The following is a 72,089-nucleotide window of genomic DNA, read 5'->3' as shown; positions in this document are numbered from 1 at the left end:
TGAGAGAGCTTGAATTGGAGAAGAAGGAGCTTGAATTGATCAAAGTCTCGGGTTTTAAAGTTGTTCACCTCGTTCCTAGCTACGTTTTGGTTGTTGTGGTAAGTTCCAACTCCGAATTTCATTGTTTGATTTGATATTCAAAGTTAGGGTTTGAACTTAAATTGTTAAGAAACCCATTTAAACTCATGAAGTGAGTTTAGTGATGCTAGTAATCGGATTTATTGTTAGTGTTGGTGGATTTTGGATTGGTGAACAAATTGGTTATGTTTAGAACTTGAATTTGGGTTTAATCACTAGGTTTAGTGATTATGGAAGTATTGGAACCCATTTAGGGTTATTTGGTTGACTAATTTTGACTATGGGTCAAAATTAGGGTTTGGTGACGGTTATGACCCAATTGTTGATTTAGTAAGGTTTATAAACTTAAAATGGATTAAGTTGAAGTATAAAACCGGGTTAAATATGTTTTGGTGTCAAAACTTATAATTGGTGAGATTTTGACTTTATGGGTCAAAATTAGGGTTTATGGGCGATTTTGAGAACGATAGGTGTTTAACACTTGTGTTCGGGTTTAATTGGCATATTAGGACCATTCTCACTTGTGTTAGTGATAATTGGTTAGTTTGGGCACAGTTGTGCTTGGAAGTGCATTTGGGTCGAAATTGCACTAAGTGTTGTTTTGGGTTGGTTTGTAAATCCACTCTAAGTGTGTTAATGTATTTGTGAAAATGGAATAGGTACTTTCCATTGACGAGTTGCAGATTATTCGGTAGCATTATTCAAGGCGACAAGGTGAGTGTTAATATCCTATATGCATATGTATGTGTAGGATGGGTGCGGGTCAGGTGAAGTGGTTCTCGGTTATAGAGCTCACTTCACATATAGGTGGATTTGATGGACTTGTGTATAGGTCCAATTGGCACGGTTGTGCGTTTTGGTTGACCACTTTTGGCGAGGTGCACACTTTGTGTGTACGTTATCACATGGGCATGTGATGTGGATTATATAACCCCATTGGCGAAGGGTTAATATTGTGAGTGGAGTAATTATACATGTATGTATATGGTATATTTATTTGTAAGCTATGGTGTGACCCACGGAGCCGGGAATGCCATAGTGTGTGTGTGAATGTGTTATGATGTGAACCACGGTGCCGGTAGCATCATAGTGCATGTTTGAGATGTGAACCATGGAGCCGGTAGCATCGGAGTGTGAACCACGGAGCCGGTAGCACTATAAAATGAGGTGTGAACCACGGAGCCGGTAGCACCAAAGTGTGAACCACGGAGCCGGTAGCACTATAAAAGAGTATGACTCAAATGCGTAGTGACGTGAACCACGGAGCTGGTAGCGTCGTAGCATTGCGTATGGTGTGAAGCACGGAGCCGGTAACACCATGACGCGTTTATGGTTAACCATATAGTTGTTTATGTATATGTTGTGATGTATCGTATTATGTTGTTGGATATTGTTAGCATGTTAAATATTGAATACGTATAATGTTGTATTGTCGTGATGTAGCTAACCCTCCGGGTGTAGCTTATTGGCATAGTTCACATCGTTGCTGGTGAACTTATATTTTGTTGATATATCTTTAGCTCGTTGCTTAGTGATCTTACGGTATGCTTAGACTAGCTTGCCTTTATGCTTGGATGCTCCGGTATGCGGTATTTGGTTTTGTGTGGCGTGTCCATTTTATGCATATATATGTATGTAGTATATTCTCACTCACTAAGCGTTAGCTTACCCTCTCGTTGTTGACTTTTTTTATATAGATTGCATGGATGCGGAGGCTCGGGTAAGCGGGACTAGTGGACTTGCGTAGTTGCTTTAGAAGGCTTGCTTTTGGATTGATAAGAATTGGGTAGCGTATCCCCAATCGCCATGCTCGGCCTTTATTTTGTGTTACAAATCATGTGGTTGAAAACTTGTATTTTCGTACGAAAGTCGTAAAACGGCCGATGTGGGCCCGGTCTTCGTAAAACTAATTTTTTTAATGGAACGTGTTAGTTCTACATATATTAATGTATGGTTAAAAGCGTTTTGTCTAAATACGTCGGGAAGTGGTCAAACATTTTCGCATTTCATGACTTTTTGGACAGGCCACTTTGGCGCGCCGCGCGGCCATATGGAGCGCCGCGCCATATGCTGTTCCAGCAAAAAAAAAATTATCCGCGTTATTGGTTGGTTAACGGGTTGGGTTGTTACATTTTAAATTTAAACTACGCTTTACCCACTATACGTACATCATTATAACTCTTTGTACCATAAATATTTGGGTGTTACAGATTAGGACGGGTTATGAAAGTTGGTATCAGAGCGGTGGTCTTAGCGAACCAGATCTGCATTAGTGTGTCTAACTGATAAGTCGTTAGGATGCATTAGTGAGTCTGGACTTCGACCGTGTCTGCATGTGAAAAGTTTTGCTTATCATTAGTGTCGAAAATTATTTGCTTATCATCCTTAAAGTCTAGACACGTCTTACTGCCTCTATTGCATAGACAGTGTATAGATAAATTCATATCTTAGCGTATCTATTATTGTTACCTTTGCCTGACAGCTTCCGTAGATTCCTCCTTAACTTATGGGATTTTTGTATTATATACGCATATGTAAATTATGTATTGCAGGGTACTAATCTACATCATATTCTATTCCTTATAAAAATCCTTCATCTGATCGTACGAGATGAGTCCCTCAACCAGTTCGAGTCCCTCAGATTCCGATAGCTATTTCGATAGTTATTCCGACAGCTATTCCGATAAGGATTTTCACTCGAACTCCGAAAGCAGTATAACCAGAATGAATCAACCAATCATCTATCCCGAATTCATCTGATGGGTTCGTAGTCGACTTAATCAATGGAGACACGAAGAAGGCGATCCCTTCCATCAACCGAATTCACCTATTGGCGAAGAACCTGATGCACCTACCGGCGAACCAGTCCGAAACACCATTTTCACCATCATTTCCCGAATATCTCGCCATGATTATATAATATCTCAAAATTCGAAACCTTATTCATCCGCTCGATCTGACCGACAATCATCCCGGAGTAATACAAGAAGTCAACGAACTTCGCGCTCGAGTAATCAATTTGGAGAATATGGTGCAAAATTTACCAGCCTCAGCAACATCACCGACACCAACAGTACCATCAGTAACAGCACCAGTACCATCAACAATCCATGTCTCAACATCTCATTCTGTACCTCGAGTATAATCATCGTTCTACGTATCGTTCTACATCAATCATCTTCGTTCTTCATGGCAATTATGTAATCTCTAATATTTTAGAGATTATGTATTCTAGTTCTAACGGTAAATCAAATGAGATTAAAATTACATTAACTCATTAAATTCATGATTACATCTGAAGAGAATATATATGTAAGTATATTTTCATAAAGATTGTAATTAAAAATTCTTTTGTACAAACTGTTAATGGTGAAAATATTTTAACGGGTAGGTAATACCCGAGAAATATTTAGATTTCACATTAATAAGTTACACTGTACATTCTTCAAATCTGATTTAACATTCATTTACTATCCTATTTACATTCATCGATATACGAATTCGTTTACCACAGAATAACCATTTTTATTCAATTTCATATTTGGATTTTGACTTCTCAGAATCCAACAAGTGGCATAATGAAGAAAACATTGAACAAAATAAAATTTGTTAGAAACAAATGAATTAACTAATTGAAATATTGTTAAGAATCCACGCTAACTGTTCCTAGCTAACTGGTTACATTTTATTTACCGCAATTTAATTATCGCAATTTACATTCTCGCAATTTTATTTATCGTCATTTAATTTATTTTATTTACTTTACGCACTTTATTTATCATCATTTAATTTCTGTTATTTATTTTTACGCACTTTAAATATCGGGACACGTATACAAGGTTTTGACATATCATATCGACGCATCTATATATATTATTTGGAATAACCATAGACACTCTATATGCAGTAATAATTGAGTTCTCTATACATGGTTGAGGTTGATTCTATAATAATATATATAATTTGAGTTGTGATCGAGTCTGAGACATGTACACGGGTCACCATACGTATTAATTCAAATATTATATATATAATTATACATGAATTATTGAATTGCTAACTGTGGACTATCAACTGGGGACTATCAACATTGGATAATTAAAATGAATTAAAATATTGATTATAACATATGAAACTAAACAATTCTTCAAGTTTGCCACTTGATTTCATCTTAAACCTCATTGTATCTTGACGATTACAATCTGCGTTTAAACCTTTCATGATTCTTGAAAACACCTCAATCGAGAGGATGAACCAACCGCACTTCATCTACGGAAGGTAAGATTTATGTATATAGTATTGCACCTGAGAAACTCTCGGCAACTGAGTAAAAGTTTAACAAGTAGCCGCGTCAGATCCTTTGGCATTTATTAGCAAAAATAACTTTGCGATCCCTTTTCAAAGTAGTCAATTTTGTCACAGCTCTAGCAAGTCAACTTCGACTTTTCATTCGAAGTAGCCTTACTATAATCCTGATATATACGATTACCCTTTTGATACCGGAGAATTCTTTTATATTCCACTATATTACCAGCAGACGTACCAGCAACCTCGTTGCTCCTTGGCTCAAATCTCTACGACAAATCAATATATTTATCTATTGAAGTCTTATCATGAACTCATCAGTATCTTGTAACGATACTTACTATACCAAGTACTGGAAGGCATCAATCGATAATCTCGAAATTCTCTGCGATTCTACAACAACAATATATATATATATATATATATATATATATATATATATATATATATATATATATATATATATATATATATATATATATATATACATATATATACATATATATATATAACTTCTATCTTCTGAATTTACGAATTCCAATTCTGAAATTCTGAAAAGCACCCAGTCTGCAAATTAATGCTCTGACTTTTGAAAATGTTGAATGAAGCAACAAAAACTGTAAACGACCTCAACAGCCAAAAGTTGGTGATAAATAATTGTATGTTGGCAAAGCTCAGAAAAAGTTTGAAACTGAAAAACTGATTGAGCAAACTACGAAGGAGTCTCTGAATAAATCACAAGGACTAAACTTGTACATTAAAGAATCCTGATGATTATGTTTCTGATGAAATCTTTAGCGAAATACCTTGCTTCTGACTCCAAGCTCTTGAGGACAAATTTTCTTCACCATCCTCCGATATTAGAAATTCAAAGATATCATCGTATCTTTCATTATAAATATCCTCCATATTTCTGAAGATATTTTCATAACTATTCTTATCAGAAATCATTAAAAATCTTCGTGCTATCAGTGTTACATCATATAGAAACTGTTAGTTTCTATATTCTGTAAACTTTCGAGCTTAAAATATGAATGTTATTGAAGTAATGTTGGGAACTGATGCATGAGTAAGTATAATATAATGACACTTGATCAACGTAATTATATTACAGCAAGTCATGCTGAGTTTCTAAATGGAACATGATGATTCACAGATTATAACGTCATCATGTGTCATGTTACATAACTCTTTCATTCTGATTAACTTCTGAACATATCAAGAAAATATATTCTTGATAGTTCTATTCTCAGTGATTCTGGTAATTTGACAAATCAAATCGTGCCATTACGTTCCTTCTTGTTTAGAACATTAAGTTCATTTGAAACTCCATACTTACGATTTCTGGACTATTACTCGCTTTACTAGAGGTCGAGAGGAGAATAAAAAGGCAAAGAGCTCCAAAATATAAGAGAAAATATAAAGCCCAATAACAACACGGAGGTTACAAACCGTGGATATTAATACGAATAGCAATATAAAGGCACGGTAGAATTAAGAATAGTGTCACCCCAATGTAATAGTAGAAGTAAATAGATTCTTCTGGTGGAAGATTGAAAAGAAGGAGGACAGAAATGATAATTAGGAAAATATCAAGGATTAGAACTGGATTAAGCATTTTCACAATATTTTGGATGTATGAACTAAGGAAGAAAGTATAGGAATGGTGAGAATAAAGGAACGGAAGAGTTTAATTTATAATGGAAATATTAGACAGAGTAATCAAGGCAGATCACCGTATTTAATTATAGAGATCTTAATTTCCTTATTCGCCGAATAATCAAATCTTTTAGATTTAGAAGATTTTCTTTAAATCCCTTGAATTCCGGAATTCAAGCAAGACAACGTCAAAAGCTAAGACGCACCTTATTTTCTAAATTCAACCCTGACTGTCAAAAGTTAAGACGCACCTTATTCTCTAAATTCAACCGTGACTACGTCATTGGTTAAGACGAACTTGCATTTACTCATTTCACTCTTTTGTGATAACTTCACTCATACGCTTCGAATAATTGAATCATTTTATCTAAATTATTCAATGGTGATAAAACTCTATTTATCAACTCATATCCGTCACGAAAACATTTTTATTGTTAGCCATGACCACCTCACTCAAATTTCGGGACAAAATTTCTTTAACGGGTAGGTACTGTGATGACCCGGGAATTTCCGACTAAATTTAAACTTAATCTTTATATGATTTCGATACGATAAGCAAAGTTTGTATTGTTAAGTCTTAAAAATTTTGAACTGTTTTCATATATGCAATTTCCTTTGACTATTCCCGACGATTCACGAACAACCATTTGTAAATAAATATAAATATAGATATAAATATAAGTGTATATATAAAATATTGAATTAAGAAAGTACATTTAACCAATTTGAATTAAAATGTAAAATAATAATTAGAATAACTAAGTTACTATTAAAATAAATATATGTATAATATTATGATGACTATATATGATTCCTAATTTTTGTAATATATATATATATATAATTTATAAATAATAAAAATTTTATAAAAAGTTATTATTATGATTATTAAATATCCTTACTTTCATTATTATTAAAATAAATATCAATATTAATAACATTATGATACAAATATGAAAGTTGATATGTGCAAACTAGTATAGTATTATTATAAATATTATTATCATATTAATACTATTATAATTAGTATTATTATTAGTATTATGAACATTATTACTATTACCATTTTTATAGCTATTATTATTATAATTGTTATCTATTAGTATTATGATTAATCAGTGTTATTATTATCAATATTATTTTAGAAAATAATATATGTTATTATTATTAATATTAATAATCCAATTATCATCATTTTATTAGAATCATTATAATTTATTATTAATAATAATATAATTATTATTATTAATAATACATTTTTAACTATTAATTATTTATTTATTAAATAAGCTATAATATATCAAATAATCGTACCATCTTGTAGAAGTAACTATCAACTGTATACGAATTTGTTTCTAGCCTATAGCTTTATTATAGGAATCAAAATCCAACACAGATACAGCCTAATTCAGTTATCCATCTATATCTGTGTTAATTATTTTTATTCGTATTCTGTTTCTGATTGAGCTTCCTGTCGAGTCAAATAGGCTACAAAACAAATCACAGTTGAGCGAATTCAGTGGTAATATTATCACTCAACCTTTATGTAAAACTCTTCTTATACAATTAGAGATTAAAAACAGAAAAATCAAAGTTTTATTTAAAAAACGCAGCTTTTCTTCTCTGTTCTTGGTTCCATTTTCAAACAGTTCAAATTCGTTTTATTTAATCAATCATTCTGCAAAATTTCAGGTTCCATTTCATCGAATTGAATTCGAATTTAAGAGTCAAAGTTTTTAATTTTAAAAGTCAAAATAGTGTTTATCGACTAAATTAAAGTTATCTGTTGAATTTTAAGTCCAATTAATGATTTGGGAAGTTTATATGAATGATATAAAACTTATTTTGTGTTGAAAGTTTTACCCAAAACGTTCTTGTTTGAGAAATCAATTTTTTTTGCTGTACATCGTCGAACAACAGCAGGTCTTTTTTCTTATTTTTTTTTAAAAGAAGCTGTATTCATTAAAGACTGATTTTAATTCATTAGCCAGTTTTGAATCAAGATTAATTTTTATTGAATGGATTCGTTTCTTGGTCGTTTGGTCTGTGAGATTGAAGAAGATGATATAGAGAAATGATTAGATATGGGATATATAGTTTTAGGATTAATATAAATCAGAAAAACACAAGGCAGATGGATGGTTGGTTGTTTGATGGGTGATCGAGAGGTCTCGGGTTCGAGTCCCGGCAGGGGCGTACTCTTTTTAAGCATATCTTCAAAGGTTGTACCTATTATTATTATTATTATTATTATTATTATTATTATTATTATTATTATTATTATTATTATTATTATTATTATTATTATTATTATTATTATTAATGTTTTTATTATGATTATAATTATTATTGTTATAATTATCATTATTATTATTATTGTTATTGTTATTGTTATTGTTATTATTAGTAAGTATTATTATATATACTAAGACTAGTAATATAATTGATATTATCACTAATATTATTATCATTATCATTATTATCATTAGCAGTAAAATTATTAAAGTTATTATTGTTATCAGTATTAGTATTATTGTTATTATTATCATTAATATTAGCGTTATTATCACATGTATAATTATTATTGTCATTATTATCATTAAGTATCATTATCATAAATATTATTATTATAAGTACCATTTAACATTAATTTTAGTATTATTAATTATATGATCATTAAAATTTGTATTAAAATGATAATTATTATTAAACTTACCATTACAATTAATGTTGCTAAAAGTATTATTTTACTTTATCATTATTAGTTAAATTACCTTTTTTATTAAAATTACTACTATCAGTATTATTATTATCTTTAAACTAGTATTATTACAAGTAATAATTTATACAAAACAAAAGATATATATAAGTATAAATATAATTATTATATATAAAGTATACTAATACTACTTAAAATTTAGTTTTTAACTAATAACATTAATTAAAAATTAAATAAGGATCATAATGTAATATAAGTATTAATAAAATCATATATATATATATATATATATATATATATATATATATATATATATATATATATATATATATATATATATATATATATATAAGAATATTAATCTTAATACATAAAATAATACGTATACATTTGTTTAATTATGATTATTTATTTTAATATATATATGAATAATATAGGTTCTTGAATCTGAGGCTAACCCTACATTTGTTCAATGTCGTTATATGTATTTTTACTACAAAATACATTAGGTGAGTTTCATTTGCCTTTTTACCCTTTATATTTTTGGGCTGAGAAAACATGCGCAAATTTTATAAATGTTTAACAAAATAGACACAAGTAATTGAAACTACATTATATGGTTGAATGATCGAAGCCAAATATGCCCCTTTTTGCTTGGTAACCTAAGAATTAGTAAACCGATATACTAATTGACGTGAATCCTAAAGATAGATCTATGGGCCCGACGAACCCCATCCAAAGTACCGGATGCTTTAATACTTCGATGTTGTTTTATCATGTCCGAAGGATTTCCCGGAATTATAGGGGATATTCTTATATGCATCTTGTTAATGTCGGTTACCAGGTGTTCAATCCATATGAATGATTATTTTTGTCTCTATGCATGGGACGTATATTTATGAGAACTGGAAATGAAAATCTTGTGGTTTATTAAAATGATGGAAATGATTATTTATGTTAAACTAATGAACTCACCAACCTTTTGGTTGACACTTTAAAGCATGTTTATTCTCAGGTATGAAAGAAATCTTCCGCTGTGCATTGCTCATATTAGAGATATTACTTAGAGTCATTCATGACATATTTCAAAAGACGTTGCATTCGAGTCGTTGAGTTCATCAAGATTATTATTAAGTCAATTATAATTGGACATATTATGAAATGGTATGCATGTCGTCAACTTTCGATGTAATAAAAGATTATCTTTTCAAAAACGAATGCAATGTTTGTAAAATGTATCATATAGAGGTCAAGTACCTCGCAATGTAACCAAATGTAATGTATTCATCCAGATGGATTAGGACGGGTTATGAAAAGTTTGGTCCAATTTCCAACATTTGAATCACTTACAACCGATCATGGTTAAGGTTAAACATTAGAGAGATTAAATACGCACCTTGGACTATGTACAAGGGAAAACGGGATGTTACAAGTTAATTTTACCTTTTTGGGCAATGTTGCGTTGAGTTTACGCTTTTGAACACGCAAATCTTTTAAAAACTTGGCATATGCAGGAATTTGTTTGATTGCATCAATAAGTGGAATATTTATTTTTACTTGTTTAAATATTTCCCACATATCATCCGTTTTTGGTCCCTTCTTCGCATAAGGGAATTGATTCGGGGACTCTAAGGCCTTGGGAAATGGAACGGTTTTTTGCCCCGTTTCCATTTTCCCAATTTCATCAATGATTGGTTCTTTGGTTTCTTCCCCATTCCCATGGTCATCACTTTCCCTTACCTCATGTTCCTCATCAAGAATGATAGGAGACTTACCTAGTCACTTTAAGTTACCTCTTTCTCACCAACTTTGTTATCATACTTCTTTCCATTACGCAAAGTGCCTACCATGTTTACACTATGTCCTTTTTCAGGGTCCTTGTGATTCGGATTTAACACCGTATAACTTGGAATAGCACCCGGTTCCCGTGTTGCCTTACTCTTCGCTACATTACCAATTTCTTTAGCCAATGCACCAATAGACTTGTTTTGAACCTCCACAATTTTGCTCATCTCTGTAATAAATGCATCCATCTTTGCATCCGAGCTCGGTGGTTGATTTGGTGGAGCATTGCTTTGGTTTTGATCTTGGTTTTGGTAATGGTTTTGGTGTTGGTTTGTTGTATTCAATGTGTTGTTATTGTTCCAACTGAAGTTTGGATGATTCCTCTACCCTGGGTTGTAGGTGTTAGAATATAGATCATATTTCCGCCCTTGAACCTCGTTCACTTGCTCTTCCATTATTGGTGGGTTATATTGCTTACATCCATTTGCATAATGTGAAGCATCCCCACATATTGAACATACTTCCTGAACCTGCACATAATTAAAACTACCACCATGCTTCGAGTTGTTAAACATTGGAATTAACATCTTTATCTCATCTAATTCCTTTTCTAAATTTCTGAACGACCCTCCCAAACTGGACACTTGGTTAACTTGGAAAGAATTGTGAGTTTTCAGTTCAACCGAAGTTTGGGTTTTTAAACCCTTGTTCAATTGCTCGAAAAATGCCCACTCATTATAACACCCCAGTTTTTTTTTTTAAATACAGCGAAAGATCAATTTAACAAATACATAATCTAAAATGTATATATATACAATCCACTTAATGATAAACACGTTAATAAAAAAATGACCGGGTGTTATATTAAAACGTAAATACAACTTTAATAGAAAAGACGCGACATCAGAGTTCCGACTAGTCAAACATATCTCCCAACAATCCGTCTCCCTGGAATCTATCAAGTATGCAACAGTCTGTAGTGACCCGAACTTTTCCATGTTTATATATATATATTAAATGAAATTGTTATTTACATGATTAAGTATTTTTAACATGTTAAGCAATCAAACTTATTAAGACTTGATTAATTGAAATAGGTTTCATATAGACAATTGACCACCCAAGTTGACCGGTGATTCACGAACGTTAAAACTTGTAAAAACTATATGATGACATATATATGGATATATATATATATATATATATATATATATATATATATATATATATACATATATATATATATATATATATACATATATATATATATACATATATATATATATATATATACATATATATATATATATATATATATATATATATATATATATATATATATATATATATATATATATATATATATATATATATATAGTTAACATGATATTATGATAATTAAACATATCATTAAGTATATTAACAATGAACTACATATGTAAAAACAAGAATACTAACTTAATGATTTTGAAACGAGACATATATGTAACGATTATCGTTGTAACGACATTTAATGTATATATATCATATTAAGAGATATTTATACATCATAATATCATGATAATATAATAATTTAAAATCTCATTTGATATTATAAACATTGGGTTAACAACACTTAACAAGATCGTTAACCTAAAGGTTTCAAAACAACACTTACATGTAACGACTAACGATGACTTAACGACTCAGTTAAAATGTATATACATGTAGTGTTTTAATATGTATTCATACAATTTTGAAAGACTTCAAGACACTTATCAAAATACTTCTACTTAACAAAAATGCTTACAATTACATCCTCGTTCAGTTTCATCAACAATTCTACTCGTATGCACCCGTATTCGTACTCATACAATACACAGCTTTTAGATGTATGTACTATTGGTATATACACTCCAATGATCAGCTCTTAGCAGCCCATGTGAGTCACCTAACACATGTGGGAACCATCATTTGGCAACTAGCATGAAATATCTCATAAAATTACAAAAATATGAGTAATCATTCATGACTTATTTACATGAAAACAAAATTACATATCCTTTATATCTAATCCATACACCAACGACCAAAAACACCTACAAACACTTTAATTCTTCAATTTTCTTTATCTAATTGATCTCTCTCAAGTTCTATCTTCAAGTTCTAAGTGTTCTTCATAAATTCCAAAAGTTCTAGTTTCATAAAATCAAGAATACTTCCAAGATTGCAAGTTTTCTTCCAAGTTTTCTAAATCCATTCCAAGTAATCATCCAAGATCAAGAAACCTTTGTTACTTACAGTAGGTTATCTTTCTAATACAAGGTAATAATCATATTCAAACTTTAATTCAATTTCTATAACTATAACAATCTTATTTCGAGTGGAAATCTTACTTGAAATTGTTTTCGTGTCATGATTCTGCTTCAAGAACTTTCAAGTCATCCAAGGATCCTTTGAAGCTAGATCCATTTTTATAATTTCCAGTAGGTTTATCCAAGGAACTTGAGGTAGTAATTATGTTCATAACATCATTCGATTCATACATAAAAAGCTGTCTTATTCAACGTTATAAACTTGTAATCACTAGAGCATAGTTTAGTTAATTCTAAACTTGTTCGCAAATAAAGTTAATCCTTCTAAATAGACTTTTAAAATCAACTAAACACATGTTCTATATCTATATTATATGCTAACTTAATGATTTAAAAATCCGGAAACACGATAAACACCATAAAACTGGATATACGCCGTCGTAGTAAAACCGGGGGCTGTTTTGGTTGGGATAATTAAAAGCTAAGAAGAACTTTGATTTAAAATCTATACTTCTGGAAAAATGATTTTTCTTATGAACATGAAACTATATCCAAAAATCATGGTTAAACTCAAGGTGAAAGTATGTTTTTCAAAATGGTCATTAAGATGCCGTTCTTTCGACGAAAATGACTACCTCTTACAAAAACGACTTGTAACTTGTATTTCTGACTATAAACTTATACTTTTTCTATTTAGATTCATAAATTTAAGTTCAATACGAAACCATGGCCACTGGAATCACTCAAAACGGATTAGAAACGAAGAAATGGCGAGTAAAACAAGATTGATAAAAACTACTCATTTTACCTACGTGAAAGTTAGTAATAAATCTATTCCAACCATAACCTAATAAATTTCTCTCTTTCTCTTTTGAGGGAGCGGAGGTGAGAAGTGTTGGCTTATATTGTATATTATGTAATCTTGAGATACCATAGACACGTATACAATGTTTTGACCTATCATGTCGACACATCTATATATATATTGCGGAACAACCATAGACACTCTATATGTGAATGTTGGAGTTAGCTATACAGGGTTGAGGTTGATTCCAAAATATATATATAGTTTGAGTTGTGATCAATACTGAGATACGTATACACTGGGTTGTGGATTGATTCAAGATAATATATATCGATTTATTTCTGTACATCTAACTGTGGACAATTAGTTGTAGGTTACTAACGAGGATAGCTGACTTAATAAACTTAAAACATCAAAATGTATTAAAAGTATTGTAAATATATTTTGAACATACTTTGATATATATGTATATATTGTTATAGGTTCGTGAATCAACCAGTGGCCAAGTCTTACTTCCCGACGAAGTAAAAATCTGTGAAAGTGAGTTATAGTCCCACTTTTAAAATCTAATATTTTTGGGATGAGAATACATGCAGGTTTTATAAATGATTTACAAAATAGACACAAGTACGTGAAACTACATTCTATGGTTGAATTATCAAAATCGAATATGCCCCTTTTTTATTAAGTCTGGTAATCTAAGAATTAGGGAACATACACCAGAAGCTCCTCCACCACCGTGTTGTATATATATAATCCACATGCGACAGACGCATCATTCACACATATATACACCACGACTGTCTAGGCTACCACATGAGGAACCCAACCCACAGGTTGATCTAACCTACCGAGGCTACCATACAATAGGGACACATAGGGCTCCAACAGACAACCATCAACTAACATGCAGTCATCACAACATACTAACTAACCATAGTAGCAAGTATATCTAACAAACATGGCAATCATAATATAACATGCTACTCTATACTATATACTCCAGTTAGTTCCACTCACTGATACCGGCATCTGTATCTGTGACAACCCGGAAATTTCTGACCAAATTTAAACTTTATCTTTATATTATTCTGACACGATAAGCAAAGTTTGTTAAGTCGAATCTCAAGGATTTTAAACTGTTTTCATACATTCATTTAACCTCGACCAAAATTTGACGATTCATGAACCATTATATAAATGAATATGATTATATATGTATATATGTATATAATTATAACTTGAAAATATTAATAAAATATTAGGTATATTACTTTACATGAAAGTATTTGTTTCAGTATGTTTATCGATAGAATTAGAAGATAATATCAAATGATTGATTTATAAGATACTTTGTATGATTACGAGTCTCTATTGAGAAGTCCACTTTGATTTAGGGAACCTTTTCTTTTTAACGGTATTCGGAATAATTGGTAACTTAAATTACAAGTAAGAACAAAAGTGTCAATTAACGGGAACTAGATAAGAGTTAGTGGAGATTCCTATTTGATTTTTAATTCATACTTTACAACATTTTCCTCGTGATTTTTATAAGATAATTATTTTAACTTTCATCTTAAAGTTGGAACGTAGAATGTAAATAACTTAGAAGTTGGATATTGACATTTTACATTAAGATGATTTCATACGTTTATCTAACCTTTAGACTTTATATCACGTTTCACCAACAAACATTAATTTAAAAACTTGAAACCTATTACGTGTATATTTAATTTTACTTTTCTAAAATGTTTTACGATATAACAACTTCTACTATTATAACCTTTTATAAAAAATGATTCTTAACTACATTTAGTTTTGGAAAACAAAGTTTTCATATTTATTTAATATTGTTTCAAATGAACAAAGATATTTTTGCTTTAAAAAGAAATTTATTATTAAAACTTTTTATAAGATAATTTGTTCATAATTTTTAAAGAATTTAATTAAAGCTTTGTATTATAAATTACATATATATATATATATATATATATATATATATATATATATATATATATATATATATATTGTTTCAAAAACGTAAACGTGATTAAACGATTTTAAAATGAACTTTGAAATATATTTTCTTTTGAAAAACTAAACATTATTAAATAGGTATTTCAATTATATATATAAGATATACAAAATTATATTTTTAGAATATATATATGTATATATATTTAAAATGCGTTAATGTATAATTTAAATATAAAACGTTTCGATATTATTAAGCGTGTTTTAATAAGCAACGAGACATTGATTTATAGAAGCAAATGACCACAACACTCAAATAAAGAAATTATACTTTGGGTAATATAAATTACAGATGATTAAGTCTAATTATTGATAATAGGTACACGTCGCGTAACATAAAGAGCTAGTTTTCTAAGCGTACGAAAATGCGTTAGAGAAACCGAAACCGAGACATAAGTCAAGTGACAACGTACGAGTCATTGGAACTAAAATTACAATTTAACTATGTACGTAAATATAATATAATATATAATTAATTATATAAATTAAATATATTATATATTAAATATAATTAAAAATTCATCGATAGCCTCGAATCATTGAGCAACGATTTGGAAAAAGAGAGTGCCGCGATCGCGGTCCTTTTGTGCTTGGAACCCTCTGCAGTCACGGAGTAATGGGGTCCAGAAAGGGCTTATAAGTTCGATCAGTTTTGGTCTAATTGATTCATCAATCTATCCCTCAATCTCTCGTATCCTCTCTATACATATATATATAAATTATAAATATAATAATAATAATTATTATTATTATTATTAAGATTAATATTATTATTAATCGCATTATTATTGTTAGTAGTAATATTAGTAGTAATATTATACATAAAATACTACGACGAAGTCATGAGTGTATTATTTCAAAATAGTTTTTCGAGCAGGATATGGCTATGGAAATTATTGGTTATAGCTATGGAGGTGATGGGTAATGTTCGAGGGTATGTTCGTGAGGTCAAACTAGTGTTTATCATCTTCGTCGCGTCTACGTACTTTCCTGCAATATTGAATCTTAATATTGATACGTGAGCACTCATAACTTAACTTTTATATATTATTAGTGTATCCCTGACTAGTGCTCGAGTAGATATGATTATGCATGCATGTATGTTTAATTTAGTCGTTAGATAGTTTTGATGAATCATAAGTTAGATACATATGCTACTGAGATAAAGTATATGATATGCATGTCGTTGGAAAGCTGGCGAAAAATTAATAACTTTTCATTTAGATATTGAATGGTTTCGATGAATGGATTAAAAGTTATAGTCAATTGAATTATCTATAATTTTAATGTATTATTGTTAAAATGATTATCATTATCGTTATCGTTATCATTATCGTTATCATTATCGTTGTTATTATCGTTATTATTATTATCTAATAATCAATAATAATAATAATATTATTATTATTATTATTATTATTATTATTATTATTATTATTATTATTATTATTATTATTATTATTAATATTTTTAAAATAATTAATATTTTTATCAAAGCTATCATTTTATTATTTTTATCGTCATTATTATTATTAAAGGTATCATTAATATGAAAATCATCATTTTTATTAAAATTATCATTTCTAAATAGAAATATCACCGTTGTTATAAAATATAATAATCATTCTAGTATTATTATTATTAAAAATTATCATTTTGAATAGGATTATTATTTTTATAAAATATTATTATTATTACTGTTAATATTAAAAAGTGCCAATATTATTAAGATTATCATGATTAGAATTATCATTTTATCATAATTATTATCGTCATTAGTAAATATAAATATTGTTATTATTATTAGTAGAATAATAATAATTATTATTATTAATACAAAATAATACAACTTTTACTTGTTATTATTATTATCAATATTATTTTATCAAATGAATATATGATACAAAGATATTTTTACCACGTGTAATGTAATTACATTAATAATACCTATCACTAGTTTTACAATATTAATTGAATTTCATAAATTATATTACTTAAGATATACAAAAGTATATTTTTAGCATATAAATTTTAAAATAAATTTTTATTTATGAATGATTTGTATTATTTATACTATAATAAAATCCGATAAATGTATTTAAATATATAAAATGACTATTTAAGTTATAAACATGAATAATATTTTGTAAATCATCTTGGGTCAAATTGACTTTTGTTGACTTTTGCATATCAGTCTCGAGCATTAGGATTGTGATACACTATGACCTTACCTAAATTGTTAGTCATTTATTTGACCAATATATAAATATATACTTAATATAGGTTCATGAATCCAAGGCCAACCTTGCACTTGTTCAATGCCATCATATGCATAATTACTACGAAATACCGTTTTATGAGTTTCATTACTCCCTTTTTAAATGCTTTTGCAATATATATTTTTGGGACTGAGAATACATGCGCTTTTATAAATATTTGACGAAATAGACACAAGTAATTGAAACTACATTCTATGGTTGAATGATCGAAGCCGAATATGCCCCTTTTTGCTTGGTAACCTAAGAATTAGTAAACCAGTCTACTAATTGACGTGAATCCTAAAGATAGATCTATTGGGCCCAACAAACCCCATTCGTTGTAGCGGATGCTTTAGTACTTCGAGTTTTTATATCATGTCCGAAGGATGTCCCGGAATGATGGGGATATTCTTATATGCATCTTGTTAATGTCGGTTACCAGGTGTTCAATCCATATGAATGATTTTTGTCTCTATGTATGGGAAGTATATTTATGAGAAATGGAAATGAAAATCTTGTGGTCTATTAAAATGATGGAAATGATCGATTTTTGATAAACTAATGAACTCACCAACCTTTTGGTTGACACTTTAAAGCATGTTTATTCTCAGGTATGAAAGAAATCTTCCGCTGTGCATTTGCTCATTTTAGAGATATTATATGGAGTCATTCATGGCATATTTCAAAATACGTTGCATTCAAGTCATTGGGTTCATCAAGAATATTATTAAGTCATTTATAGTTGGATATATTATGAAATGGTATGCATGCCGTCAACTTTCGATGTAAATAAAGTGTGTCTTTTAAAAACGAATGCAATGTTTGTAAAATGTATCATATAGAGGTCAAATAAATCGCAATGTAATCATATGTTATTGTATTCATCCTTATGGATTAGGATGGGTCTCTACATGTAGTATCGGAGTGGTAGTCTTAGCGAACCAGGTCTGCATTAGTGTGTCTAACTGATAGTCGTTAGGATGCATTAGTGAGTCTGGACTTCGACCTTAGTTGCATGTCAAAAAGTTTTGCTTATCATATCTTATCGGAAACCATGCTTATCATCTTAAGTCTAAGCGCGTCTTACTACATTCATTGCATAGATAGTGTATAGACAAAATTCATATCTTAGTGTATCTGCTAATTCATATCTTAGCTTATCTGTTACTGTAAACTTTGTCTGACATATTTCGTAAATTCCTCTGTAATCTACGAAATCTTTTGTTCTATATATGGATATTCTATGTAATTAGAATACCACCCGATAGCCGGAACTCATTTCATATCAAAAAAAAAATTTATTCAATCGTACGAAATGGAACTTGTCACTAGTTCAAGTTCATTGGATTCCGATATGGAATTTCACTCAAGCTCCAAAAGCAGTGTGACCGGAATGCATCAACCAATCAGCCATCATCTATTCTGGATGAATTGGGGATGGGTTCGTAGTCTACTTAATCATTGGAGACAAGAAGAAGGCTATCCCTTCTATCCACCACATTGCCCTCTTGGCTAAGAACCTGAAGCATTAACCAGCGAACCTATCCGAGACACCATTTTCTCTCTCATTTCCAGGGTATCTCGTCACGATTATATACTATCCCATATTCTAGATCTTATTCATCCGCTCGTTCGAACCAACAATCAGCCTGGTGTAATAGAAGAAGTCAACGAGCTTCGCGCTCGAGTATTGTCTTTGGAGGATATGGTGCGAAGATTACAAGCACCATCAGCATCAACAGTACCACCATCATCAACACTAACAATACCATTATCACCACCAATAACAACATCCACATCCCACACCTCAACATCACAATCCGTACCTCGAACCTCAACGTCATACGCACCATAAACACCAAGGAGTACCAACAACAACAAACGATGAAGTATTGATTCATAACTTCATCAAGGAAATATTCTGCAGAGAATATGTAGTTTCTAAAAGTTTTAGAGATTATTTATTTTAGTTCTGATTGTAAATCAGATGAGTAAGCGAAATGATGAAATGAAACCCTGACCGGAATGGTGCACGATTTACAAGCTAGACTTGTTTTACCAACAGCATCAGCAGTACCGTCAGCATCACCAGCATTATCAGCACCCATAACATCACAAGCTCTGCCAGTTCAAGAATCACCATGGACATCATATGAAACAACAATGATTATATTGTATCAATGAGTTATAAAGTATTAACTCATTTCCATTGAAGGATTTATATGTATATTTTATATATATAAATTTCTAAAAATAAATCGTTCTGTACTAAGCTATTATGTGTGAATTTTAACTACTCGGTTAATTCATATTACTAATATGCTATGATGTACATCCTTCATCAGCAACTTAGCCATCGTTAACTACAATCTCTATTTTAATTCAATGAGTTCAATTTCATAATAAATCTAGTGTATTATTCAAATATATGTTTGATTTTAAACTTTTCAGACAAATCATTAGTACCTTGCAAAATTCACAAGAATTCCACGAACACCAACATCACGCAAAGTATTAATTCATAATTTCAATTATATTGAAGAAATACTTATGTAATTTCTAAAGTTTTAGGGATTACTCAATTCTAGTTTCAACGGTAATTTAAATGAGTTTAATTTAATATTAACTCATTAAATCTATGTTACATCTGAAGAAAATATACATATATATATTTTCATAAAGACTGTAATAAAAATTCTTTTGTACAAAATATTAATTGTGAATTTTTTTTTAATGGGTAGGTAATACCCGAGAGATATATAAATTCACAATTAATATGTTACATTCTACAAATCTGATTCAGCAAATCATACATTATACGCCCTACTTTCACAACAATATACATTCTTTTATAGAAATCAAAACAACCATACTCATTCAAATTCAATTACATATTCTGATTTTGAAATCGCAGAATTCAATTCAAGATATAACCAGTATCATCACTCTTAGATTCCTACATCTTTCAAAGCTATACTTTGACTTCAAAACTATGTAAGAACATCATATGTATATAAACGACTACAATCGGTGTTCAAACCCTTCGAAATTCCTGAAGACACTTTAAATAATGAACAATTGAGATGATGATCCAACCACATGTTACCAACAGTTATACGCGTGAAAAACTTTCGAAACCAAAGTCTTAGTTTAATGCGTATCCATGTCAGACCCTTTGGCATTTATTAGCAAAAATAACAGTTGACATCCTAAAATGAGCCAGATTATGTTTCCTAGCCATGTAATGTGGGTCTTATATATGTGGCTATATATAAGACCCCAATGCTCCCTTTGTCAAGTGCTTGCCACATTTGAGCCCTTGGTATGAAATAAAGATGCTGACCATTTGACTTATTCTCTCAACATTCATACCATGTTCATCAATATTCATACATATTCATGTTTAGAGGACTAACAATAACTTTTCAATTCCGTTTCAAAATAGACAGTTTTGTCACAGCTCCAGCAAGACAACTTCAACTTCTCAATCAAAACAGCCTTATTATAACCTCGATAGATACGTTAACCTTTCTCCAACATTACCGGGGAACAATTTATGTTCCATCACATTAGCAATAAACTTACCAACAACTTCACTAATCTTTGATCTTCCGAAAAATCATTATAATTATCAAAACCCCATCATTTACTTATCTGCATCTTGTAACGAGAATTTCCATACGAATCATTGGGAATTAGCAATCAGTATTTTGAAATCTCACAGCATGTCGACGCCAACAGTTATACATATAACGTCTATCTCCTGGACTTACATACTGCGAATGTGAAGTTTCGGAAAAACAACCCGAACTGCGGAATAGTTCTCGAGATGCTAATGAAGCAGCAAAACCTATAAATGACCTTAACAGTAAAAAGTTTGATGACAAAGAATAGTGTGTTGGAAAAGCACAGAAAAAGAGAAGGTTTGGAACTGAAAAACGGATTGAGCAAACCATGAAGGAGGCTGTGGACAAATCACAAAGACAAAATCTACCTTAAAAGGATCCAAATGATTCAGTATCTGCTGAAGTCATTATCGAATACCTTGCTCCCGACTCTAAAAACTTGCGGACAATATTCTTCATCATCCTTTGATATTAGAAATTCTAAGATATCATCGTATCTTTCATTATAAATATCCTCCATATTTCTGAAGATATTTCCAAAATTATTCTTATCCGAAATCATTTACCTCTTTGCGTTATCTGTGTTATACCATAAAAGAAGCTGTTTTAGTTTCTAAATTCTGAAACCTTCGAGTTTAAAATATGAATGTTTTGAAGTAGTGTTGGGAACTGAAGCATGAATTAGTATAATATAATGACACTTGATCAACGTGATTATATTACAGTAAGTCATGCTGAGTTTCTAAATGGAACATGATGATTCACAGATCATAACGTCATCATGTGCCATGTTACACGACTCTTACACTCTATCTAACATATAAACATATCAAGAACGTAATTTCTTGATAGTCCTATCTTTCCCCTTGAATTCTGGTAATTTGACAAGTCAGATTATGCTATTACTGTTCCTTTCTTAGAACATTAACTATGTTCATTTCAAAATTCATACATACGAATTCTGGATCATTATTCGCTTGACTTAAAGTCGGAAAGAGAAAACAAAAGGACGAATGTAACATCCCGCGTTTTTTCCGTTAAATTTATTTTTAACACTTTTTTTTAAATAATACCTTTCGTTATTTAAATTCGTAGTTTCCGTTGACTAACATTCATAATATTCCCGTTACTTAATTATAACATCACTCGTTTACTCGAGCGTTTTTAAAATATTCGTTTGGTTAATTCCCGCACCCGCTTTGAAACTTGAGGGACCGAGGTTGCCAAGTGGGCAAACTAGTTGACTAGGTCAACTAGTCAACCCACCTCATCTACCCATTCACTTCTACTCACCTCCTCATCTCTTTCTCTCCTTTCTCATCTTCCATTTTTGAACTCAAACACCCATCTTCACAAAATCATCATCTAAATCCGAATCAAGAAGCAAACATCAAAACAAATTACATATTCGTGATCCCCTCTTCATCATCTACATTTTGGTATCAATTTCAACTCGTTTGGGTAACATTTCTAAAACACTAAATTTCTCTAAATTCGTTTTATATACTTGAAATGGTGTTAGTTAGTGTCTATGGCTCGTGTATAACATGAATATATGATTTGTTTGCTCGATTTGTTGTTTTGAGTCACTAGTTTAAACATTTGAAAATGGGTTTGCTTAATCTTTGATTTTGGATGAGTTAATGTTGTCAAATTGTTAAAGTTCATGTTTTAATTGTGTTACTAGTATCACTAGCTTCGTTTTGATGCGTAGGTTGATTAAGAAAACTTCAAACACATGATTATTTATTTTTGTGAATTTTGGTTAGGGTTTGATAGACTTAAAACGAACTTTTTGATGCTTGAATGCCATGAAATGTAAATTGTAAATGTATAGTTGTAACCTATGTTTCATTACCTTCAAAACGGCATATCATATGTGTGAATTGGATTCCCGAAACTTAAAATGCATTTGATGAAATTGAAACTTTGAAAATAAACCTTTATTGATCACTTGACGAGATTTAGGTTATTGTAATTGATGTTTTTGCTTGGTGAAAGGTAGTTAGTTGTATTCCTTGTCAAAAGAGCTTTCCAACGATATAAGATACGCATTCTAAGTGTTTACGGGTTGTATTTTGTGCTAAAATGAATTTGGATCAAGACTTGAACTTTTGAAACAGCCCAGGTACCAGGCCACGCCTAATGTCGCGGCGCGACCCTCCTCTGTCGCGGTGCGGCAATGGCCGTGTTTGGGGACTGTTCAACTTTACACGTTTTCGTTTACTTTCAACTATGCTACGCACCTCCGATTAACATGTAACTTGGCCAGCATGCTCAAATATGACTTCTAAGCATAGAAAAATAGTTTGGGACCCGACCCGAACGTGTTGACTTTTTTGTTGACTTTGACTTGACCGAGTTTGACTTTTAGTTAAACTTAACCAAACGTTTATGCAATCGTTCTAATCTTCTTTTATACTTGATTCTTGCATGAAACTTGACAACGTAATTCACATGCTATACTATTCGAGTCATAACGAGCAATAGGACTAATTGAACACATTTCGCCCGACCTTATGTCGTAACTAGTTAATTGATACAACTTACTTGTTTAGGTCAAGGCTAAGCAACAATCATGCACACGTTTACTTTGTGAAGTACTTTTATACTCGTGCACTCGAGGTGAGATCATAGTCCCATCTTTCAACAACTTTTATACTTTTAAATCATGGGATGAGAAACATATACGGTTTTATACTACATACTTTTACACTTTGAACACAAGTACGGAAACGAACATCCCACGTACGGGTTTGAACAAAAAGCCTCAATTCAATTATCATTAGTTACACTTGCAGGGTGTAAACGTGAACTTATATTATGTGATCACATGGGCTTGACGAGCCTCATTCGGACGGTTCGCTACCGTTAGCGGATGAAATATATTTTCGGGTCTAGTGTATGTTCTAACACTACGCAAAGGGTGCAAAACAGTTAAGTTTGATAATTGGGTGCCCGCGATATAAATAACAACTTTGGAATGCAAATGATTTTGATAATCATCTTATACTAAATCTTGTGGTTCAAATACAACGTTTACTAAAACACCTATGATTTCACCAACGTTTTTCATTGACAGTTTTCTATATGTTTCTCAGGTTCATACTGGGCTATTTGTTACATGCTTCGGCGTACACTCATACTTGCTTGGAGTCAAGCATACATACATACATACGCTAGTGATAGCACCTTTGGATTCAAACTTTTGTCTACAGACTTACGCTATTTATAGCAACCGTGATTTTCAACTTACATTATGTCGCAAGTTTATTTCATTTATACATTATACTTTTGTAAACTTAAACTTGTAGTCTATCCGTTTGGCAAACTAAACTTTGCAAGTCTTGTACTTTTAAAATGAATGCGACATAATTTTGGTCAAACGAGTCTCATATAGGGACTACGACCACGTAACAGGACCTAAGTTAGCGGCGCCGTCAATGTCGATTTTGCGGGTCGCTACAGATGGTATCAGAGCGTTGGTTGTAGGGAACTAGGATGTGCATTAGTGTGTCTGACAGAGTCGTTAGGATGCATTAGTGAATCTAGACTACAACCGGATAGTTAATCATTGCATCCTGACTTGCATTTGCTATAGATAGCACTTACTTGACTACTTGTGCATATATACTTGAATCTTTCTTAGGTGAACTCCATAATGGTACCAAACTTTCATCATACGAATCCGTATTCTACCACTTCCTGGTAATACACGTAAATTCGAGATTCATGCGCGTAAGGATGACAATGACTTCATTAGTCACACTTGTTCGGGAACTCTGTCTCCTAGATTGTTATTCGCCACCGTTTCAACTTACTATCGGTGTCACACCGGTGTTCCTTACTATCTACCACTTCTTGTTACTACCATCACTACTCTATGTGAGTATCGTCATCAATGCTTATCACTACGGCTACGTACTATTTGTTATCATGATTCGTTACTCTTTTCGTGCCTAAAGGAATTATCGTTTGACTTGAACCACATTGACGTGAACGATCATTTATACACTTCCCTCGGGGAATGCTTCTTTAGAGTCGCACTAATTCTTTCGATTCAATACAAGTCACGTTTGAGACGTCGTTACACTTTGTTCATTTTAGATCTTTATGATTACACGAACTTGAATCTATGGAGTGATGTGGGAATGGAGGTATGAGTTAGCGTAATATAATGACACTCGATCAACGTGGTTATATTATGGTAAGTCATACCAAAGTTCTAATGACACGTGATGGTGGTTGGACTCGATCAACCTAATCACCACCATGTGCCATGTACATGACTTCATCTTTCTTGTTAGGTATTCGAAAACTCCGAGAATATTGATAACAACCATACCAAGGACACACCTTCGATAATTATCGAACCATATTTATGCTTCCGAATGAATGACAAATTCTTTCGACTCCAAACATATGTTACACGTGTATACTATCTCGTTTTCTTACAGTTTTATCGACGAACTACAATATGCTTGTTATGCTCATATCGAGGCGGAAACTTCTTCCGCATTACACTCGTACTTTCGTATAAAGAAACCTTCTATCTAAATTCTTAATGGAGAGAGAGACTCTTCACACTATACTAGCATTCGCCACGAGGGTGAATATTCCTAACGAACGTTTGTAGAAACCGATAAATCTTCCGCGGTGCGAAATTCTTGAGAAATAGAAACTTGTTCCAACAAACATTTTCACATCCTAACAAACTCTTTCAAATATACCTTAAAGGAATGTACCTCGTTTCGGATCGAGATGCTAGTTTCACTTCTAAACTTACAAAAAGCCTCGGGACCACGTTTAAACATGAGTAACGCGTATCATCCACAAACCGACGGACCAAGAAAACACATAATTCAAACCTTGGAAACCATAATACGAGTTTGCATTATCAACTTCAAATTTACTTGAGAAATGTTCTTGCCTTTAACCGAATTCTCTTACAACGATGGTTATCATTCAAGTCTTAACGTCACACCTTTTGAAATCTTACATGACCAGAAACGTCATTCTCCTTTTGTAGAACCAAGTAAATGTTAATCAAGTCACCGAACCTGGACTCATTCATGGAGTAACCGTTAAAATCGTTCCAATCCGATAAAGGCTCGAGACGGCCCGTAGTCGCCAAAGGAGCTATGCCAATGTTAGACGTAAACCTTTTGAATTCCATATAGGAAACCGCGTAACGTTAAAAGTCGCACCTTGAAAAGGTGTAGTCCATTTCGGAAACGTAGAAAGCTAAATCCACGATATTTTTAGTCCTTTTTAAATCTTGTGGCGTGTTGTGCCCGTTGCTTACCGCGTCAAACTTCCGACTTAAACAAATTCCGTTCATCCTACATTCTGTGTATCAAACTTAAGGGCGTGTCTTGCGAAACAAGAACTTGTTATCCTCTTCGATGAACTTACTATCAACGATAAACTTCGCTCCCTAGGAGGACCGGTTGAAACTATAAATCGTGAAACCAAACTTTAAACTAACGTAAAATCCCGACTGTCAAAGTTCGTTGAAATGCCCAAGGAAGTACCTTCACATTTCCGTAGAATTTGCAACTCAAGGTTTCGAAGAAGAAACAACAACTACTACTTCCAACTAAATTTCGCGACGAAATTTCTTTCAAGGTGTAGGTAATCTAACATCCCGCATTTTTTTCGTTAAATTTATTTTTAACACTTTTTTTTAAATAATACCTTTCGTTATTTAAATTCGTAGTTTCCATTGACTAACGTTCATAATATTCCCGTTACTTAATTATAACATCACTCGTTTACTCGAGCGTTTTTAAAATATTCGTTTGGTTAATTCCCGCACCTGCTTTGAAACTTGAGGGACCGAGGTTGCCAAGTGGGTAAACTAGTTGACTAGGTCAACCAGTCAACCCACCTCATCCACCCATTCACTTCCACTCACCTCCTCATCTCTTTCTCTCCTTTCTCATCTTCCATTTTTGAACTCAAACACCCATCTTCACAAAATCATCATCTAAATCCGAATCAAGAAGCAAACATCAAAACAAATTACATATTCGTGATCCTCTCATCATCATCTACATTTTGGTACCAATTTCAACTCATTTGGGTAACATTTCTAAAACACTAAATTTCTCTAAATTCGTTTTATATACTTGAAATGGTTTTAGTTAGTGTCTATGGCTCGTGTATAACATGAATATATGATTTGTTTGCTCGATTTGTTGTTTTGAGTCACTAGTTTGAACATTTGAAAATGGGTTTGCTTAATCTTTGATTTTGGATGAGTTAATGTTGTCAAATTATTAAAGTTCATGTTTTAATTGTGTTACTAGTATCACTAGCTTCGTTTTGATGCGTAGGTTGATTAAGAAAACTTCAAACACATGATTATTTATTTTTGTGAATTTTGGTTAGGGTTTGATAGACTTAAAATGAAATTTTTGATGCTTGAATGCCATGAAATGTAAATTGTAAATGTATAGTTGTAACGTATGTTTCATTACCTTCAAAACGGCATATCATATGTGTGAATTGGATTCCCGAAACTTAAAATGCATTTGATGAACTTGAAACTTTGAAAATAAACCTTTATTGATCACTTGACGAGATTTAGGTTATTGTAATTGATGTTTTTGCTTGGTTAAAGGTATTTAGTTGTATTCCTTGTCAAAAGAGCTTTCCAACGATATAAGATACGCATTCTAAGTGTTTACGGGTTGTATTTTGTGCTAAAATGAATTTGGATCAAGACTTGAACTTTTGAAACAGCCCAGGTACCAGGCCACGCCTAATGTCGCGGCACGGCCATCCTCTGTAGCGGCGCGGCAATGGCCGTGATTGGGGACTGTTCAACTTTACACGTTTTCATTTAATTCCAACTATGCTACGCACCTCCGATTAACATGTAACTTGGCCAGCATGCTCAAATATGACTTCTAAGCATAGAAAAATAGTTTGGAACCCGACCCGAACGTGTTGACTTTTTCGTTGACTTTGACTTGACCGAGTTTGACTTTTAGTTAAACTTAACCAAACGTTTATGCAATCGTTCTAATCTTCTTTTATACTTGATTCTTGCATGAAACTTGACAACGTAATTCACATGCTATACTATTCGAGTCGTAACGAGCCATAGGACTAATTGAACACATTTAGCCCGACCTTGTGTCGTAACCGGTTAATTGATACAACTTACTTGTTTAGGTCAAGGCTAAACAACAATCATGCACACATTTACTTTGTGAAGTACTTTTATACTCTTGCACTCGAGGTGAGATCATAGTCCCATCTTTCAACAACTTTTATACTTTTAAATCATGGGATGAGAAACATATACGGTTTTATACTACATACTTTTACACTTTGAACACAAGTACGGAAACGAACATTCCACGTACGGGTTTGAACAAAAAGCCTCAATTCAATTATCATTAGTTACACTTGCAGGGTGTAAACGTGAACTTATATTATGTGATCACATGGGCTTGACGAGCCTCATTCGGATGGTTCGCTACCGTTAGCGGATGAAATATATTTTCGGGTCTAGTGTATGTTCTAACACTACGCAAAGGGTGCAAAACAGTTAAGTTTGATAATTGGGTGCCCGCGATACAAATAACAACTTTGGAATGCAAATGATTTTGATAATCATCTTATACTAAACTTGTGGTTCAAATACAACGTTTACTAAAACACCTATGATTTCACCAACGTTTTTCGTTGACAGTTTTCTATATGTTTCTCAGGTTCTTACTTGGCTATTTGTTACATGCTTCCGCGTACACTCATACTTGCTTGGAGTCAAGCATACATACATATATACGCTTGTGATAGCACCTTTGGATTCAAACTTTTGTCTACAGACTTACGCTATTTATAGCAACTGTGATTTTCAACTTACATTATGTTGCAAGTTTATTTCATTTATACATTATACTTTTGTAAACTTAAACTTGTAGTCTATCCGTTTGGCAAACTAAACTTTGCAAGTCTTGTACTTTTAAAATGAATGCGATGTAATTTTGGTCAAACGAGTCTCATATAGGGACTACGACCACGTAACGGGACCTAAGTTAGCGGCGCCGTCAATGACGATTTTAACGGGTCGCTACAACGAAGATCCAAAATAAAAATGGGAGTATAAATCTCAGCAAATAAGAGAGAGAGCATTAACTGTGGATGTCGATGATTATAGAAAGAAAAGAGCAGGGACTCCGAAAAATAAGCAAGGATATAAAGCCCGACGACAGCGCATAGATTACAAACCGTGTATATCAATAATTATTGCAACGTAAAGACACGGGAGAACAAAAAATACTATAAAACCAAGAGTATAATAGAAGTGAATAGATTCCCCCGGTGGTAAGTGAAAAAGAAGAACGATATATATGAAAGTTAGGAGTATATCGAGAACCAGAATTGGATGGAGCATATTGACGAATGCTTTAAAGTATGAATTGGGGGAGAAAGAATAAAAGGTGAGTTGTAAGGAAACGAAGGGGGTGGATTTATAGTAAAATATCCGACAGAGGAATCAAAATGGATAGTAGCATTTAAAACGGATCCTAATTTCCTTGATTACCGAAGAATCAAATCTTATTACGAAGATTTTCTCCAAATCCCTTGAACTCTGGAAAATCAATCCTATCTACGTCAAAAGATATGACGAATCTACGCTTATTTATTTCACTCTTTTGTAATAACTTCACTCGCACTCTTCACAGAAATCGAATTATTTGATCTATATTACTCAATGATGATAAAAACTTTAATTTTCAGCCCATATCTGTCACAAAGACATACTTATTGTCAGCCATGACCATTCCAATCAAATTTCATGACGAAATTTCTTTAACGGGTAGGTACTGTGAGAACCCGGAAATTTCTGACCAAATTTAATCTTTATCTTTATATTATTCTGACACGATAAGCAAAGTTTGTTAAGTCGAATCTCAAGGATTTTAAACTGTGTTCATACATTCATTTAACCTCGACCAAGATTCGATGATTCATGAACCATTATATAAATGAATATGATTATATATGTATATATGTATATATGTATATAATTATAACTTGAAAACATTAATAAAATATTAGGTATATTACTTTACATGAACGTATTTGTTTCAGTATGTTTATCGATAGAATTAGAAGATAATATCAAATGATTGATTTATAAGATACATTGTATGATTACGAGTCTCTATTGAGAGGTCCACTTTGATTTAGAAAACCTTTTCTTTTTAACGGTATTCCGTATAATTGGTAAGGTAAATTACAAGTAAGAATAAAAGTGTCAATTAATGGGAACTAGACAAGAGTTAGTGGATATTCCTATTTGATTTTTAATTCATACTTTACAAAATTTTCCTCGTGATTTTTATAAGATAACTATTTTAACTTTCATCTTAAAGTTGAAACGTAGAATGTAAATAACTTAGACGTTGGATATCGACATTTTACATTAAGATGATTTCATACGTTTATCTAACCTTTAGACTTTATATCATGTTTCACCAACAAACGTTAATTTAAAAACTTGAAACCTATTACGTGTATATTTAATTGTACTTTTCTAAAATGTTTTATGATATAACAACTTATACTATTTTAACCTTTTAGAAAAAAATGATTCTTAACTACATTTAGTTTTGGAAAACAAAATTTTCATATTTATTTAATATTGTTTCAAATGTACAAAGATATTTTTGGTTTAAAAAGAACTTTATTATTAAAACTTTTTATAAGATAATTTGTTCATAATTTTTAAAGAATTTAATTAAAGCTTTGTATTATATATATATATATATATATATATATATATTGTTTCAAAAACGTAAGCGTGATACGACATAATATTTTCTGTTACTTAAACGATTTTAAAATGAACTTTGAAATATATTTTGTGAAGCGACCTGTCCTAATCCATCCGGACGAAGTCCATATCGATTACAAACGATTTACAATAGTTGGTTACATCGCGAGGTACTTGACCTCTATATGATACAATTTTACAAACATTGCATTCGTTTTTAAAAGACAAACTTTCATTACATCGAAAGTTGACGGCATGCATACCATTTCATAATACATCCAACTATAATTGACTTAATAATAATCTTGTTGAATTCAATGACTCGAATGCAACGTCTTTCAAAATATGCCATGAATGACTCCAAGTAATATCTCTAAAATGAGCTAATGCACAGCGGAAGATTTCTTTAATACCTGAGAATAAACATGCTTTAAAGTGTCAACCAAAAGGTTGGTGAGTTCATTAGTTTATCATAATCATTCATTTTCATCATTTTAATAGACCACAAGAATTTCACATCCAGTTCTCATAAATATACGTCCCATGCATAGAGATAAAAATCATTCATATGGTGAACACCTGGTAACCGACATTAACAAGATGCATATAAGAATATCCCCTATCATTCCGGGAAATCCTTCGGACATGTCTTCGAGTTTTTATATCATGTCTGAAGGATGTCCCGGAATGATGGGGATATTCTTATATGCATCTTGTTAATGTCGGTTACCAGGTGTTCAATCCATATGAATGATTTTTGTCTCTATGTATGGGACGTATATTTATGAGAAATGGAAATGAAAATCTTGTGGTCTATTAAAATGATGGAAATGATCGATTTTGATAAACTAATGAACTCACCAACCTTTTGGTTGACACTTTAAAGCATCTTAATTCGCAGGTATGAAAGAAATCTACCGCTATGCATTTGCTCATTTTAGAGATATTACTTGGAGTCATTCATGGCATATTTCAAAAGACGTTGCATTCAAGTCGTTGAGTTAATCAAGAATATTATTAAGTCATTTATAGTTGGATATATTATGAAATGGTATGCATGCCGTTAACTTTCGATGTAAAGAAAGTTTGTCTTTTAAAAACGAATGCAATGTTTGTAAAACGTATCATATAGAGGTCAAATACCTCGCAATGTAATCATATGTTATTGTATTCGTCCTTATGGATTAGGATGGGTCTCTACAGTGTCACCTGAAAAAAATACTCACAAGTTAGTAAATCATATTCCAAATACTAGCAATATCACAATCACAATGTGTATATTTATACATACACACACACACACACACAAACACATATATACACATATATATATATATATATATATATATATATATATATATATATATATATATATATACATATCCACACACACACACACATATATATATACACTTATATACATATACATATACTCCATCACAACATTAAACCAAGTCATAACATCTTATGATCATCATTAGATAAGTCTACAACCTAATTCCATTCACTAACGTCATATAAGTGCGGCAAAACAAAACATACACGCTAAAAACCCTTTTTTTGACAAAAATAAAGTTTGATCTAACTTCTTAAAAGTTTACCATTGTAAAGTACTCTTCATTATGATTCCAACAATATTTGATTCATCAAAAATGGAGTTACGGTTCAAAGGTTACGACCAAAACAAATTTCAGAAAAAGCTAACCAGAGGCAACCGCACAGATGCACCTGCAACCGTACGGTTGCACGTGAAACCGCACAAAAACACCTGCAACCGTACGGTTTCACCCTGCAACCACACGAGTGCTGTTCATCAGCACCAGGACGCTGTTTGGACCAATTTTTACACCAAAACGAAGATTTCGAGCCCTTTTTGGTCAGTTGAAGGTTCACGAAACTTATCTAACATATATACATCGATTATCAAGCACCCAACAACATTAACAAACACTTCTAAGCAAGATTTAGGCAAGAATTCAAACAAAACTTCAAGAACACACTTTTGTACAAAAATCTAGATTAATCCCAAATTGAGGATGTTTATGATCGATTACCTGTCCATAAAGCTCATATAGCATACAAACAACATATATTGAGCATTTACAAGCTTAAATAACATCAAATAGAAAGATTCAAGCATTAAATTCATAAAAACCCCATTTAGACCCAAAACCCAATTTCTATGAATTAAAGCACGAATGCAAGCAAGCAAACCTGATTAGATGATCACAAGGATGCTACAAATCAGTCACTAAAGCCTCTTGATTCAATTTATCACTTGGATTGGAATAGGGTTTGTGAAGGAGATAAATAAGTACGAGTTCTATTTAGAACTTTCAAGAAAATGAGAGAAAAAGGCTGACTCCAAGCTTATATATTAGTGTTAAATACAATACCCCATCACACATGGGTATTTATCAGTTATCTGATATCTTTCGTACGTAGTTTGGTGACCCAAACGAAGTCCAATTTAAATAAACAAACCTGTTCTGTGACCCTTGTCACAAACTGGTCTTAACCAAATACACAAATAATTATAAACATATAATTATTAAAATCACTAATTAATACCATGCAAGGGTAATTTGGTCATTTTTACATAGGCCCGATCTCAGGATGTTACAAATCTACCCCCTTAAAGAGATTTCGTCCTTGGAATCTGGTCAATCAAGGTCAACAAAGATCATGGGTATTACAAACCACCACAACGGTTACAACTAGACCTAAGTCAAAACATGTCTTGCTGTCATACGCCTTACAAAGCTCCGTCCATTCTCGTAGGTTAAAAGCTAACTTACCGGTCTAAAGTCAAGCACACCATCTGCTAGTCTAATACCTAAGGTCAATACCCGCTATATGCCGATCTGCAAACTTACTTACTTACTCAGTTACTCTATACGATATCTGAATCGTTCCTCACATTCTGGTCTAGAAAACAGTCTTTACCACTAGCTAAAGAAATTCACTGCTAAAAACCTGCCACTACCTAATAACTGAACAAGTCAAATTTCTTCTAAATTCCAAACTTGATCTATCATCAATCTTACGAAATACCACGAAAATTCCATCTCAAGCCTAGGTTTTACACACTAACTCTTGAGTCACTACTAATGACCCACTACATGATATCTCTCAATCATGATTTGAGGTTATCCCTGAGTTACCTTCATCGAATTTCCTAGATCAACTCAGTCTAAAACACTGAATAATGGCTATCATTTAACTTAGCACACACAAACTTGACTAATTTCATCACTACAATATCGCCAAGTCAACTCGGATTACACTAAATTACCAAAACTCCGCAATTTAATACCTATTTCAATCCCGATATTTAAGAATTTCATTGAAATTCGCTTATCTGGGTCAATATTCACCCAATCATTCAATGAGTAAATCGTGATTCTGGTCAATTCAATCCTAGTAAAAATGATTACCAACCCAATTTTAATTCAATTCAACCATTACATCACAAATCTTGAGTAAAGAATAACCGTCCTCACATTCCAGAATTAATTAACCAAGTGTTGATTCCCTCAAGTAACATCAATACACATGCCCAACATTGCTACAGTTACATCAGAAAGATTATCACTTGGTTAAAATGCTATCAAAACCAGCAAATTTAACCCCCTTAATCAAGAATTACACAAGGTCTAGGTACATCACATACTAGAGTCACTAAATACTGTTATCGACTCACCACTTTATATCGATCAATTTCGTCTTAGGGTTATTTCCTAAATCATTTTCATCGAATTTTTCAGTATTACTTAGGTCCGTGTTGTAACGACCCTGGATTTTCCAACGTTTATTCATTAATATTTATTATTAATACATGTGTTTTAATAAATGTATTTTTATACGTTTACTTGTTATCGTACTTGACTTTACATGGCCCGACACGTCTTTGTGACACGCGTACTTTTCTCCAATAATATTTTCAAATATTATTTACATTCATGATTATTTATTATTAATCATTTTTAATTAACTAAGGTTACTAGTTAATTACTTGGACTTTATTTGAGTTAATTGCATACTTACTTGGACTTGGGCTTTTATTATTGGAAATGGACTTGGAAGCCCACCCTACACACTTAATGGACTTATAAGCCCATCATTTAAGCTAGTGATTTACTAATGGAAGCATGGATTAATTAACATAAGTAAAGGAATCTAGTTACTTGTATCTTTACACCTTGTTCCCATAATCATTTATCTTTAATACTACTTCAAGCTCACACCACTCTCCCATGTAGAAAGTAGATTTGAACCTTGCCTAGTTGGGAACCTTTGTCCGTCGGCTTTTGAGGAGAGGGGAGAGGTTTTCATTTTCAAATTTTGATTACTTATTTACAAGTATTACCTTCTCATTTCTTCACACACACATACTTACATTTTCTCTCAACTCTTTCTCTCATCTTTTCTCTCTAATATTGTAAGTAACATGAACTTTTTCTTCTCCTTTCTTTGCTTTAAAAACCGAAATACATACCTACATCATCATCATCTTTTACTTGTTTAACTTACTTGTTGTTTGTTGATTGTTTACTTAGTAGTTGCAAGAATCAAACTTCCTAGTTTATTCTTCATATTATCTTGTCATTACAAGAACAAACAAGAACCTAAACTTTCTAGTTTATGGTTCTACATTTAATGCTTTAAAAGATTTAAAGTTCATGAGTTTTAAAATCATACTTGAATCCATGTTTGTAAACTTAAGGTTTACTTTCTTAAAGATCAAAGCCTTGGCTTGAATTTTTAAAGTATGAACAACGATGAACTTGTAACTTGTAGATTAGTTTATTTCTTCATTTCTTGTACTTTTGAATTCGTTATTATGGTTTAATGGTCAAGTATTACAAGGTAATCTTGATCTCATACTTCTTGAAACTAAAGTTAACTTTATAAGTTCAAGAACATGGAAGTATAACTTTCTAGTTATAGCTTCATATACTTGTGTTGGATCTAAGTTTCTATAGCTTATGGTCTTCTAATTTTGTTGTAAACAAGAGCTTATGAGCTTACATACACTTTACAAGATGAAAATCTAAGTTTCATAACTTATGGTTTCATTAAAGTAAAGATTCATGTCTAATAACTTAGGATTTAACTTAAGAACTTTAGATCTAGACTTTTAGGTCTAGGATCTTCAAGATCTAACTAAGAACTATGTTCTACAACTTAATATCCTGATTATTTAGTTTACTTTCAAGTTTGTAGCTTAATATTACTTTTAGAGTTCATATATGTGTCGGATCTAAGATCTTGATGTAAATTTGGTTCATCAAACTACTTGCAACACTTAATTGAGTTGTGCTACTTATCTTAGACTTACACTTGTGTTATGATGGTCAAAACTTGGTAAAGATGATGCAAACACATCAACGAGTTGTACACTTGAAGCTATATGCATCAAGGATGAGAACCGTGATGAGCATCGAGCACCAATAACCCACTGGAACATTAAACCTACTGTTTTTAGGTATAATCAGAATACCTGGGCTACTGTAAAGTTTATTTTCAATTAGCTCTGTCCTCTTAGATAATTTTTCGTTTAATACTGGTCTTAATCCGAGTTACGGTTTAGGATCTATGGCCCTCCGAACGTCACTATGTCCTTTTAACGTTGTGCTGAAAATTCTGACCTACTCGCACTTAAACCGTCGCCACAGTCAAACGAAGATGATTTTGGTTCTGGATATTTTACAGAAACTAAAGGACTCATATACAGAGCCATGTACACTGGTCCCACCTCAATTCTGTTTGTATAGAGGCCGTAGCGACTGATCGAAGTCAGCCTTTGTTTTAAACTCTTTTCTAGAATGAAACTTACTTTATACTTTTTGTTTGATGATGAATGATGATGATACTTAAGACCTAATTTATATACATTTAAACCTATTGGGACGATTTACTGACTTAGTAACTTTTGACTTAGGTTGAGGACTTTCCGGACCTACATACTTGCTTACTTTCCCGAACCAACTTTACTACTACTTTACACTGTGAGTTATAGCATCCCTTTTTACTTTAACTATTTTGGGAACTGAGAATACATGCGCCTTTAACGTTTTACATACTAGGCACGAGTACTTAAACTTTATATATGTGTGGGTTATACAATGGCATAAACTTTCCCCTAAGCTCGGTAACGTTTAGTCATTGGTCTTTGAACCGGTGAACGCGAATCTTAGATATGGATCCATAGGGTTTGACATCCCCACTCGGGCTAGTAGCGCTAGCATTTAATGGGTGTTTAATACTTCATAAATATACGCACTCGCCAAGTGTACTTTTAGGGGGTGATAAATGTTAAGTTAGTTACCAAGTGCCCACGGTTATACATATACTTTTCATACTATTTTGATACGCTATTTGTAGCACTGAAATCTCGTGGCCTACCTTACATTACTCTTATACTTAAACTATAGCTCACCAACATTCGTGTTGATGTTTTTAAGCATGTTTTTCTCAGGTGCTTAAGGTTGCTTGCTTCCGCTGTTGTACTAGTCATGCCTTGTAGACACCCGCTGCGCTTGTTAGAGTTGTCACCGCATGAAACATTTTATTTGCATTCAAACTATGTTACCTTTTGAAACAATGATTTGTAACAACCATTAGGTCACGTACTATTACTAATTGCTTCTGTTCATTGAAGCATACTTTTGTTGTAAGACATTTGATGTTGTTTAAGACATTACCTTTATTCATGAATGCAAACTTCTTTTGAAACCGCATATAGTATTTGACCTTGTAATGATCCTGTTGTTGATGATTCGTACACGATGGTTTTGTACGGGGCATCAAATTTGGTATCAGAGCCAGGCCCCAGACCAAACGTGCACAGCGAGGACGCTGTGTCCCATTAGGAGGAGGATTGTAACATCCATGTTACATCCATCCCACATCGGTTGGAGAGGGGAATAAAGCATGCCTTATAAGGGTGTGGAGACCTTTCCTAGCATGACGCGTTTTGGGACCACAAGGGCAGCAGATCCCATGAGAACTCTGCAGTTAAGTGTGCTCAGGCGAGAGCACTACCAGGATGGGTGACCTCCTGGGAAAGTGCTCGTAGTGTTTGGTCACCAAGAAAAATCCGTGCGCCTACGAGCAAAGCGGACAATATCATGTTACGGGGAACATGTTACATGGGATGTTACAGATGGTATCAGAGCTCGAGGACCAAATGTCCTCCCGGGTCTGATCAGAATACCTGGGCTACTGTAAAGTTGATTTTCAATTAGCTCTGTTCGAGTAGATAAGTTTTCATTTAAGACTCGTCTTAATCCGAGTTACGGTTTAGGATTAATGGCCCTCCGAACGTCACTATGTTCTTTTAACGTTGTGCTGAAAATTCTGACCTACTCACACTTAAACCGTCGCCACGGTCAAACGAAGACGAGTTTGGTTCTGGAATTTTTACAGCAACTAAAGGACTCATATACGGAGCCATGGACACTAGTCCCACCTCAATTCAGTTTGTATAGAGGCCGTGGCGACTGATCGAAGTCGGCCTTTGTTTTAAACTCTTTTCTAGAATGAAACTTACTTTATACTTTTTGTTTGATGATGAATGATGATGATACTTAAGACCTAATTTACATACATTTAAACCTATTGGGATGATTTACTGACCTAGTAACTTTTGACTTAGGTTGAGGACTTTTTGGACCTACATACTTGCTTACTTTCCCGAACCAACTTTACTACTACTTTACACTCTGAGTTATAGCATCCCTTTTTACTTTAACTATTTTGGGAACTGAGAATACATGCACATTTTACGTTTTACATACTAGGCATGAGTACTTAAACTTTATATATGTGTGGGTTATACAACAGCATAAACATTCCCCTTAGCTCGATAATGTTTAGTCATTGGTCTTTGAACCGGTAAACACGAATATTAGATATGGATCCATAGGGTTTGACATCCCTACTCGGGCTAGTAGCGCTAGCATTTAACGGGTGTTTAATACTTCGTAAACGTACGCACTCACCAAGTGTACTTTTAGGGGGTGATAAATGTTAAGTTAGTTACCAAGTGCCCACGGTTATACATATACTTTTCATACTGTTTTGATACGCTATTTGTAGCACTGAAATCTCGTGGCCTACCTTACATTACTCTTATACTTAAACTATAGCTCACCAACATTCGTGTTGACGTTTTTAAGCATGTTTTTCTCAGGTGCTTAAGGTTGCTTGCTTCCGCTGTTGTACTAGTCATGCCTTGTAGACACCCGCTGCGCTTGGTATAGTTGTTACCGCATAAAACGTTTTATTTGCATTCAAACTATGTTACCTTTTGAAATAATGATTTGTAACGACCATTGGGTCACGTACTATTACTAATTGCTTCTGTTCATTGAAGCATACTTTTGTTGTAAGACATTTGATGTTGTTTAAGACATCACCTTTATTCATGAATTCAAACTTCTTTTGAAACCGCATATAGTATTTGACATTGTAATGATCCTGTTGTTGATGATTCATACACGATAGTTTTGTACGGGGCATCACACGTGTCACAGGTCAAAGACTAACACAATCCTCTATACACAAAGAAAAATATTCAATTCTTCAAATACTTTTAACGCTAGGTCAATGCTGATCATAAAAAAACAACTCGATATCTGTAGATAAATATCTTGTTCAAACTCAATATTTAAGAGTTTCGTCATAAATCACTCATCTAGGTCGATACTTACCCGAAATTCATCACTTAAAGCATGGCTTTATTCATATAATCATTAAAAGAAACACTTACAAATGCAATATTAAACCAACATTAATCATTCGAACATGGATTTCAAGTCAACGATATCCACTAACACAAGCAATAAACATCCATCTAACAATTAAATGCATCAATTGACATCGATACACGTTTATGTCAATACACGTTTGACACCGCTAAAACTATCTCTGCATCGTCTTTATTTTGCTTAGAACTTCATCAGAACTCAAAACTAAAGCTTATTCGATCACCAATAACCTAGGTCCAGACATTGATCAACTAGCATTACTATGTCAAAAAAGTCAACTCTCGGTCAGCAATCATCAAAAATTGCATTAATCGTCAAACAACATCCGATCTAACATTCGTTACATCTCTTCCGACTCTCAAAACTATTGTATGATTTACTACAATGTATTTCCGTTGGCCAGACGTAATACATCTTTCTAAATCACACTTTCATTTTGAGTATTTCGGAACAAGATCTTAATCGAGTTCATCAAAACAACACGGTCTAGCTTCTCAAGTCACTGGTAGTTATAAATCTCGACTATATCCCAACTAATAGATTTTACAATCTAATACTATCAAAACCGCAAGAGGTCTTGAAAGTAAACACCTAACTCGATTCTAGTTCAATCTTAACTCTACTAAATCCTCTTTAGCAACCATATCTGTAAATCTGATCCAACATCTAATAAACTATAGCTACTTACATTGTCTTATTTGCAAATGCTATTATCGTCCGTCCTTGACCTTACATTCAAATCTTCAAAAGACAAAATATTCACATCAGTCACTATCGAACTACCAGATGAATGATCCTACTTTAACAATAAAATGATCAATATTCTAATCACGTCTCCCGACCTAGTCAAGGTTCATCATAATTAAGCTTGAACTAAACTCCTATACCTGTTAAGGTCTTCTCTACTTCCAAGATAGTCACTAAACGAACATCTCCTATACTGACATCTAATGAGTCACATCAATTCACAAAATCAACAACTTCTCAGGACAACTCTACAGGTCCTACCTAGCAAGTCAAATCCTGCAACAGTACTTCCAAGCTATTAATACTCCTCACATAACGACAAAACACAGTTTTACTATTTTCAGTCAAGACTAAATGGAAAATTCCATTCAAACTTACTTCCTAAAGGTCACCACCAACTCACATTAGTCTTTAGTAGGAAAAATGATTCCTTAAGGTCTTACTACGGTCATAATCATCTTAACCAAAAGTCAACATCATACGTGACACGCAAACCACCTACATATGATAGCAACAAACAGGGTCCGGGTCCTCTTATGAGAAGACAAGGAAACTACTACTCTATTCCAATCCTTACGAGCAACTACGTGTGTCCCGTCGATCCATGGAAAGGAATTACATTTCACCTAAGTACAACACAACAAGTCCAGTCATACTATAATATCATAGGGTCCGTCATCTACTGGTTCAGTCATGGTCGACAAACATGAAAACTACACTTCACATAGTTACTTAATAGGGTTCGGGCTTTCACTAATCATCAAGGGGTCACTACCCTAATCAGTCTCTATAGGTCACTACGGGTGTCTCATCAGTCAATGGTACAGAAATGACTTCATATTCGTCTTGGTTAACCCTGAGAAATCATTCACCTTAATTCTTCCAGTCTAGGCCAACAATAGTCTCACGTACAGTATAACAAGCCATACAACAAACAATTCACAGTAAAATGACACCATATCACAAAGGTCATATCTATAAAGTCTCACAAAATATGGCAGTCAATCTAAGGGAATAAAATCCCGATAGTGGCAGGGTAGCTCAAGACACAATTGTCGTAACTGTGTCTGTCAACTGTTATCTACTTCTATCTTACAAGTATAATCAATCAATCGCAACTTGAAACACTAATCGTCACAGATTATCATTACAACAATCACCAAATTCGACAAAAGAAGGAACACAATCTACATGTACAATAATAATAATAATTACAATAATATGACAAGAATGTACCTTTATGAATACGAAGACATCTTCTATATCTATCAACACCTCAATCGCACCCGCACCCTTAAACCTCATCAATTATGCAACTAAATCCTTATCCTTGGAGCCACGTCAACTAATACTCATTAAATCCTTTATCCAAATTGTCATCAAACGCGTCCATCGAAGTTCTGTCAGCACTGAGGGTCAATGGGGCACCAACAGGGTGGAATCGATCTTCATACATGTCTTATCACAACATCTCACACACAAAAGCTTAGTAGATTATCTGTTAGTTTCTGTCAACTAACTCGTCAAAACCTACTTCTTTCACTTAACCCACCCCCAAGATATGTATGACTCAACACACGGTTTGGGAACATGTCACTTTCGTGTACATGCTGCCAAACCTACGCTCTGATACCAACTTATAACACCCCAGATTTTTTTTTAAATACAGCGGAAGATCAATTTAACAAATACATAATATAAACATGTATGTATATATATATATATATATATATATATATATATATATATATATATATATATATATATACAATCCACTTAATGATAAACACGTTAATAAATAAATGACCGAGGGTTATATTAAAATGTAAATACAACTTTAATAGAAAAGACGCGACATCAGAGTTCTGACTAGTAAAACATATCTCCCAACAATCCGTCTCTCTGGAATCTATCAAGTACGCAACAGTCAACTGCAGGGAAGAGGAGGGGGTTAGCACAAATCTAAGTGAGTGTAACTAACTACAAGTAATAGCATACAAAAATTGTCATACTAATCATGTCACATAGTCTAACACATAAACATCACCCAAGTGCCGTCTACAGAGACTCTGGCGGCTTGGCCAAACCATTAACCACCAGTTGATCGGACTGGGGCTTATCAGAGTTCCTCCACCTCCGTGTTGTATATATATAATCCACATGCAATAGACGTGTCATTCACACATATGTACACTACGACTATCTAGGCTACTACATGAGGAACTCAACCCATTGATCTCTCTGATATCTGCGAAAAAGTCACGTTTTTACCCCGGTATTAAGGCCCAAAAACAAGAAAGATTCGAACTTTGTGGGCAAAATACCCACTTCATCAGTTAGAATTGAAGAATAAGTAATTACGAAGATGGTGCAAAAAGAATTAAGAGAATCAGAGCTAAAACGAAGATTCTAGAGCGAAAACGGTGAAAGACAAGAAATCAAGTTACGATTCAGTGAATCAAGGCTGACCAGGCACAAAAATGGCTTGCCATACGGCTTTTCAAATGGCTTGCCAGTATGGCAAACAGCCTGCCAAACGGTCAGGCAAATGGGCTCGATAAACGGCTTGCTTAGCAAACGGCCTGCCAAATACGGCCTGCCAAACGGTTTGCCAAACGGCTTGCCAGTCGTTTGTAGGCAAATTTCTTGTTTATTTAAAGGGTCTTTGTCATTCATTCCAACACACACTTCAATTCACTTCTTTCTCTTTCTTGTACAATATTAGTCATACTCTCAAGGCCTTCGACTCAGTGCGGGAAACCTAGTACCCGGAGAAGAACGTCGAAGATTGTATTAGGAGCGGTCTGGAGTCTTGAAGTTGTCACTTTTGTATTCAAAACTCATTTAATCTACTAGTACTTCTATCCTTTATCTTTATATAATGTTTTCTATCATTATGTTATGTGATATTGTTGCCATGATTAGCGAGTAGTTATCTTTAGTGTATGCCATGATGTAAGAAGTTAGAATGTCGAAATAATATTATGGTTTGTGTATGCTGTTGAAATGCTTTCCGATTATGCTTTAAATTCAATCGCTTTTCCAACTAATAGAAGGTAGTTATAGGATCTGTTATTGGGAAGTTGCGAACCCCGATTCAGAGTACACTATATGTGTCACCCCTTGGTAAGAGAAGTCTATTGGATACAATGTAAGGTTGAATATGGCACACCGGTTGTAGTAAGTCTATCAAGCTTTGGATCCCGACTGAGGACTCTTTCCTAGTGAAACATCTGACTAGACCCTTAGTACATTTTCGGTCTCAGACCATGCTAGTGCAGTCACCAAGCATATAAACTTCGTACTTGCACGCTGAAGCACAGCGGTTGTTATAAGCTGTACCTCTGCTAAGTAAGGCCATGAAACCCGGTTAGTGTTGACTAGTACACTGCACCATAACGCGGTCTCAAGCATTGCACCCCGCTTGAGGGATTCTTAGTTAATTAAGGAACTGTTTGTTTAGACACATAAAGGATTGAACCGTTAGGATAACCGAACATGTTCATGGAAGTCATCTTGACTTGGCCATGGTGTTCTTTATGGTTGAACTCTTTTTAAGGGCCTAACTATCTTTTAAAACCAATCATTAACGAAAGCATTGAAACACATCACGTCTCTCGAATATGATAAACCATGTATTCTATTATGCTTAAGAAAGTTTAGACCATTGTGGAATGTTAATATGTCACCCAACCGAGTCGCTCAATTGGATGAGCCGTCTGAACGTGTATGTGTGTAGTCAGACTGCACGGGCGTCGGGGGTAAGGGACGTTGCTGTCTATTCAGAATCTTCAAGCCTAACGCAGTACCCAGTGACATGTCTTATGACAGGGGTGTTTAGGACCAGTGTAATGAATACAAGGCCTCTGCCTATTCATGAGCCAGCATTTCATAATCTCGGCAGAATAACTGATGAAGTCATAGTATGCACTCACTTTAACCTTATCTGAATTACGAATTTTATCGCATTTACTTTATCTGTCTTATAAATTAGAAAATCCCAAATAGGTAATCACTACTCCGTCTTAACTATCTTAGGCTTAAATATAGGTTCGATTCTACTGATATCTCAAAAATACGACTCTAGGTCATACTTCCCTTACTTATAAGGAGTAGTAAGATTTAGGCCCCGCTAAATATAAATTTAAAACAGTACCCCTCCCTCGAGTGCCTGATCCTGGAGCGCCGCTGCCCGATGACACCACGCGAATAAAAACCGTCCGTTTCGGCCATATCATGGGAGGAGCTAAGTTTTTGGCGCCGCTGCAGGGGAACTGGTATCAGGAAATACTGTGACGACCCGGGAATTTCCGACCAATTTTTAAACTTAAATCTTTAAATGAATTCGACACGATAAGCAAAGTCTGTAATGTTGAGTCTTAAAATTTTTGAAACAGTTTACATGAATTTATTTACCCTATGACCATTTTCGACGATTCACGAACAAGTGTTGTGAATAAATATAAATAAATAAATAAATATATATATATACATATATATATATATATATATATATATATATATATATATATATATATATATATATATATATATATATATATATATATATATATATATATACAAATAGTATTATATGTATACTATAATATATATAAAATTTATAAATAATAAATATTCAATAAAAGTTATTATGTTATATGATAAAGTATAAATGTTATATTAATAAAATGACCATTACTTCCTGTATTATTAATAGCAACATTAATAATTGTATTATTAATAACATTATATCTAATATAAACTATATAGATATGATTTATATAAGTGACGATATTATTAATACTATTATTATCATTAATAATATTAATATTATTATAACAAATAAGATCATTATTATCATCGATATTATCATTACTAGTAATTAAAATTATCATTAAGGTTATTATTAATATTATGGAAAATTAAGAATTTTAATAACTTTTCTAAAGTTATGATTTAAATAAATTAGTAGATATAATTATAATTTACAAATTTATCATTTTTATTAAATATCAAAAATATTGATATCACTCTTAGTATTATTGTGATTAGTAATAATATTATTATTTGTATTATTATTATTATTAGAGTTTTTTTTATTATTAACTATATTAGTATTATTTAATGTTTATAAATATTAAGTTTATATAAATAAAAATCGTATAATGAAGCTAATTTCGTGGTACATCACCATCGAAAATTTCTCACATTATGTTCCAGTCTGTAAAGTGAATCAAAAAACTCCAATCACAGTATCAAAGACAAATTCAGTCAGAAGTTCTTTTCAACTATTATATTTTTTTATTTCTTTTCACCTGCTTGTACGATCTGTCTCCATTTTGGTTATACGTCAAAATCAACTACTAATACAAACAATTAACTTTCACAAGTTTCATAGAATATGAGTGAGCATTGTTTTCTTTTTGACTTCTCCACCAAATCATTCATGTAAGTATATAGATATATATATACATACACGATATGTACATACATATAACTCTTCCCATTTGAAAACTTCCATCACCATCCGAAACTCCACAACTACAACCTTCACCCCACCATGAATAAACCTCCACTCCCATCATCCAAAACCACCGGACACATCAACTATCACGTTTTCTCTCTCTAACTATCTCTCTCTCCTACTCTTATTCGAAGAACCACCATCAATGCTATCGTTTTTCTGTTTTGGAACCAAAAACAACCAACACTTAATAATCACCATCAACATATCTACGGCGTGTTCTTCTTTCTTTTCTTTCTTTTTATTCGAACCTCAATCTCTCTCACTCTTTCACTTTCTCTCTACTCGAGAACCACACGCAAAACAACCATATGCCACCACCTTCGACTCATATCTTTCATCAGAAATAAACATTTAATCACCAACACCACAATCACCATCGATACTGTGTTGCTACTGTTATTGTACATCTAGTCACCAAAACAACCACACCACTTCATTCAAACTGCAAATTCGATGCTGCCTTTATTTATTTATTTATTTTTTTCTTTCTTCGATGTTATGAAACCACAACACCTGCAGTCTAAGCAGCAAGCCGAAACCGCAAAAACTGCTGCATTTATTCAACCAAATCAACTGAACTAAATTTTCTGTCCTTAGGCTTCGTTATTTTTTTTTGATGAGAGATGATAGTACATGGAATTTAAATGAGAAGAAAAGGTGGTGACCAAATAACTTGGGCCCAATTTAATCATACTAAAGGTAATACAACTAAACGAAATTGTAAAGAAAAGATACAAATGGTCGATCAAGTGGGAGTGGTTGTATGGGATTTTGCAAATTGCCTTTTTCCTATTACTTATTTGAATCGAATAATTCATAGTATTTTGAATAAGGATGTCAAATACATCTTCTAATGGATACTGGACGTGTCTTTTTTTTTTTAGTGGACGACAAGAATAATACATATAATCCCCACTTGTCATGAAAGGTGATGTATTGAGTGTAAGGAATAATAATAACCGTTGCAATCCAACTGGTGTTCTGTTTCTTTTCGAAGCCGTCTCCCATAAAACTCACAATAGAGATTCCACAATTTTAATTGGGTTTTGCATATCACTTGGGCCGTATATTTTTTCTGTTAGTTGGGCCTGGGAACCTCCTATGGGCCGAAAGAGATGCTGAAATGTGATGATCATATTGATGTCGGGTGAAAAAGGAAATGAAACTGAAACATAAGTACATTAAATAAAATAAATGTCGAATATATTACAGAAAAACAGAACAGATAGGTTGGTTAAGGCGTGTTTTGTGTATTCGAGAGGTCATGGGTTCAAACCTGTTCAAGGTCGTCCTATGTATTTTTACTACAAAATACAGTATGGTGAGTTTCATTTACTCCCTTTTTAAATGCTTTTGCAATATATATTTTTGGGACTGAGAATACATGCGCTGCTTTATAAATGTTTGACGAAATAGACACAAGTACTTAAAACTACATTCTATGGCTGGATTATTAAATCGAATATGCCCCTTGTTAGTCTGGTAATCTAAGAATTAGGGAACATACACCCTATTTGACGCGAATTCTAAAGATAGATCTATCGGGCCCAACAAGCCCCATCCAAAGTACCGGATGCTTTAGTACTTCAAAATTTATATCATGTCCGAAGGAGGATCCCGGAATGATGGGGATATTATTATATGCATATTGTGAATGTCGGTTACCAGGTGTTCAATCCATATAAATTATGAAATGGGATATTTTTGTGTCTATGCATGGGACGTATGTTTAGGAGAAATGGGAATATGAAAATCTTGTGGTCTATTAAAATTATGAAATGATTATTTATGATAAACTAATGAACTCACCAATCTTTAGGTTGACACTTTAAAGCATGTTTATTCTCAGGTATGAAAAAAATCTTCCGCTATGCATTTGCTCATTTTAGATACATTACTTGGAGTCATTAATGACATATTTCAAAAGACGTTTCATTCGAGTCGTTGAGTTCATCAAGATTATTATTAAGTCATTTATAGTTTAGATATATTATGAAATGGTATGCATGTCGTCAACTTTCAATGTAAATAAAAGTTTGTCTTTTAAAAACGAATGCAATGTTTGTAAAATGTATCATATAGAGGTCAAGAACCTCGCGATGTAATCAACTATTGTGAATCGTTTATAATCGATGTGGACTTTGTCCGAATGGGTTAGGACGGGTCTCTACAGTTGGTATCAGAGCGGTGGCCAGGTCTTGCATTAGTGTGTCTAGTTGATAGTTGTTAGGATGCATTAGTAAGTCTGGACTTCGACCGTGTCTGCATGTCAAAAGTTTTGCTTATCATTTTTGTCGAAAATCATCTATTTATCATCCTTAGGAAATTACCTGCTTATCATTCTTAGTCTAGACACATCTTACTGCAATGATTGTATGGATAGTGTATAGACAAAAATTCATATCTTAGCGTATCTGCTAATTCATATCTTAGCGTATCTGTTATTGTTACCTTTGCCTGACAGATTCCGTAGATTCCTCCGTAATTTATGAGATTTTAGTATTTTATATGCATATGTAAATTATGTATTGCAGGATACTAATCTACATCCTATAATCTATTTCTTATCGAAAATCCTTCATCTGATCGTACGAGATAAATCCCTCAACTAGTTCGAGTTCCTCAGATTTTGATAGCTATTCTGATAGTTATTCCGACATCTATTCAGACATGGATATTCACCTAAGCTCTGAAAGTGGTGTCACCTGATTGAATTAACCAATCAGCCATCCCCAAACCATCTGATGGGTTCGTAGTCGACTTAATCAATGGAGACGCGAAGAAGGCGATCCTTTCCGTCAACCGAATTCACCTCTTGACGAAGAACCGGAAACATTCACCGGCAAACCAATCCGAAACACCATTTTCACTCTCATTTCCCAAATATCTCGCCACGATTATATTCTATTCAGAATTCTAAACCTTATTTATCCGCTCGTTCCGACCGACAATCATCCCGGAATAATAAAAGAAGTCAACGAACTTCGCGCTCGAGTAATCAATTTGGAAAATATGGTGCAAAATGTACCAGCTTCAGCAACATCACCGGCACCAACAGTACCATCAATAAACAGCACCAGTACCATCAACAACTCACGTCTCAACATCTTATCCTGTACCTCGAGTATAATCATCGTTCTACGTTTCGTTCTACATCAATTATCTTCGTTCTTCATGGCGATTATGTAATCTCTAATGTTTTAGAGATTATGTATTCTAGTTCTAACGGTAAATCAAATGAGATTAATATTATACTAACTCATTAAATCCATGATTACATCTGAAGAAAATATATATGTATATATATTTTCATAAAGATTGTAATTAAAAAATTCTTTCGTACAAACTGTTAATAGTGAAAATATTTTAATGGGTAGGTAATACCCGAGAAATATGTAGATTTCACATTAATAAGTACACTGTACATTCTTTCAAATCTAATTCAACAATCATTTACTATCCTATTTACAACCACCGATATACGTATCCGTTCACCGTAAAATAACCATTTTCATTCAATTTCATATTTGGATTTTGATCTATCAGAATCCAACAAGTGGCATAATGAAGAAAACATTGGACAAAATAAAAATTTGTTAGAAACAAATGAATTAACTATGAGAAATTTTATTAAGAATCCACGCTAACAAAAATCCTAGCTAACTGTTCCTAGCTAACTGTTAATTCCGTATTACATTTTAGTTATCGCAGTTTATTTATCGCAATTTTATTCATCGTCATTTAATTTCTGTTATTTATTTTACGCACTTTAAATATCGGGACACGTATACAAGGTTTTGACATATCATATCGACGCATCTATATATATTATTTGGAATCACCATAGACACTCTATATGCAGTAATGATCGAGTTCTCTATACAGGGTTGAGGTTGATTCTCAAATAATATATATACTTTGAGTTGTGATCGAGTCTGAGACATGTACACGGGTCACGATACGTGTTAATTAATTCGAATATTATATATTAAACTATATATGAATTATTGAACTATCAACTGTGGACTACCGGCTATGGACGAATAATATTGGATAATTAAAATTAATTAAAAATACTGGTTATAACATATTAAACTAACCGCACCTCATTTGTATCTTGACGATTACAATCTGCGTTCAAACCTTTCATGATTCTTAAAGACACCTCAATCGAGAGGATGAACCAACCGCACTTCATCTAAGGAAGGAAAGATTTATGTATATAGTATTGCACCTGAGAAACTCTCGGCAACTGAGTAAAAGTTTAACACGTAGCCGCGTCAGATTATTTGGCATTTATTAGCAAAAATAACTTTGCGATCCCTTTTCAAAGTATCCAATTTTGTCACAGCTTCAGAAAGTCAACTTTGACTTTTCGTTCGAAGTAGCCTTACTATAATCCTGATATATATGATTACCCTTTTGATACCGGAGAATTCTCTTATATTCCACCATATTACCATCAGCGTTTAATCATCTAAAAACACAAATCTCTTGAAGCCACCTCGGATTGATAACTGATGATTCATATATTGTAGCATTAAACGCAGAGGAAATAGAAAAATTGTAGATGGTCTAAACAGGCAAAAGTTTGAAGATAAAGAAGGGAGTGTTAGGAACGCTCGATAGAAATTTTGGTACTAAAAAAACATATTGAGCAAACCATGAAGGAGACCAAGGACAAATACAAGGACCAAACCCTATATTCAAAGAATCCAGGTAATTCTGGATCCGATGAAATCTTTAGAGAATATCTTGCTCCGTACTCATGTTAAAATCTTGCGAAAAATCTTTCTTCATCAACCATCGAACTTAGAAATTCCAAAATATCATCATAAATATCGTCGATATTTCTGAAGATATTTTCATAAATATTCTCATCCGAAATTATTTATCTCTTAGCGCTATCTATGTTACATCATAAAGGAAACTGTATAGTTTCTTTATTCTGTAAACTTTCGAGTTTAAATTCTGAATGTTTTTGAAGTGTTGGGGAATTGATGCATGAGTTAGTATAATATAATGACACTTGATCAACGTGATTATATTACAGTAAGTCATGCTTAGCTTCTAAATTCAACATGATGATTCACAGATTATAACATCATCATGTGTCATGTTACATAACACTTTCATTCTGCTTAACTTCTAAACATATCAAGAAAGTATATTCTTGATAGTTCTATTCTCAGTGATTCTGGTAATTTGACAAATCAAATCGTGCTATTACGTTCTTTCTTATTTAGAACATTAAGTTCATTCAAAACTCCATACTTACGAATTCTGGACCGTTACTCGCTTTACTAGAGGTCGAAGAGAATAAAGAGGCAAAGAGTTCCAAAATATAAGAGAAAATATAAAGCCTAATAACAACACAGAGGTTACAAACCGTGGATATTAATACGAATAGCAATATAAAGGCAAGGTAGAATTAAGAATAGTATCACCCCAAGGTAATAGTAGAAGTAAACGGATTCTTCTGGTGAATGATTGAAAAGAAAGATGACAGAAATGATAATTAGAAAAATCTCAAGGATTAGATCTGTATTAAGCATTTTCACAATTTTTGGAATTTATGGATTGAGTATAGAAGTGGTGAAAACTAATGGAACGGAAAAGGTAAATTTATAATGGAAATATCAGACGTAGTAATCGGGACAGATCATCGCATTTAATTAAAGAGATCCTAACTTCCTTAAATTCCAAAGAATCAGATCTTATAGATTTTGAAGATTTTCTTTAATTCCTTGAATTTCGAAAATCAACCATGTCTACGTCAAAAGTTAGGATGAATCTCTATTTCTTTATTTGAAATTTTTGTGATAGCTTCACTCATACGATTCGAATAATCGGATTGTTTTATCTATATTACCCAATAGTGATAAAATTCTATATTATCAATTCAAAATCGTCATGAAAACATTCTTGTTGTTAACCATGACCACCACATTCAAATTTCAGGATGAAATTTCTTTAACGGGTAGGTACTGTGACGACCCGGAAATTTCCGACCAATTTTTAAACTTAAATCTTTAAATGAATTCGACACGATAAGCAAAGCCTGTAATGTTGAGTCTTAAAATTTTTGAAACAGTTTACATGAATTTATTTACCCTATGACTATTTCCGACGATTCACGAACAAGTGTTGCGAATAAATATAAATATATATATATATATATATATATATATATATATATATATATATATATATATATATATATATATACACAAATAGTATTATATGTATATTATAATATATATAAAATTTATAAATAATAAATATTCAATAAAAGTTGTTATGTTATATGATAAAGTATAAATGTTATATTAATAAAATGACCATTACTTCCTGTATTATTAATAGCAACATTAATAATTGTATTATTAATAACATTATATCTAATATAAACTATATAGATATGATTTATATAAGTGACGATATTATTAATACTATTATTATCATTAATAATATTAATATTATTATAACAAATAATATCATTATTATCATCGATATTATCATTACTAGTAATTAAAATTATCATTAAGGTTATTATTAATATTATGGAAAATTAATAATTTTAATAACTTTTCTAAAGTTATGATTTAAATAAATTAGTAGATATAATTATAATTTACAAATTTATCATTTTTATTAAATATCAAAAATATTGATATCACTCTTAGTATTATTGTGATTAGTAATAATATTATTATTTGTATTATTATTATTATTAGAGTTTTTTTTATTATTAACTTTATTAGTATTATTTAATGTTTATAAATATTAAGTTTATATAAATAAAAATCATATAATGAAGCTAATTTCGTGGTACATCACCATCGAAAATTTCTCACTTTATGTTCCAGTCTGTAAAGTGAATCAAACAACTCCAATCACAGTATCAAAGACAAATTCAGTCAGAAGTTATTTTCAACTATTATATTTTTTTATTTCTTTTCACCTGCTTGTACGATCTGTCTCCATTTTGGTTATACGTCAAAATCAACTACTAATACAAATAATTAACTTTCACAAGTTTCATAGAATATGAGTGAGCATTGTTTTCTTTTTGACTTCTCCACCAAATCATTCATCTAAGTATATAGATATATATACATACACGATATATACATACATATTGTAGCGACCCGACCAAATCATGTTTGACGGCGGCGACTACTTCGGTCCCGTTGCGTGGTCATAAGTCTTTATTATGATGTTTGACCAAAATATGTCGCATTCATTTCATAAGTAAAAGGATGTTTCAAGTTTACAAATGTAGTTCAAAAGATTAGTTACAATACAAAGTTTAACATACGAATGAAACCTATGCGACATAATTTAAAGTAGTCAAAAGACGCTCCAACTATGCATGCATACTCGACATCCAAGCAAGTATCATAAAGAGTGCGGAAGCATGTATCAAGTAGCTTTCAAGGACCTGAGAAAACATATAGAAAACTGTCAACGAAAACATTGGTGAAATCATAGGTGTTTTAGTAAACGTTGCATTTGAACCACAAGATTTAATATAATATGATTATCAAAATCATTTGCATTCCAAAGTTGTTATTTGTTTCGCGGGCACCCAATTATCAAACTTAATTGTTTTGCACCCTTTGCGTAGTGTTAGAACAAACACTAGACCCGAAAATATATTTCATCCGCTAACGGTAGCGAACCATCCGAATGAGGCTCGTCAAGCCCATGTGATCACATAATATAAGTTCACGTTTACACCCTGCAAGTGGAATGTTCATTTTCGTACTTGTGTTCAATGTATAAAAGTATGATACGTATATGTTTCTCATCCCATAGTTTAAAGCATAAAGGTTGTTTGAAAGATGGGACTATGATCTCACCTTGAGTGCACGTATGAAAAGTACTTCACAAAGTAACGTGTGCGAAGTATAGTGCTAGTCTTGACCTAAACAAATAGGTTGTATCAATAACGGTAAACACGATAGGTCAAAGATGTTCAATTAGTCCTATGGCTCGTTACGACTCGATTATGTAGCATGTGAAATCAAATTGTCAAGTTTCATGCAAGATACAAGTATAGAAACAAGTTAGGAAGGTTGCATAATCATTTGGTTAAGTTTGACAAAAAGTCAAACTTTGGCCGGTCAAAGTCAACGAAAAAGTCAACACGTTTGGGTCGGGTCCCGAACTATTTTTCTGAGGTTTTTAATCATATATGAGCATGTTAGAACAAGTTACATGTGAATAGGAGGTGCGTAGCATAGCAAACATTATTCAAAAATCGACAAAGTTGGACAGACCACTTTGGCGCGCCGCACGGGTATATGGCGCGTCGCGCCATTTCCTGTGCAGAGAATTCTGGCAGTTTTTAAGTTTTATGCACGAACCTAACTTCAACTAATCACCATTTATGACCCGCAAACAACCAAATCATGTATCTTATATCATCGGAAAGGTACTTTGACAAGGAAAACAACTAAACACATTTCATCCATCACATTTACTTTTACAACAACCAAAATCACATTCAAAGCTCCTCATTAAATGCACTCAAGTTCATAAATGAAATTCGATGATTCGGTAACCAATTTACATGAATGATATGCCGTTTCGAAGGTGATCAAGCATACAATACAACCTAACACTTACAAATAACATTTCATGTCATTCAAAGCATCAAAAGTTCATTTCAAGTTCATCAAACCCTAACCCAAATCCACCAAAACCAATAATCAAGTTTATGAAGTTTTCTAAAACAACCTACACATCAAATTGAAGCTAGTGCTACTAGTAACACATTTAATACTTGCACTTTACCATAACAACAACATTTAAGCAACCAAATTACCAAATCAAACACACCAAAGTTCATATTTAAGCTAGTTACTTCAAATAAAGAAATTGAGCATATAAATCATATAATCATGTTAGACTTGAGCCATAGACACTAATTAACAACTTTATAAGTTAAAAACATCAAGAACACAAAATCTAGTGATTTTAGAAAGTTACCCAAACTTGATGAAATCGGTATGGAATCAAAGAGGAAGATGAGAGGATTCCGAATATGCAATTTGTTTAGATGGATGCATGCTCGATTTGATTTAGATGATGATTCTTGAAATTGGAGAATTTAGAGAAAATATGGAAGTAGAAGAAGAAAAGGGAAATGAAAAAGAAAATATGGGGGTGGGGGTTGACTAGTCAAAGGCTAGTCACCTCTTTGGCATTTTGGCGAAACTAGTCCCTCAAGTTCGTTTGCGGGTGCCTGAAATACCTAGACGAGATATTTTTAAAACACGTAATAACCGGAGATGTTATAAACATATAACGGGATTTAAATAGTTAAATGGAAAAGTAAACGGAAAAAGGCGGGATGTTACATTACCTACTCCTTAAAAGAAATTTCGTCCCGAAATTTAAGTAGGCGTAGTAGTTGTTGTTTCTTCCTTGGGATCTTGCGTTTCCGGAGGCGGGAATAAATGAGGGTATTTCTTTTGCATTTGATCTTGCCTTTCCCAAGTAAACTCGGGTCCCCTTTTGGCGTTCTAACGGACTTTAACAATCGGAATTCGGCTTTGTTTCAATGTCTTGACGGAGGTGTCCACAATTTCAACCGGTTCCTCCACAAAATGAAGTTTGTCATCAATAGTAAGTTCCTCGAGAGGGATGACGATATCGGGTTCGGCAAGACACTTTTTCAAGTTAGCTACATGGAAGGTAGGATGAACGGAGTTCAATTGAGGCGGAAGATCTAAATGATAAGCAACGGTTCCAATACGCTCCAAGATTTCGAAAGGACCAATATACCGCGGATTTAGCTTCCCGCGTTTCCCAAAACGGATTACACCTTTCCAAGGTGCGACTTTTAACATGAAGCGGTCACCGACTTGAAATTCAAGGTCGTTGCGTCTTTTGTCGGTATAGCACTTTTGACGACTCCGGGCCGTCCGAAGCCTATCTCGGATTTGAACGATCTTCTCGGTGGTTTCGTGAATGAGTTTGGGTCCGGTGATTTGTACGTCGCCTACTTCGGCCCAACAAAGAGTAGAACGGCATTTTCGGCCATATAATGCTTCGAATGGGGCGGCTTTTATACTCGCGTGATAACTATTGTTGTAAGAGAACTCGGCGAGAGGTAAGTGCTTGTCCCAAGTTTTCCAAAATCAACCATGCAAGCTCGTAACATGTCCTCTAAGGTTTGAATTGTACGTTCGCTTTGTCCATCGGTTTGAGAATGATATGCGGTGCTCATGTCTAAACGTGTTCCCAATGCTTCTTGCAAGGTACGCCAAAATCTAGAAACAAAACGGCCATCTCGGTCGGAGATAATCAATAAAGGTACACCGTGTCGAGCTACGATCTCCTTTATGTAAAGTTGTGTAAGTTTCTCCATTTTGTCAGTTTCTTTCATAGCGAGAAAGTGTGCGGATTTGGTGAGGCGTTCAACAATAACCCAAATGGTATCATAACCGCCCGTCGTTTTTGGTAGTTTGGTGATAAAATCCATTATTATTCTTTCCCACTTCCATTGCGGGATTTCGGGTTGTTGAAGTAATCCGGACGGTCTTTGGTGTTCGGCCTTGACTTTGGAACATGTCAAACACTTGGAAACATAAGTAGCTACATCCCTTTTGATGTTCGGCCACCAATATTGTTCTTTAAGGTCGTGGTACATCTTATTGGCACCGGGGTGAATCAAGTATCATGACTTATAGGCTTCATCTAAAATAAGGCTTCGTAGGTCCCCATAACTAGGCACCCAAATCCTTCCGGCGAAATATCGGAGTCCGGTCTCTCTAATTTCGAATCGAGAGACGAGAATGTTCAAGAGCTCGTGTGAAACATTTTCATCCTTGAGAGCCTCATCTTGGGATACCCGAATTTGGCTATTAAGGTTGGTGTGGATGGTGATGTTTAAGGCTCGGACACGTAGAGGCACCGCTCTTTCTTTTCGACTTAAGGCATCGGCTACTACATTTGCCTTCCCGGGATGGTAACGAAGCTCGCAATCGTAATCGTTTAAGGTTTCAATCCACCTTCGTTGTCTCATGTTTAGTTTCTTTTGGTCGAAGATGTGTTGGAGACTTTTGCGATCGGTAAAGATAGTACTCTTGGTTCCATAAAGATAGTGTCTCCACATTTTAAGTGCAAAGACAACGGCTCTGAGTTCGAGATCATGTGTCGTGTAGTTTCGTTCATGAATTTTGAGTTGTCGAGAAGCATAAGAAATGACTTTCGTTCGTTGCATCAACACACACCCAAAACCCTGTTTCGAGGCATCGCAATACACAACAAAATCATCATTGCCTTCGGGAAGTGACAAGATAGGAGCGGTGGTTAGCTTTGTTTTCAAGATTTGAAATGCGGATTCTTGTTCGGTCGCCCAATTGAATTTCTTTCCCTTGTGAGTTAAAGCGGTTAGAGGACGAGCAACCAAAGAGAAATCCTTGATGAATCTACGGTAGTATCCAGCGAGACCCAAGAATTGACGAATGTGAGTAGGAGTAGTGGGAGTCTCCCATTTACTAATGGCTTCGATTTTTGTTGGATTGACTTTAATACCTTGGTCACTTACAACATGACCAAGAAATTGAACTTCCTTCAACCAAAATTCACACTTGGAGAATTTGGCATAGAGTCGTTCTTGTCTTAAAAGTTCAAGCACGAGCCGGAGGTGTTCCTCGTGTTCTTCTTCGCTTTTAGAATAAACCAAAATATCATCGATGAACACGATAACGAATTTGTCAAGATACGGTTTGCACACGCGGTTCATAAGATCCATGAACACTGCCGGTGCGTTAGTGAGACCAAATGGCATTACAAGAAATTCATAACTACCATAACGAGTTCGGAAAGCGGTTTTGGAGACATCTTCCCCCTTAACCCTTAATTGATGATAACCTGAGTGGAGATCGATTTTTGAATATACACAAGACCCTTGTAGTTGATGAAAGAGGTCATCGATGTGAGGAAGAGGATATCGGTTTTTAACCATCAATTTATTTAGTTCACGATAATCAATGCACATTCGTAGGGATCCGTGTTTCTTTTTAACAAACAAAATCGGAGCGCCCCAAGGTGAATGGCTAGGTTGGATAAAACCACAATCAAGTAGTTCTTGGATTTGACTTTGCAATTCTTGCATTTCGGATGGAGCGAGTCTATAAGGTGCACGTGCTACGGGTGCGGCCCCCGGAATAAGATCGATTTGGAATTCAACCGGTCGATGAGGTGGAAGACCCGGCAATTCGTCGGGAAATACATCGGAGTAGTCACTAACAATTGGCACATCATCGATGTGCTTATCATCGGACTCGACTTTCTTAATGTGAGCAAGGATCGCAAAACAACCATTACGGAGTTGTTTTCTAACTTTAATACACGAAACGAGGTTGAGTCCGGTGCAACACTTATCGCCATAGACGATCAAAGGTTCACCATTCTCGATAGGGATTCGGATTGCGTTAAGATCACAAAGGATGTGAGATTTCATTTTGGCTAGCCAATTCATACCGATTAATACATCTAAGCTTCCAAGTTCCATGGGTATCAAGTCAATTTCAAACTCATTACCCAAAATATTTAACGTACACCCCCGGTAATATGTGTCGGCACTCAATAGTTTTCCGTTGGCCACTTCAATGGTATAAGTGGTATCTAGTGGGAGTGGTGGAGTATTAAAAGAATGAGTCAAAGTCTTGGATACAAAACTCTTATCGGCACCCGAATCGAATAAACAAGTAACATAAGTGTTGTTGAGGAGAAACGTACCCGTGACTAATTCATTGTCATCTCGGGCTTCCTCGGTGTTGATGTTGAAAGCTCGACCGCGTGTGTTGGGGTTGGCTTTCTTCTTCGGACATGCATTTCTAAAATGTCCCGTTTGGCCACATTCATAACAAGTACCCGGTTTTGGTGCATTGGGCACCTTTTGAGCAATGGGGGCGGCACTTCTACAATCGTTGGCCACATGACCACCCCTTTGGCACCGGTGGCAAAATAGATTGCTACATTCACCATAGTGGTGCTTGTGGCATTTGTTGCAAAAGGGTTTATTTCCGCCATAACTTTTCTTGGCGTCGGAGGTGTAAGGATTCTTAGCAAAGTTGTTGTTGCTTGATTGGGAGGGTTCCCACTTTCTTTTGTTGCCGCTCGATTTATACTCGGCCTTAGGTGCCGGAACTACGATTTCGTCAACCATTTCGATCAATTGGCGGGCCATGTTCAATGCTTGTTGTAGGTTAGCGGGTTTGGATGACATCACCCCTTGTTTGATGCTCTTTGGAAGACCATACATATAAAGTTCGACCCTTTGAGATTCGGGGTTCACGAGGTTGGGACACATCAAGGATAGTTCGGCGAATCATTGATTATAGGCCTTGAGATTGTTTCCGACCGCCTCTAAGGTTCTTAGCCCTTGTTCGAGCTTTCGGGTTTCTTCGCGAGGGAAATATTCGATGACCATCTTTTCCCTTAAATCGGCCCAAGAGAGGGCGTGAGCTTCATCGGTACCCACGTGAGCTTCATCCCTTAAGTATTCCACCATGTAAGAGCGACACCGGCGAAGGTGTGAGTGGAGTATTTGACCTTGTCTTGGTCCCGACAACCGCTTATGCTAAAGACGACCTCTGTTTGTTCGAACCATCGAGTAAGAGTAACCGGTCCCCCGGTTTCATCAAAAGTGTGAGGTTTGCACCCCATGAAGGATTTGTAGGAGCACCCTTCGTTTGAGTTACCGGCTCTATTGTTGTTGTTGTTGTGGTTGTTGTTATTGTTGGAGGAGTGATCGGCCATGGCCGCTTCCACGGCGGTAGCTATCATTCATTGTAGAGCTTGTTCGGGAGTCTCATGGCGTGGCACACGACGAGGAGGCATTGTTCCTTCAAAACACAAGAATACCGTTGATTAGTATTCTTAATAATACTAACCATGATATGGAATAAGGATAGAGAAAAATTTTCCTTGACTCGCCTTAAATTTTTTGTGACATAATGTTCATATGAGTCACCGTAATATAATTCCGAAAATTATATTACCCTAATTCATATGTGTATTCGACACTAATTCATATAGTCAAGGTGGAGCGTCAATTAAATCAAGTAACGTGAGATTAAGATTGAATAAGAATTAGATATGATAGACGAGTTCGAGTATAATGCACAAGTAGTCAAGTAATTCCTACTTCAAGTCTATATGCCGGTTGTAGTCTAGACTCACTAATGTACCCTATGACTCGGGGTTGACACCAATGAACTCTAAATCCCTACAACCAACGCTCCGATACCATCTGTAGCGACCCGACCAAATCATGTTTGACGGCGCCGACTACTTCGGTCCCGTTGCGTGGTCATTAGTCTTTATTATGACGTTTGACCAAAATATGTCGCATTCATTTCATAAGTAAAAGGATGTTTCAAGTTTACAAATGTAGTTCAAAAGATTAGTTACAATACAAAGTTTAACGTACGAATGAAACCTATGCGACACAATTTAAAGTAGTCAAAAGACGCTCCAACTATGCATGCATACTCGACATCCAAGCAAGTATCAAAAAGAGTGCGGAAGCATGTATCAAGTAGCTTTCAAGGACCTGAGAAAACATATAGAAAACTGTCAACGAAAATGTTGGTGAAATCATAGGTGTTTTAGTAAACGTTGCATTTAAACCACAAGATTTAATATAATATGATTATCAAAATCATTTGCATTCCAAAGTTGTTATTTGTTTTGAGGGCACCCAATTATCAAACTTAACTGTTTTGCACCCTTTGCGTAGTGTTAGAACATACGCTAGACCCGAAAATATATTTCGTCAAGCCCATGTGATCACATAATATAAGTTCACGTTTACACCCTGCAAGTGTAACTAATGATAATCGAATTGAGGATTTTCATTCAAACCCGTACGTGGAATGTTCATTTTCGTACTTGTGTTCAATGTATAAAAGTATGATAAGAATATGTTTCTCATCCCATAGTTTAAAGCATAAAAGTTGTTTGAAAGACGGGACTATGATCTCACCTTGAGTGCACGTATGAAAAGTACTTCACAAAATAACGTGTGCGAAGGATAGTGCTAGTCTTGACCTAAACAAATAGGTCGTATCAATAACGGTAAACACGATAGGTCAAAGATGTTCAATTAGTCCTATGGCTCGTTACGACCCGATTATGTAGCATGTGAAATCAAATTGTCAAGTTTCATGCAAGATACAAGTATAGAAACAAGTTAGGAAGGTTGCATAATCATTTGGTTAAGTTTGACAAAAAGTCAAACTTTGGTCGGTCAAAGTCAACGAAAAAGTCAACACGTTCGGGTCGGGTCCCGAACTATTTTTCTGAGGTTTTTAATCATATATGAGCATGTTAGAACAAGTTACATGTGAATCGGAGGTGCGTAGCATAGCAAACAGTATTCAAAAATCGACAAAGTTGGACAGACCACTTTGGCGCGCCGCGCGGGTATATGGCGCGCCGCGCCATTACCTGTGCAGAGAATTCTGGCAGTTTTTAAGTTTTATGCACGAACCTAACTTCAACCAATCACCATTTATGACCCACAAACAACCAAAGCATGTATCTTATATCATCAGAAAGGTATTTTGACAAGGAAAACAACTAAACACATTTCATCCATCACATTTACTTTTACAACAACCAAAATCATATTCAAAGCTCCTCATTAAATGCACTCAAGTTCATAAATGAAATTCGATGATTCGGCAACCAATTTACATGAATGATATGCCGTTTTGAAGGTGATCAAGCATACAATACAACCTAACACTTACAAATAACATTTCATGTCATTCAAAGCATCAAAAGTTCATTTCAAGTTCATCAAACCCTAACCCAAATCCACCAAAACCAATAATCAAATTTATGAAGTTTTCTAAAACAACCTACACATCAAATTGAAGCTAGTGCTACTAGTAACACATTTAATACTTGCACTTTACCATAACAACAACATTTAAGCAACCAAATTACCAAATCAAACACACCAAAGTTCATATTTAAGCTAGTTACTTCAAATAACGAAATCGAGCATATAAATCATATAATCATGTTAGACTTGAGCCATAGACACTAATTAACAACTTTATAAGTTAAAAACATCAAGAACACAAAATCTAGTGATTTTAGAAAGTTACCCAAACTTGATAAAATCGGTATGGAATCGAAGAGGAAGATGAGAGGATTTCGAATATGCAATTTTTTTAGATGGATGCTTGCTCGATTTGATTTAGATGATGATTTTTGAAATTGGAGAATTTAGAGAAAATATGGAAGTAGAAGAAGAAAAGGGAAATGAAAAAGAAAAGATGGGGGTGGGGGTTGACTAGTCAAAGGCTAGTCACCTCTTTGGTATTTTGGCAAAACTAGTCCCTCAAGTTCGTTTGCGGGTGCGTGAAATACCTAGATGAGATATTTTTAAAACACGTAATAACCGGAGATGTTATAAACATATAACGGGATTTAAATAGTTAAACGGAAAAGTAAACGGAAAAGGCGGGATGTTACACATATAACTCTTCCCATTTGATAACTTCCATCACCATCCGAAACTCCACAACTACAACCTTCACCCCACCATGAATAAACCGCCACTCCCATCATCCAAAACCACCAGACACATCAACTATCATGTTTTCTCTCTCTAACTATCTCTCTCTCCTACTCTTATTCGAAGAACCACCATCAATGCTATCGTTTTTCTGTTTTAGAACCAAAAACAACCAACACTTAATAATCACCGTCAACATATCTACGGCGTGTTCTTCTTTCTTTTCTTTCTTTTTATTCGAACCTCAATCTCTCTCACTCTTTCACTTTCTCTCTACTCGAGAACCACACGCAAAACAACCATATGCCACCACCTTCGACTCATATCTTTCATCAGAAATAAACATTTAATCACCAACACCACAATCACCATCGATACTGTGTTGCTACTGTTATTGTACATCTAGTCACCAAAACAACCACACCACTTCATTCAAACTGCAAATTCGATGCTGCCTTTATTTATTTATTTATTTATTTTTCTTTCTTCGATTTTATGAAACCACAACACCTGCAGTCTAAGCAGCAAGCCGAAACCTCAAAAACTGCTGCATTTATTCGACCAAATCAACTGAACTAAATTTTCTGTCCTTAGGCTTCGTTATTTTTTGTTTTGATGAGAGATGATAGTACATGGGATTTAAATGAGAAGAAAAGGTGGTGACCAAATAACTTGGGCCCAATTTAATCATACTAAAGGTAATACAACTAAAGGAAATTGTAAAGAAAAGATACAAATGGTCGATCAAGTGGGAGTGGTTGTATGGGATTTTGCAAATTGCCTTTTTCCTATTACTTATTTGAATCGAATAATTCATAGTATTTTGAATAAGGATGTCAAATACATCTTCTAATGGATACTGGACGTGTCTTTTTTTTTTTTTTTAGTGGACGACAAGAATAATACATATAATCCCCACTTGTCATGAAAGGTGATGTATTGAGTGTAAGGAATAATAATAACCGTTGCAATCCAACTGGTGTTCTGTTTCTTTTCGAAGCCGTCTCCCATATAACTAGATGTTATGCGAGGTGTATATGAAATAGCTATATATTTTACTAGGAAAAACTATTAAATACGATACAATTTTACACAAAATATGACAAGTTTTAATTATTTATTTACAAATGGGATATACCTAAACCTTGCTACAACACTATAGGCAGTGTACCTAATCGTAGAGTAGTGTAGTTTTTAGTAAGTCCGGTTCGTTCCACAGGGAGCTGGCTTATTTCACACTATATTTTAAACAATTATATTCGTACAAAATATATTATATTAATAATATATAAAAGGGGGTTTTACCATTTAATGACCGGTTTGTCGATTTTATATTTTAAGCGAAGCGTAAAGTAAATGATGATATTTAACTAACAATATAAAATAAATAACAATAATTAAAATGACAATAAATAAAAGTACGAGGAAATATGAAATAAAATATATTATGCTTATTTAAACTTCCGTAATCATGATGTTTGACGTGTTGATTTTTAGCTTATTCCCATGGGTTAATTGTTCTTTGTCCTGGATTATTTAATATGCCCGTCTGGTTTTTGTCCATAACAGTCCATCAGTCATAAATATAAAGTGCGAGTGTCCTCGTCAAATTATCCTTATATCCGAAGTCAAATATTCCAACTAATTGGGGACTTAAACTGTAACAAGGTTTTAATACTTTGTTTAATAATTACACCAGGATATCGACTGCGTGTAATCCAAGGTTTAATACTTTGTTAACAATTACGCCAAGTGTCCTTGTACATAATTTCACCCCTGTTTTAATAATTCCATAGACAATTAATCCATTCTCGTGTCCGGTTAAATGAACGATTATTCGTACATATAAATATCCCGCCCATCGTATCCGATCGAGTGTATATGGTTATTTATAGGGACGTCCAATTGTAAATCTTTATATTAAAATTAACAAACTATCATTTAGTTAAACAAATATAAAGCCCATTAATAGCCCATAGTCTAATTTCCACAAGTGTCGTTCTTTTGTCCAAACCCCAATTATGGTACAAAGCCCAATTACCCAATTTTAGATATTTTTAGCCCAACATCATGATTACTTTGGTTCAAATAAGCATAATAACAACTTAGTTACGAGACATTAATTTAAAAAGGGAGAACATAACTTACATAGATTATTTAACGCGTAGTGTTACACGGACGGAGTTCCGGCTTAAAAACCCGTAAATAACCGTTACATAACCCAAACTAACTAATATAAAACTACCCTATACTATATATATATATATATATATATATATATATATATATATATATATATATATATATATATATATATATATATTTATTTATTTATTTATTTATTATTTATTACAGAGTATTATTATTATTTTTTTATGTTATTTAAACTCGGCAGAATGCATGGCCTTTTATAGGCATTTCTGATTTTTGCAGCTCCGCGAGTTGCGGCATTTTAAGCCTGCAAACTCCGCGAGTCACGGAGTTTGAAAATCCAGCTCACACAATTTTGGAACCTTGCTTGTCGACATAATTTCTATATAAATATAAAATATAAATAATTAATATAATTATTTATATATTATATTATATTCTTGTGCATAGTAGACTTGTAATTTTTGGTCCATTGTGTTGGGCGTTGAGAGTTGGCTCGGGTACCGGTTCTGGATTTTCGAACGCCTTTTCGTATAATTTAATATTTTGTACTTTGCGTTCCGCAACTTGTACTTTTGTCATTTTTAGACGTTTCTTATCAATAAGTTGAACCACTTGGATTGTATCTTGTACATTTGAGCTTTTTGGACGTTTTTGTCTTCAAATCGTCGTTTTCGCCTTTTGTCTTCGCACTTATTTAATATAAACGATTACAACTTAAAATAGAACAATTACAACTAAATAATTTACATATTGGGAGGATATTGCTACAAAATATATGTTCATTTGGAGCACTATCAAATATCCCCACACTTGAATGTTGCTTGTTCTCAAGCAATACATAACTTGAAATAATATAATACATCACACGAATCACTTCTTTATTCTTCACACTTTGTACATCAGTGATTTTGATATGGCGGTATAAATAATGATAGTAACGATAGAACCATGGTTAAAGGTGGGTGTGTCATCCACTGTTGCCTCGGGTTTAGGTCAACGACACTTGCAATCAAATAGCCGATTTACTTTCGGTTTCCAAAGCAAAGTGCACATTTGAAAGGCGGTTTACAGTCCCACATGACTATGAAAATGTAGATCCTTAAAGAAATTGGATCTTTATGAAAACATTTGATCTTTTGAAAATTCAATCTAGCTTTTACCCTAGATAAGTTTTTCGGAATAACCCTTCACCGGTGTTTGCAAAATGATTTTTTTTGTGGGTTTTGTGGGTTTTAGATTTGAAAATTTTAGCTCAAAACTTATGGTTTTGTGTTACCCACTTGCTAACCTTGTATTAGGAAAGCAACACGTCCAGTTTACTTGTCCCGTATATTACCTTTCGGTAAACTACCGTCCGGTTGTAAAGGAAAGCGATGAACAAGCAACTGTTAAGGCAATGTCCCATGACTTGCTTTTGATTATGGTCTATAAACGTGTCAGATGCTAGTACTATCCTTTGTAGGCGTAATAGTAAAGATCATCCTATGATTTTTTGGTCTGGCACAAGGTCCTGTCTCCGACCATGCTATGCAACCACCGTTCTTACGGTTGACACCCGATTTGGTTTAGGTGACCTAATGAATTTCAGGTGAATTCCTAGGATTTTACGTTCAATGGTAATGAACGCATTAAAAATAGGTTTTCAGAAAACAAATCGGTTTTAATTTTGATCAAAATATTTTCTCGTTCAAGCTCGAGTTTAGATATCATTGAATTCCATGAGTTTGTAATTCTCAACCTTTAAGGTCAATCTCAAGGATTGAGTAATATCAGGCTTAAAAGCTGAATTTTAATCTTTAAGGAGATTATCCTTTCTGGGGATCTGATTCATTAGTCTTATCAAGCTAATTTGCACGGTGCCCCCCATTGTACGAGATAAATCCTTCTCATGGTTAGGATAAATCTGACCACTTGACGACCCTGTTTGATGCTGAGGTCCGTAGATTTCCTGCTGATTTTAGTGATGACTTTTCTAGATTTTTCGTCAACCTACAGCTGGTCTGGACGACAACTTCTTGACCTAAATCAAGAAGCGCGTGTCTTTTTCGGAAGACTTTACTTCCTTTTAATGATGGAATTGATTCATCGTGTAGATCCATCTTTTCTTTTCTTTCATCGGGTAAAATAGTTAATTTAGTCCAAAACAAAAGCACCTGCAATAAACTTTACAGAAACAAGTGCTAGATAGTTTTTAATTGAATAAATAGGTACATTCTCCCCACACTTAGTTTCTTTCTTTGCCTTTTTATTCTTCTTTATTCCATTTTAAATGAATTCAACCATTTTAGGGTGTTTCTCAATTTATGTCCTTTCCGAGGTAACGATAATTTTGGTATTAACACCTAGTTTTCACCGTTCATAAATATATATATAAACATGATTTTAAATTCATTTAGTTGAAAATTTTTCAAATTTTCATAAAATTTGGCAAATAAACCAAGTATAAACCCGAGAGAATTTATAACCCTTCCCCACACTTGAGATCATGCAATGTCCTCATTTGCATGAAATCAGACTCTAATTATAAATTCATGAGGGTGATTAGTGTAGAAAAGTGATTGAAAATACCCAATTTGTAATTACAAAGCTCGTCGAATGATAGATGGCGCGCCTCATCGTTCATTCCTTCTTGTTTTATCACACATGCTTTTTTTCAAAAACGGCTGCTTTTCTGAACTGTTTACTAATATTTGAAAAATCGTCTTTTACCCTAATCATGCATTTTTATTAACGAGTTATGCACTAACCCGAACCCCTAATTTAACGTTAAGTGGGGTTAGACTTCCCCACACTTAGCTGACGACATGTGAAGTTGGTAGAATAAGTTCCATGAATTAAAATAGTGAGCCAGTTATTTACATCTCGGGTGGTATATATTATATCAATGGGTTTAAAGTTTAGACCCACCCGATCTTCACTACCTAATTCTTTTTTAAGTGTAGCTTTTGGTAAATGGATATGTCTCTTTTATGGGTCTTGGTCAAATGGATCGATATGCACTGACATACTTATTTCTATAGGGTGGACAATTCCTAATATTTCCTTCCTTTTATTCTCGTGATCAAAGTTTTCACCTCTATTACCCGATTGGGTGAAATCCGAGGTGTCATTATCTATTACAGCTCGTAGTTCATCTTCGGTAGATGACTCGTCTATTGAGAATATTGGGTTGGAAGGTTGTGTAATGGTGAAGTTCGGTTTGGCCTCGGGGGTAAAATTTTCAACGTTATCGTTTTCCCAAGAGTACCAATTTTTCACCCTTACTTCTTCTTCATCATCCATTGATGGATTGATGATTTCGTCGGTAGAGGCTAATGTGTCATTATGTTGTGAAATTGGTAAGACTGAATAAAAAGTATCATCGGGATAGTTGGTGATTTCGGAGCTCTCGAATTCATCAAAATTCGATGATCTGAGATTTTCTTGCACACTACTCCTCAGATCAACAGCTGTATAATCTGATAGAGTTTCAACTTGCCTATTTACAAACTCTCTCATTTGTTTATTTTGAGCATGAAGTTCTTCGAGTTTGATTTTCATATAATCTAAAGAATTTTCAGACACATACTTTTCCTCGTCCTCTGGTTGTTGAGTTTGGATATATTCTTGGGAATAATCCCAATTAGAATTGTATTCCTCATAATCATTTCATTCAGGTTCTATGGGTTCATAATTTTCCATAGGAACGTAATAATAACATTCCCATGTTGAGTGATAATCTCCACAGATTTCACAACCAGTTATTGTTTCGTCATTCGTGATCCAAGATTGACTGAATGAATTATCATCAAAACCCGTTTGAGAGTATTGATTTAATTGATTTTGGAGTTCAAAAAGAGTTTCCAAGGCCTTGTTTTCAAAATTTTCCATTTTATTGCGATGGCCAAATTTTAGCTACAATGTGGTGCATTCACTAATTATCCTATTAGTTATAAAATAGAAAAACTTATATAAGTTGTCCAATTAATAAACTTTTCTAATTTTTACCCACGTTTCGAATAGCTAAAAGATGCAGCCAGGAAGCCAGGACCCTTTAAATCGGAAGCCCACAACTTGTCACTAACAAATCCAACTATTACTACGAACCAGAAAATTTGGATGCCTATTAACTTAACCGTTTAAATAATTTTTCTTTCCATTTAGAGAATTAGATAAGAAGTAGAGAAAATTTCTAAGTCCTAAAAACTAACGCGTCGAGAAATAAGAAAGAAAAAGATTGCGCGTCGAAAAACGTCGAAAAATAAAAATAAGAAAGTAGCGCATCGTAACTTAAAAGGTACTAAAATTTATAAACAGCGTCGCAAAATTCTAAAGCACCTAAATTTTAGTCTAAAGAATTAAGCATTAAGGAATTTTACGGCAAATCCTAAAAATCTAGAAATAAAAACACTAATCTTAAAACTAGATACAAACGACAAAAATACAAATATTACAATTAAACAAATAAAAAGATACAAAAATAAAACTAAGCTTAAAATTGATAAAATTATTTATTTTTATAAAAATATTATTTTTATATTTATTTTATAAAAGTATTAATTTTTATATATATTAAAACTAATTATAATTAATATTACAAATTAATTAATAAAACTAAACTAATTATAATAATAATTAAGTAAATAGGGTTAAATAAAAAAAATAATAAATAATAATTACTCCGTACTTAATGCGAATTAGGGTTTGTGGTGGCCTGACAGGCGGCTCCGCGAGTCGCGGTTCCACCTAGCAACAAACTTCGCGAGTCGCGGAGATTTGAAATTAAAATGACAAGTTTCGTTTTTTTTTTAAATATTTATATTAATTAAATAAAACTTATATTTAAAAACTAAAATATAAATACTTTATAATTTTATAAATAAAAATCTAAAAAAAATAAATTTATATATATATTTTTTTCGATTTTTAATTTTTTAAAATTTTTAATTTTATTTTATATTTTTGGACACTTATAATAAATAAGAAAATATTTTTACGAAATAAGAAATAATATATTTTTACAAAAATATAGTTTTTCACCCGATCCCCGGCAGCGGCGACAAAATACTTGATGTTATGCGAGGTGTATATGAAATAGCTATATATTTTACTAGGAAAAACTATTAAATACGATACAATTTTACACAAAATATGACTAGTTTTAATTATTTATTTACAAATGGGATATACCTAAACCTTGCTACAACACTATAGGCAGTGTACCTAATCGTAGAGTAGTGTAGTTTTTAGTAAGTCCGGTTCGTTTCACAGGGAGCTGGCTTATTTCACACTATATTTTAAACAATTATATTCGTACAAAATATATTCTATTAATAATATATAAAAGGGGGTTTTACCGTTTAATGACCGGTTTGTCGATTTTATATTTTAAGCGAAGCGTAAAGTAAATGACGATATTTAACTAACAATATAAAATAAATAACAATAATTAAAATGACAATAAATAAAAGTACGAGGAAATATGAAATAAAATATATTATGCTTATTTAAACTTCCGTAATCATGATGTTTGACGTGTTGATTTTTAGTTTATTCCCATAGGTTAATTGTTCTTTGTTCTGGATTATTTAATATGCCCGTCTGATTTTTGTCCATAACAGTCCATCAGTCCTAAATATAAAGTGCGAGTGTCCTCGTCAAATTATCCTTATATCCGAAGTCAAATATTCCAACTAATTGGGGACTTAAACTGTAACAAGGTTTTAATACTTTGTTTAATAATTACACCAGGATATCGACTGCGTGTAATCCAAGGTTTAATACTTTGTTAACAATTACGCCAAGTGTTCTTGTACATAATTTCACCCCTGTTTTAATAATTCCATAGACTATTAATCCATTCCCGTATCCGGTTAAATGAACGATTATTCGTACATATAAATATCCCGCCCATCGTGTCCGATCGAGTGTATATGGTTATTTATAGGGACGTCCAATTGTAAATCTTTATATTAAAATTAACAAACTATCATTTAGTTAAACAAATATAAAGCCCATTAATAGCCCATAGTCTAATTTCCATAAGTGTCGTTTTTTTGTCCAAACCCCAATTATGGTACAAAGCCCAATTACCCAATTTTCGATATTTTTAGCCCAACATCATGATTACTTCGGTTCAAATAAGCATAATAACAACTTAGTTACGAGACATTAATTTAAAAAGGGGAGAACATAACTTACATTGATTATTTAACGCGTAGTGTTACACGGACAGAGTTCCGGTTTAAAAACCCGTAAATAACCGTTACATAACCTAAACTAACTAATATAAAACTACCCTATACTATATATATATATATATATATATATATATATATATATATATATATATATATATATATATATATATATATATATATATATATATATATATATATATATATATATATATATATATATATTATATATATATATTTATTTATTATTTATTACAGAGTATTATTATTTTTTTATGTTATTTAAACTCGGCAGAATGCATGGCCTTTTATAGGCATTTCTGATTTTTGCAGCTCCGCGAGTTGCGGCATTTTAAGCCTGCAACCTCCGCGAGTCGCGGAGTTTGAAAATCCAGCTCACACAATTTTGGAACCTTGCTTGTCGACATAATTTATATATAAATATAAAATATAAATAATTAATATAATTATTTATATATTATATTATATTCTTGTGCATAGTAGACTTGTAATTTTTGGTCCATTGCGTCGGGCGTTGATAGTTGGCTCAGGTACCGGTTCCGGATTTTCGAACGCCTTTTCGTATAATTTAATATCTTGTACTTTGCATTCCGCAACTTGTACTTTTGTCATTTTTAGATGTTTCTTATCAATAAGTTGAACCACTTGGATTGTATCTTGTACATTTGAGCTTTTTGGACGTTTTTGTTTTCAAATCGTCGTTTTCGCCTTTTGTCTTCGCACTTATTTAATATAAATGATTACAATTTAAAATAGAACAATTACAACTAAATAAT

Source organism: Rutidosis leptorrhynchoides, chromosome 6, assembly GCF_046630445.1.
Source record: "Rutidosis leptorrhynchoides isolate AG116_Rl617_1_P2 chromosome 6, CSIRO_AGI_Rlap_v1, whole genome shotgun sequence".
NCBI lineage: Eukaryota > Viridiplantae > Streptophyta > Magnoliopsida > Asterales > Asteraceae > Rutidosis > Rutidosis leptorrhynchoides.
The sequence above is the reverse complement of the archived record's forward strand: the minus strand, read 5'-3'. Positions refer to the sequence as shown.